General features: G+C 36.3%; 2 protein-coding genes across 2 annotated transcripts; both read left to right on the forward strand.

Annotated features, from left to right (window-relative positions):
• Positions 1–25,329: 25,329 nt before the first annotated feature.
• Positions 25,330–29,298, forward strand: LOC141713469 (mechanosensitive ion channel protein 6-like). Its single transcript, XM_074516903.1, has 5 exons — positions 25,330–27,188; positions 27,496–27,619; positions 28,002–28,295; positions 28,393–28,595; positions 28,700–29,298. The coding sequence occupies exons 1-5, from the start codon at positions 25,624–25,626 to the stop codon at positions 28,986–28,988; spliced, it is 2,475 nt and encodes an 824-aa protein (XP_074373004.1). The 5' UTR covers positions 25,330–25,623; the 3' UTR covers positions 28,989–29,298.
• A 696-nt stretch (positions 29,299–29,994) lies between these two features.
• On the forward strand, positions 29,995–45,621 carry LOC141713470 (uncharacterized). Its single transcript, XM_074516904.1, has 15 exons — positions 29,995–30,192; positions 31,213–31,604; positions 31,884–32,004; positions 32,149–32,263; positions 34,862–35,007; positions 35,195–35,266; positions 43,087–43,155; positions 43,243–43,323; positions 43,395–43,514; positions 43,598–43,672; positions 43,760–43,840; positions 44,164–44,237; positions 44,347–44,407; positions 44,769–44,824; positions 45,068–45,621. Exons 1-15 carry the CDS (start codon positions 30,064–30,066, stop codon positions 45,159–45,161), a joined length of 1,686 nt encoding a protein of 561 aa, XP_074373005.1. The 5' UTR covers positions 29,995–30,063; the 3' UTR covers positions 45,162–45,621.
• The last annotated feature ends 26,468 nt before the right edge of the window (positions 45,622–72,089 follow it).

Genomic DNA, 72,089 nt, shown 5'->3' on the forward strand with positions numbered 1-72,089 from the left:
CTGCACATTTCAGCTTTTTTTAAGATATTCATTTTCTTTTGTAACAGATTCTAGGCTCACAAGCTGTAATTCTAATTCTTGTTTCTCAATTTCCAATTTCTCATTCACTTTTGACAATCTATTCATTTCCTCAGTGGCATCCACCATGCTTGTGTGAATGTGAAACATATCCATTCTCATATTTTCAACAGTTTCCTTATATTATGAGTCATTCAAATCAATGGTGGTTATGATGTGTATCTCAAATTTTGATGCAGATAATTTTCCTTCCTCCAAGGCCATGAGAGCATAGTTTCATATTCTTCATTGTCATCTTCATCATATGTGTCATCTTAACTCTTTCTTTCAACAATATAAGCTTTTTCCTGTTATTTCTTCAGAAGTGCTTCATACTTAGCTTCAAGTTCCAAGTATGCCTTATCTTTCTTCACCTTCTTTGGCTTCCTGCATTCTGCAAAGTGACCAAGCTCATCACAGTTATAACATCCAATCTTAGATCTGTCCACATATCCTGACTTGTATCCACTTTTGCCAGTTGTGTTTGTCTGAGATTTTCCATTCCATTTATTGTTGTATGAGGATTGGCCATCAAGGACTCGCAGAATCGAAATAGCAAAATTCTTGTTTACTCTTGAAATACCTGGGCTTGTTGACTCTTATATTTGAGAACTTTCTTGCCAGGAGGCCGTAGACTGATCCATTTCATCTAACTCATCAATGATGTAGTATTCATCCTCTTCTAACTTCAAATGACTTGCTTTTGAGGTTCCTTGCAATTCTGCTCAATATGTTGTATAGCTTGAATTTGAGATTAAGTTTCATTTTCATCATTTTCTTGATTCATCAACAACCTGTCCTTGATTCAACCTTAATGATTTTCTCTGCATCATCTCCAATTTATATATTTTAAGAAGTTTATATAAAACCTCCAAAGTTATTTTTCCTAAATCTCTTCATTCTCTTATTACTGAGATCTTTTGTTCCAAATGATCTAGAAGAGTGAGCAAAAATTTCAGGTTGACCTCCTCAACATCATAGAACTTTTAATGCAACTGCAAGTCATTTATTAATTTGTTGAACCTCTCAAACACCTCACTACTGCCTTCTTTTGGTTTTGCCATGAAACCCTCATATTGTGAAATCGGAATTCTTCCTTGGTTGGACCTCACTTCTTCAGTACCTTCATATAAGATCTCTATCTTCTCCCAGATTTGCTTGGTTGACTCATAATTGATAATGTTGTTGTACATAACATTATGAAGAGACTCAGTCAAAATGAGTTGTAAGCCACTGTCAAGTAAGACTTTCTCTTTCTCTGACTCAGTGTATGTAGATGGATCTTTTGGAGCATAATGACCTGAAATGACTACATCACCTTCAGTAGCCTCAGGTACCCTTACCATGAGAATGAAGGGTCCATGTTTCAGAATCTCAAGATATAATGGATGACACATCCTGATGAACAACATCACCTTCTTTTTCCATAGAGTGTAGTTTCCTTTGTCAATGACAGGGATCTTGATACTGCTAAGTTTTTGTGCACTTATACTTCCAAGATCTAATATGTTTACTTTTAGATTTTGCTCTGATACCACTTTTTAGGTATGAAATGCACACGGAGGGGGGTGAATGTGTGTTTCTTGATTTTTCTTTCAAAACTTGGTAAGTTACTTTCAAGAAAAATAAGCTTTGTTGTATAGGTTATGGAACTCAACAGACTATGCAATACTTGCAGTGATAATTAGTTAACTATAAAATAAACAGAAAACAACAATCAAAACTTACTTGATCTTTTTATTAAAAATCAAATATGTTGTGCTACAAATATGTGTTCTTAAGTGTTTAAGAACTCAGCTACTTCTTGAGAGAATACAAGAAATCCTAGATCTGTGTGTTACAACTGAACTAAAAACCCGTGACATATTTTATAGATCAACATGGACAGTTTCCAGAAGTTGCACTAAAATAGACTCACATATTTTCCAAAGTCCTTTTGTCTATTTCTATTTTAAGTGCATCAAATCTGCATACAATCTACAAGATCTGTGACTCTCCTTTGTCCAGTTTATCTTGACCCTTGATCGTGCATTCTTCAAGCTGCATTTGTAGACTTTCCCCTTTTAATGATAAAATGATTTGTTGATAGATAATATTGAATCCTCATGGTTGATGCATTATGTAATTGAACCTTTTATCGAGATCTTCAAGGTGTATAGAGATGTCTATATCGAGATGTAGAATAGCTTGTCGATATCTTCACTTCTCTACATGTGTTTTAACTTGTCGATATTTCTACTTTTCTACATATCTTTTGGCTTGTCAATATCTCTATTTCTTTACATGCTAAACCGACTTATCGACATCTCCACTTTTATATAGGCCAAATTAACTTCTCTATAAGTAAAGGTCTTCTCTACAAGTAAAGGACTTCTCTGCAAGTAAGGACTTCTCTACATGCCAATTTGAATTCTCGATAGACTTCTTGGTATAACTTGATCTGTGACTTTTTGACACTTGACTTAGAACATTTTTCAATCTACAGTTTTAATCTTCACCAAGCAGTTTATCTTCATTCTAAGGCATGATCAAGCTTGATCTTCTTCCAGAAATTTATTTCTAGCTTGTTGGTTGTTTACTGAAAAGTACTCCAGTCCAGTCTCTTCAAACAGTTTTACAGACTCAAGAGATATCACTACAGATTACATAAAATTATAAGTCAACTAAGTCTTAGGATTGTCAATGTGACATGATAGGGTATAAGCAACCTGGCTAGGGCCCAACCCAGATCTAGGGTGAGGCAGGCTCAGCTGTTGGACTAAAACCCCTCTCACCCAGGGTAGTCAAGTGGAGAGACCCGGGCTTGGGGCCAACTCAGGACCTGGATCATCTACCGACCAGAATCCAACCCAGGACCTGGATCATCTACCAACCAGGATCCAGCTCAGGATCGGGATCACCCAGCTAGGACAGACCCGATCGGGGTCCCGTCAAGCACATGTACACCCCCACAACCCGCCAAGGAGGGGTACGTGGGCACGTAACGATGACAGCTATCAACAACTAACATATCAGACAAGCGCGCATATCAGTGTACCGTTAGGACATCCTGAAGGTGGTCCTTTCCTAGACACATTTACGCGATCTACCCAATACAGGCGTCATCTGCCTCCAACAACGAACAGCCCTGATCTAGAGGTACCAACCCCTAAACCCCACCTTTGGGCTATATATACCCCCAAAGATGAAGGGTTTAGGGGTTAGACATATTTTTACACACACTCTCCTACACACAAGCATATACACACACAACCACCCCTTGTCTTGTTTATTTTTATCAACCAAGCTCTTACTCTCATGCTGGAGGCGCCGCAGGGTCAAAACCCCCCTTCGGTGTTGTTTTGCAGACGCCCAACAGCAGCTACACCTCATTCACACCCAAAAAGTCCAGGAACGGCGTCGGAAGGAGCCGCCCCGCTCACCGGAGTTATTAACTTAGTCTTTTTATGTTAAGGCATGTCTTGCACAACACACACACACACAAAATACGGTGATAATGGATCCCCCTGTCGAAGCCCTCAAATTGGGAAGATAAGACCAATATCTCCACTTGCATGTAAAACATTATATGACACTGAGCTTATACACTGTAAAATCAGGTTAACCCACCTTTCATTGTATCCCTTTTTGCACAAAATAGCTCTCAAGAAAGTCCACTCGATCCTATTATAGGCTTTACTCGTATCGAGTTTTATAGCCACGTGACATTCTTTTCCTCTCCTTTTATGTTTTAGGAAGTGCATAACCTCGCAGGACACCATCATATTATCTGTAATAAGACGTCCTATCATAAACGCATTTTGGTTCTCAGCAATCACCGATTCCAATATTTTTTCAAAACCTATTTGCCGCCACATTTGTAATGATTTTCACCGTGACATTGCACAAAGAAATCAGTCTAAGATTACTAATAAACGATGAACTTCTCTTTTTAGGGATCAGAGGTGGTTTAAAAGGATCCCCTCCCGAAGCATCCACGGCTGGAAAGAGTTCCGAGGGGCCTTCCTCAGGAGGTTTCGAGCAAACAAGACACATGAGTTGCACATGTTCCATCTCGAAACCATACACCAGTATGACAACGAGACTCTCTCAACTTACATGAGGCGGTTACAGGAGGCAATAAACAAGATCTCAAACTTGGATGAGCGGGAGGCACTAAGCATATTCCGGAGGAACCTAGATCCTGAACATAATGAAAGGTATATTGTAGAGCTGATCAACAAAGAGCCACAAAGCCTAGCTGTTGCCTATTCTATGGCAGCCAAATTCATCAAGGAAACGGATGTGCTCCAGGCTATGAGGATGACCCGGAATGGGGGATCCAAGAGCAAGAACTCTGATGACCGACCGAAAGGGGGTTACCATCAGGATAAAAAGTTCAAGCAAAGCCAATAATCCAACCAGACCAATGTGGTCCAGAACACCCCAATATTCTAGAGACTGGGTCCTAAGACAAAATCTAAAAGCGACCATGGGCCAACTAGGCAAGCCAGGGAGCCTAGGCAGGAGCCTGATTGGACCCCAGTTGATATTTTTTATAATGAGGTGAGAAGGATGTTGATAGACAATGGCTCTTCAGTAAACATACTCTTCACGCATACGGTGGACCGGATGAAACTAGGGAGCGTGCACTCAAATGAATGCCGAGAAGACCCCCTCTATGGGTTCGGGCATAACTTGGTCCCGATCCAGGGAACCTTATACCTGCCAGTGATATTTGGATCAGCTCCAAACCAAGTTACCCATGTGATAAAATTCTATGTGATCAACACCCCTTCATCCTACAACGGAATAATTGGTCGCTCAGCCCTAACCAGGATACAGGCAATCACCTCAATATCACATCTCAAAATCAAATTCCCGACTTCAACGGGGATAGGAGAAGTTAAAGGAGACTATGAAGTCGCCGAAAGATATTACAGCCAAGCCATGGTCATGGCCGAAACTCACCAAGACAACAAGAGGAAATCAACAGTCCTTCGAAAGCAGCGGAGCATTAAGAAACACCGCCCCCACTCAAGGGATGTTGAAAGAAGAGAAGTACAAGTCATAGAATCCAACATGGATCCAAAAGCAGCCAAGCCAGGCTCGGAAAAGCCAGAAAGCAACCAAATCATAGCAGGGATTGAAGTGATCCTATGTCTCAGCCAGGGCAATCCTACTATGCAAGAAACCAACCCCGAAACAAATAAAGTGAAGGAAAGAAACCAAGGAATAATGACATCCCAGGCTCAAATTTATATGGAAAAAAACACTGAAGCCCGAATCCAGCAATTATTATCAAACTAGGATCAAGCCAAGATCGAAGCTGCAGTAGAAACAGAATTAATTCTGATTGATGAGAGCAATCCCTCTAAAAAGGTAAAGATAGGATCCGGACTTGAAAATACTTTTAAACAAGATCTGGTGTCACTACTCTGAAGCTACGTTGATATATTTGCTTGGGAGCCCAAGAGACATGCCGGGGCTACATGAATTCGTAGCAATGCATAGCTTGGATGTCAACCTAGACAGGAAGCCTGTTAAGCAGAAGAGAAGAAATTTTTCCCCAGAGAGGCAGAAAGAAATAGATGAAGAAATTGAAAAACTACTCAAAGTTGGGATCATTTGTGAGGTAAAGTACCCCGATTTGCTGGCTAATATGGTCATGATGAAGAAAACAAACAAAAAATGGAGAATGTGTATCGATTACACCGACTTGAACAGTGCATGCCCCAAGGATCCATACCCCCTGCCAAATATTGATCAATTGTTAGACGCCACATCCGGCCACGTCATGCTAAGTTTCATGGATGCCTTCTCGGGATACAACCAGATTAAGATGAATCCGAACGATATCCAAAAGATAGCATTCATTACCCACAAGGCAGTCTATGCCTATGTCATGCTGCCTTTCATACTAACGAATGCAGGCTCAACCTTCCAGAGAGCAATGAATAAAATTTTCAACTCCCAGCTTGGAAGGAAACTAGAATCCTATATTTATGATATTATCGCAAAATCCACAAGCATCCCCGGTCACATAGAAGATCTAAAAGAGTGCTTTGATAACTTAAGGAAATACTCACTGAAGCTGAATCCAGAAAAGTGCACATTTGGAATGGGGGCAGGAAAATTTCAAGGATTCATGATCAGCAACCGGGGAATTAAAGCCAACCCAGAAAAGATAAAAGCAATCCAGGAGATGAAGCCTCCTAGGACCCAAAAGGATGTTCAGAAACTAGCAGGGTCTCTGACAGCACTTAGAAGATTCATCTCAAAGCTAGATGAGAGATGCCTACCTTTCTTTGACCTATTGAAAGGAGCAACCAACAAGAGGGAAGTCAATTGAAACCCGGAATGCCAAAGCGCATTTGAAGAAATCAAAAGGTACCTCTCCCAACCACCAATCTTAACCAAAGCCCAACCCGGGGAGCCCCTATTCCTCTACCTATCAGCAGGGGCCCTGGCAGTTGGAGCAGCACTGATCAGGGAGGAGAATGTCAAACAGCAACCAGTTTACTATGTAAGCAAAGTACTAAAAGATGCGGAGACCCCATACCCAAGGCTAGAAAAGTTTGCTTTTGCCCTAGTCACGGCTTCCAGAAAGCTCAGACATTATTTCCAAGGAAGGGAGATCCGGTTTGTGACTAATCAACCCTTAAGGAAGATAATACACAAGCCAGATGTCTTAGGGAGGCTGGTGAACTGGGCAGCCGAGCTAAGTCAGTTTAACTTGAGTTCTATTCCAAGAATAGATATCATAGCCCATGCACTCTCTGACTTCATCATATAATGCAACTTTTCGGAAGATGAGCCTAGTTCCATGAGCATTGACACAGAGAGCAGCAATAATCATAACACGGGAGCCTGGACCCTAAAAGTTGATGGATCTTCAACAAATGAAAGGTTAGGAGCATGGCTCATTCTAAAGATCCCGGATGGTTTTACAATTCAAACTGCCATATCCTTTGGCTTTTCAACAATAAACAACTAGGCAGAGTATGAAGCCCTGATAGCAGGATTTAAGCTAGCCAAGACCCTCAGGATCCAGGACTTAACATCTACAGCGACTCCCAGATTGTAGTAAAGCAAACAAACGGCGAGTACATAGCTAAGGATCCAGTTTTAGCCAAGTACCTGGCTCTGGTCTAAAGCTACCTTGCCTCAATCCACGAAGTCAAGTCCTACAGATCTACTGAGAAGAAAATTCAGAGCCTATTAACCTGTCCAAGCTGGTTCAGAATTCATCAGACCTAGATTGTTCTGTCTACTTCGAAGAATTACAAAATCCCAGTATAGAATCTGAAGAGGTGATGGAGATAGACAATAATGTGAATTGGATGACTCATTTCATCAACTACCTGGAAAAAAGGAGAACTACCAGAAGAAAAAGGGAAGGCTCAAAGATTAAAAGCTAAGGCAGCAAAGTTCTTCCTTGAAGAAGGAATAATGTATCGCCGGACCTTCTCCTCACCTATCCTGAAATGTGTTGGCCCAACGGAGGAAGAATATTATTTAATGGAAGTCCATGAAGGGATATGCAGAGATCACATGTCTGCAAAGGCCCTGGCTCACAAGATAATAAGGCAGGGTTACTACTGGCCAACAATCCACAAAGATGCAAGCGACTTTGTGAAAAAATGCAACCAATGCCAAATGTTCAGCAACGTATCCCGGATAAGCCCAGTCCTACCCTCATCAGTCCTATCTCCAATCCCCTTCGCTGTTTGGGGGATCGATATCATGGGACCCTTCCCCAGGGCTAGATGAAACCTGAGGTACCTCTTAAGTGGCATTTAAGTCCACTTAGAATGCTCTATAAAGGCTTGAATTAGTGTTTTGTACTCAAGTTACTTGTGTTTTTGATGTGTTTTATAGTGTTTTTACATTTCAGGCATATAACAGGAATCAGGGTAATTTAGCATTGTTTTGGTGCTAAATTGTTGCTAGGAGTGTGTCTAGGAATATTACTCAAGGATCGCCAACTCAAACCATGCAAGAAAATAAAATTCAGGATTTTCTCCAGAAGGACAGCGCGCCCACGCCATGGATGCAGATTGTCAGCGCGCCCGCGCTCGGTCGGGATGACAAGATTCTGTTTTCACTTGGATTCTGAGAGTTTGAAGCCCTGGTTGATTCTACAGCATATATAATAAAAAGTTATGATCGTTTTTCACAAAAAAGACGTACCAGAGCTTAAGGGGAAGGCATAAGAAGACCGTATAGCACAATTAAACCAAGACGAAGAGGATCTAGTTTATTCTTGTGATTCTTTATTTTAAGTTGTAATCTTGGATGCTAGTTTTCTTATTTGTTAAACCTATACTCTTGTTTACATACTTGGTTTTATTATTTATTCAGTATAAAGACTACGTTTATTATACCATGCTTCCATCGGAACCCACATTGATGATGAGTCTGATTATGGGCTAATCGTTATTATGGGGTTCTAATGGATTTATTTAGTTAATTTGTTTTGATACCTTAGTGCGTGGTGATTGTATGATATTCTAGTATTGGTTGTGCTTATTCATCTTATGAGCGTCGCGAACTTATAAGATAACGTGTTAATCTCTAATGAAGCGAAAGTGAATTTAGGGGTTTAGAACTTGCCATGCTAGCATAGGTTCATGTATTTATTATGCATGATACGTAGGTAATTTTAACCATCTTACTTACCCTATGTAATCACGATAGATAACTTGCACATCAAACCTTTATGTTGTCAAATTCTATAGACATATAGGGTCTCAATATAATTGGTGTCTATTCAGCTTCTATCTCTTTTATGGATGTCTGGTAGTAGGGTATTTGTACAACGGAAGTTGGCATTTACTAGTTTCGTGTTATCTGATTAGTGTCATCACCATTGCATGCTAAGGTTAAGAATAAAAAGGCTATTGAATGAAGTAGTAATGAAGTTAGAATCTCATGTCTGTGACATATAGTAATCAATCTCTTTTAATCTCTTAGTTTAAGTTCTTTAGTATAATCTCTTAGTTAATCGTAGTTATAAACAATCTCAATTTTTGATCATCTTAGCATTGAATAATAACCATAACATTGTTGCATAAGTACATCGATTAAAATTAACCTAAATCAGTCTCTGTGGGAGCGAACTAGAAATAAATCTATATTACTTGCGATCACGTATACTTGTCTGAATATTAGCGTGTGTTTTCGTCCTAACAGTACCTACTAGTCTCAATCGACTATATGACTAAGTGGGTGGAAGCAAAAGCAATGAGAACCATAAACCAGCAGGATTGCATAAAATTCATGGATAACATTTTGATGAGGTTCAGAATCCCAAGAGTCCTGGTATCAGATAATGGGCCACGGTTTGTTGGGTCAGAATTCGAATCCTATCTCCAAGAGCGGGGCATCAAGCATAGGAAATCGTCAGTAACCTACCCTCAAGGAAATGGTCAAGTGGAAGTAACAAACCGGATCCTTCTTCGGGGCATTGAGAAGAGGCTTAGAGAAAGTAAAAGCAAGTGGCCAGAAGAATTGCCCAATGTGCTATGGGCCTACAGGACCAGTCCCCGGACAAACACAGGCGAAACGCCTTTCAAACTAGCTTATGGAACAGAAGCAATGCTGCCCATCGAGGTAGGATCCCCTCTCACCGAGCAATCAACTTTTATGAAATAGCTAATGAGGAGGGACTCAGGAAAAACAATGAGCTAATTGACGAGATCCGAGACCAGGCTGTTGCAAGAATGGAAAAGTACAAGGAGAAAACTAAAGAACACTTCGGTAAGAAGTCCAGGGTCAAGAACTTTCAAGTTGGAGACCTGGTGCTTCGAGACACAGAGGCTTCTGATCCAACCAATATTGGAAAGCTGATGCCCAAGTGGGAGGGGCCTTACACAATCAAAGAGGTATTAAGGCCAGGGACCTATAAGTTGATGAACATGGATAAATCTGAGATCCCAAACACCTGGCATAGGCTCAGGCTCAGAAAATTCTATCAATAAAGCGAAAAGCAACCAAAAACTTGTAGCCTATGGCAAGAAACCAATCTATGATTCAATATTTTATATGGAGAAAATTTCAAATCAATGAAAAGTATTTTCCTTTTTAATTCAGTTCTAATTTTAACAATTACTACAAGCAAAGTATACTTCAACCCGGATAAGTAATCACACCCAGGTTGAAAGCAAACATCAATTCGGATATGCTGCTACGCCCGGATTGGAAGCCATCATTAAAAGCAAGCAACCCGGATAGATATCCAAATCCAGGTTGAAAACAACTATTATGCACATAGACCATTTTCTAAGTACATAAAAAAACAAAAAGCAAACATCAATCCGGATATGGTTTCATACCCAGATTGGAAGCCAATAGGGTACACATACCCGGGTCTAAAGCAACCACTATGTACTTAGAACAAAGTACCTAAAGCAAAATAAAGCAAACACCAATTCGGATATGGGGTCATACCCGGATTAAAAGCCAACATTAAAAACAACCAACAACCCGGATATGTATCCAAATCCGGATTACAAGCAACCACAATATACTCGGATCATTTTCTAAGTACATAAAACAACACAAAGCAAGAATTATACAAACCAGGAAAGGGTTCAATACCCGGATCTGCACCGGTATAAACCCATTCGAGCTTGGGAGGCAACAACCATCTACTTAGAACATTCCTTGGGTGCTAAGTAAGCCAAAAAGCAAATAGGACCTGGAATAGTACATTACCCAGATCTAAATTACTACTTGTACTTGGAATATTTTTTAAGTGCCAGCCACCATTCCGGGTAGAATCTATTCCGGGACCAAAACAACCTCCTCATCCCGGATATCAACTCACATCCGGGCTGGGGGCTTTTGTTTAATATTTGGAATGTTTCCCAAGTACGGAACAAGCCAGAAAGTAAACGGGCCCAGGTTGGCTTTTATACCCGGATCAGAAGCATAAAAAAGCTACTTCGAATATTCCTAAACAAGCAAATTAGCCAAACAACAATCAAAATTAAAAATATCAATATGGATTGGCCACCAATCCGGACAAATTCAAATATGACATACAGCTCAGAATTAAAGTATGAAAATTAACCAAATTACTGAAACGGAGCAAATTACATGGGCAAGGCCCGGAAAGCTTGACATGACTGAGGCAAATCTAAATGAAGCTGGGACTGGCACCGTTATAGGGTTCCGGCTCCCCCTGACCCTGCTCGATAGTTGCCTTGGCTTCTAGGAACGCCTGAATGAAGCTCTCCCAGTTGGCCAGGGGGTCGGTCTTGATGTGCCTTTCCGCCACGAGCCAGGCTTTACGAACTTCAGGGACCCCGGCCTGAGCAACTTCGATATCATAGACATCGCTCGCTTTGAACTCGATGATGACGGCCTCTTTGTCTATGTCCTCTTTTGCAGCCAGGTCAGCCTTAAGCTTCTCCACCTCCTTGGCAAGACCATTAGCCCGGGTCTTCTCATCCGTCAGGTGTGCCTTCAGCCCGGACTCTACAGTCCTGAAACCCTCCCGGGCCTCATCCAGCTCATCCTTCAAATTACCAGCCCTTATCTTCTCAGCCCTAGTCCTGTTGTTGGCCTCCCGGACCTCGGTGAAAGCAATATCGGAGCAAATAGCTATGGCATTCCCCACCTGAAATAAGCAAAGGGAAAATAACTAAGAAAAGCAATGCAATCTGGATGAAAAACCACAAACTACTGAAGGTTACCTGTCCCCATTGACCGATTAGCCTCTTGAAAGCCGCGGTCATCCCACTACCCACCACCTCCTCCCAGTCCTCTTCAGCGGGGATATCTGACATGAACCCGGCCAGCTCCACTAGTGTCTTGATACCAACCTTCAATGGGTTCCCGTCCGGGCCCTTCCCTTCCGAATCACAGGTGACTCGACTGGAGACGACAGTTTTCACCCGGGGAGGCTTAGCCGGGATGCTCTTTCTTTTCATCCTGGGAGGATCATCATCATCCGGGATCTCCTGGATGACAGGCTCAGAGTCACCAGGCTCATGACTCGGATCAAGGACGTTCTGGGGAGCAGAGGATTCAGCACCACCTTCGATCTCAGCTGACCCAGATCCGGGTCTCGGGGCCCCTTTGGTTGTTTTAAAGGCCAAACCCCGGGTGTTGAAAGCAGCAGCATAGGCAGAGGAAGACATAATTCCAATAAAGGCAGGATTAAAATGCGGCAAACCTGGGAGAAGAAAAGGAAAGCACAAGTTAGCGACCTATAAATGGATATAAAATCTGGAACAGTGTACATGGGAAATAATCCAGAACAACCATACATCAATCTCTACAAGTATATAGCAAATATGATCCGGATCAACGTACCAAGTGAGTAATCTGGATCAGGCAGACAGCAAATTCTAGCAAGCAAAATCTACAAGTTTTTAGCAGGCATGATCCGGATCATATACCTAGTGAGGGATCCCGATCAGACAGACAGCAAACTCTAGAAAGCAAAATCTACAAGTATATGACGAACATGATCCGAATCAACGTACTAAATGAGTAATCCGGATCAGGCAGACAACAAATCCTAGAAAGCAAAATCTACAAGTTTATAGCAGATATGATTCAGATTAACGTACTAAGTGAGTAATCCGGATCAGGTAAACAACAAATTCTAGCTAGCAAAATCTACAAGTTTTTGGCAGGCATGATCCGGATCATATACCTAGTGAGGGATCCGGATCAGACAGACGGTAAATTCCATAAAAACCTCAAGTAAAAGAAAAAGAAAGATCCGAAAACATACTAAACATAACAAACCAGAGTAACAGAAGACTTACAACCGAGTTTGAAGAGTAACTTGTGATTCATGAAGGTGTCCCGGGTCGGATGGAACCCGAGAGAGTCACAAAACGCCCTCATCTGGGTCATGGCATGCCCTTCCAAAAAGGTTGTCTCAAACTTGGTCTGGATACCCTCCATTATGAAGTAAGGCAAGTAGGCCAGATCAAACCCCTTCAGCAAGATGATCTCCCCATTCCAGTACTTTAGAGAAGTCTGGTGCATAACGGGCTTGGCTCTACCCGGGCCATATCCACACTCTGAGGCCCGAAACCTAATCTCATAAAAAGGCTTCTGGCTAGATTTCGATAGATAGAAAATCTGGTGAAAAAGCTTCAGGGTAGGAAAAAACCCGGATTTGTTACAGCAAGCTATAAACCAGGTCATTGACTTGATACCGTTCGGGGTGATCTGCATTGGAGATATCTTATAAACGTGCTTACAAAGGTGCTTTATGAACATGTAGCAACGGGGACTTCAGCCGGATCTGAGGTGCTCCAACCATACCGGGACAAAGCCGTCATCTGAGCGGTGATAAATCCTCTTATGAGGTTCCGGCAACCTCCACTCAATATCAGGAGTAAGCTGGAACGCGGCCCAGACAGCTTTGTCCATCTCAGCCCAATCGGCCTCAACAAAGAGATCCTTCAATTGATAATGGTCCCAGCTGATAGGGAACTTGGAAAAAACCCTCTCAAGCGCCTCCTGATTATAGACCCCGGGGTGGCCATCTCTCTGCCTCTCGTACCTAACCCTTCCATAAAAAAAATGTTATTTTCGATATCTAGGGACTTAACGACGAAATGGTACTTCACATTAGTCCAGTATCCCGAAGGAGTAAAGGGGATAGAGTTCTCCGAAAGCCTCTTGTACCGGAACTTAGTGATTATCTCGGTGGATGCAGAGGCCGTTTTACCCATCTTAACCCGGATCTGGGTTCTCTCGGATGATTCTGGATTACTCTCCTCGCTTGAACAACCCGGGTAATAGTTGAAAGCTCTTCTAGGGAGCTGCTTGATCCAGACCATACACCTATTAAAATCAAGGTTAGTTAGTCTGGGCTCCTATAATTTTTAAATCTTTTGCTAAGCGATCCGGATCAAGGACGTTATGTTAGTTTTACAATAACCTACCAATCCGGACCGCTAATACAAGTCCAACTCGGGCAAACATCAACGATTCGAATCATCTATGCTAAACAAAACAAATACAAGCCCTCAAACAAGTACACATATCCAGATCTAATACCCAACCCGAATCACACAAAACAGCCAAGAGCCCCTACCCGGGTCTGTGGTCTTAATCCGGATCTAGACAAACTAAATTTAAACCTATACAACCTTATAAGTTGAACTCCCAAACATGCATAGTAACATAGATCCGGGTCATGAACCCCTATCCGGATCCAAACCAAAACCCTTAACCACAAACAAATTGCTCAAGAATCAAAAAATAGATTATATACTTTTTACATATACATACATTCGTTTTCACCATGAACATCAAGAACAACTCCGAAAACCCAGAAAAATCGAGCCCAAAAACCAAATTTTTGAGTAAAAAACATAGCAAAAACACCCACAAATCTACAGATTAAACAAAACAAACTACTAGACACAAGCATCCAACCAAAAACAACAAACATAACCTTTATTCTACATCAAATTCTCGGAGAGAAGATGAAAGCATGCAAAAAAACTTGGAGAAAAGCACTAAAACTCGAAAAGAGAAATCGAGGAACAAATAATGGAAAAGCAAGGAAGAAAGGGCTTACAAATCAGTTGAAGACGACGAGGGCCAACAAAAAGAGAACAGTGACACAGCGGCGGAGAAACCAAACCAATAACACGAGCCTTCAGAGATTTTTGAAAGAAAAAGATAAAGGGATTGTTAATATTCTAGAGGAGATAAAAAATAAAAGTGAAGGGAAGCAAGCCTTTTATAGGGGGATGTGTAGAGAAACCCCCCTCATCATATATACTTACATATGTATATATATATTAAAAACACATTTAATCACGTAATGATTACGGGGTGAGTTTCAAGGAATTAAATGCCCCATAATTCAAAATCGTGGGGAAAAAGGCTGAAAAATGTTATAAATTCCACAATTTACGCAGAATCTACAGCCTCCTACCCGGATCATATACACCTACTCGGATACAGGGCAATCCGGATTAGGGGCAGCAAAGAAGCAGAAATTTTTCCCAAAGCAGCCAAGTTCCCCAACTTCAATCCGGATTGACCTTTTCAACATCAGACCCGGATTGGGGGGCCAGCAAAGAAGCAGAAAATTTCCCAAGGCAACCAAGTTCCCAACTTCAATCCGGATTGGCCTTTTCAACACCAGACCCGGATAGGGGGACAATAAAGAAGCATAAATTTTTCCCAAGGCAACCACGTTCCCCAACTTCAATGAAGATTAGCCTTTTCAACACCAGACTCGGATTGGGGGCAATAAAGAAGCAAAATTTTTTCTAAGGCAACCAATTGATATTACCTTAGTCTGGATTGGTCTCTTCAGCACCAGACCCGAATTGGGGGGCAAGTAAGAAGCAGAAATTTTTCTAAGGCAACCGATTTCCTTGTAATAAAGAAGCAAAAAAATTTCCTAAGACAACAGCTACGTAACACTTTTCTACTCCCTCATCCATAAAATCTCCATAAGGGAGTGGGGGGAAAATGATAGGGTATAAGTAACTTGGCTAGGGCCCAACCCAGATCTAGGGTGAGGCAGGCTCAGCTGTTGGACCAAGACCCCCTCACCCAGAGCAGTCAAGTGGAGAGACCCAGACTTGGGGCCAACCCAGGACCTGGATCATCTACCAACCAGAATCCAGCCCGGGACCAGAATCACCTGATAAGTGGCATTTTATACCACTTAGAACGTCTTAAAATGGCTTAAATTGGTGTCTTGAAATCAAGTATTTTGTGTATTTGATACGTTTTTCTAGTGTTTGTGCGTTTCAGGGTAATAGTTGCATTTCGGGGGAGTAATCATCAATAATAAGCATTGGCATGTGTCTAGCATCGCGAGAGGGAAGAAAGGAGCAGATTACAGCGAAGTTACGGAGCAAAAATCAGACATTTTCCAGTAGGGGTCTGAGCGCTCGCTCAGCTATGCTGAGCGGCCGCGCAGGAAGCTGAGCACCCGCTCAGCTATGCTGAGCGGCCGCGCAGGGACGGGAAATTAAAATATTTATTTTAGACTTCTACTTCTAAGATGATGTGTGATGCGAGTGATTATGCGGTAGGTACAGTTCTTGGGCAGCGCAAGAATAATCTCTTTCATGTGGTCTACTATGCTAGCAAGACCTTAAATGGGGCCCAAATGAACTACACCACTACTGAGAAGGAGCTCTTAGCTATAGTCTTTGGTTTTGAGAAATTTCGATCTTATCTGCTTGGGACAAAAGTGACAGTATTCACTGATCATGCGGCCATTCGCTATTTGGTTTTCAAGAAGGATTCGAAGCCGAGACCCATTCGTTGGGTGCTCTTACTACAGGAATTTGAGTTAGAGATCAAGAATCGGAAAGGTACTGAGAATCAAGTAGTTGACCACCTCTCTAGATTGGAGAATCCCGAGTCTACTTCACAGGATAAGACATTGATCAACGAGTCTTTTTCGGATGAGCAGTTGTTCGCAGTTCAGGAGGAAGAGCCATGGTTTGCAGATATTGTAAACTATATTGTCTGCAATATAATGCCTCCTAATTTAACCTCAGCTCAAAAGAAGAAGTTTCTGCATGAGGTGAAGTGGTATATGTGGGATGAACCATATTTGTTTAGACAGGGAGCTGACCAGATCATCAGGAGATGTATCCCGTTCTGTGAGACGGAGGGGAAATTACAAGACTGCCACTCCACAGTTTATGGTGGACACTATGGTGGTGAGAAGACGGCAGCTTATATTCTACAAGTAGGTTTTTTCTGGCCTACTTTGTTTAAGGATGCTCATCAATTTGTTTTAAGGTGTAATCGTTGCCAACGAGTGGGAAATTTGACGAGAAAGGATAAGATGTCATTAAATGTGATGCTTGAAGTCGAGGTCTTTGATGTTTGGGGAATCGATTTCATGGGGCCTTTTGTCTCGTCCTGCAACAATCTGTACATCTTGATGGCAGTCGATTATGTCTCAAAATGGGTAGAAGTCAAAGCTCTACCGACAAATGATGCAAAGGCAGTGTTGAATTTTCTTCATAAGCAGATTTTCATAAGGTTTGGAACGCCTCGGGTAATCATAAGTGATGAAGGGTCGCATTTCTGCAATCGTAAGTTCACTTCTATGATGCAACGTTATAATGTGAATCATCGAGTTGCTACGGCCTATCATCCGCAAACAAATGGTCAAGCGGAAGTGTCTAACAGAGAGATCAAGCGCATTCTAGAGAAGGTTGTTTGTCCATCAAGGAAGGATTGGTCTTTAAAGCTCGATGAAGCTGTTTGGGCTTACAGAACAGTATACAAAACTCCACTTGGTATGTCCCCATTTCAACTGGTGTATGGTAAGGGATGTCATTTACCTGCGGAGCTTGAGCATAAGGCCTATTGGGCACTGAAAAAGTTAAACCTGGATCTAGATGCAGCTGGAAAGAAGCGAATGCTTCAGCTTAATGAACTTGATGAATTTTGACTTCAAGCGTACGAGAACAACAAAATGTACAAGGAAAAGGTAAAGAGGTGGCACGATAGGAAGCTACATCCTAAGTTATTCGTGCCGGAGCAACAAGTTCTCTTATTCAACTCTCGTCTCCGACTTTTTCCTGGGAAGTTGAAATCAAGGTGGTCTGGACCTTTTATTGTCAAAACTGTGTTTCCACACGGAGCGGTGGAGATTTTTGAGAATGATTCAGACCAAGCATTCAAGGTTAATGGTCAGTGTTTGAAGCACTACTATGGGGACACGGCAAACCGAGAAGTGGTTAGTGTCGTTTTATTGTCAACTTGAGGAAGGTACGCAATGTCAAGCTAGTGATGAAAAAGAAGCGCTGCGTGGGAGGCAACGCATGATTTGTAGTTACAGGAACCCTTAGAAGTTAATAACCTATCCAAAACCACACAAAAATCAGAAAAAACTGGCTGAAAAAAAAATTTCAGTGACCCCCTGAGCGTCCGTTCAGCTCTGCTGAGCGCCCTCTCAGCTTTGCTGAACGACCGCTCAGGGGTCGGCTAAATGAGATATTTTTTTAGTCAATAAAAATACAAAAAAAAATCAGAAAAATAAAACACAAATTTCAACCCATAAAATCCACGACATATTCCCCATTTTTCCATGATTTTTACCCATAAACCCACTCCTAATCAAATTCTACCCTAATCCATTCCCTATATATACATACACCTATCCCACATATCTCCCACACAACTTCTACACTCAAACTCTCTCTCAAACACAAAAACACAATTCTCAAGCACTTTTATTCAGATTCAATGGCACCCAAGAGAGCAAGGACTATTGATAGCAGCAGCACTGTGCCTACGACTGATTCTTCGAGGGGTACTGCTGCGAGGCCTCGGTTGTATGACAGGGCTGCGGAGGAGGAGTACACTAGGCTTTTGGGGAAGCCGATTCTGAAGGAGAGGGGATTTTTACCATCGGGGAGGGATGGAGAGTTGTTACCTATGATTGCTGAGAAGGGGTGGATAGCTTTTGTGAGTCACCTGAAGCAGTGCTGATGAGCGTGGTTCGCGAGTTCTATGCGAATGCGAAGGCCGAGAAGAATGGGTTTTCTGTGGTCCGGGGGATGACGGTTGATTATCACCCAGCGGCAATTCGCCGTGTGATTGGGCAGCGAGAGAGGAAGCCCACAGAGGAGAACTGGAACGAGAAAACTGCTGAGGATTTTGACTTGGATTTGATTTGTGCTACTCTCTGTAGGCCGAGCACAGTTTGGACCTTCAAGACAGGAACTAATGAGTATCTCCACTTTCCGGCGATCGCGATGAACAGGTATGCCCGTGCATGGAATGCGTTTATTTGTGCTAATATTCTGCCTTCTTCGCATGCACATGAGGTCACAGTTGAGAGAGCACAGTTGTTGTGGGGAATTTTGAATGAGGAATACTATGTGGACCTTGGTGAGTTTATCTACCAAGGAATTCTGAAGTTTTTGAGGGGAGCTAAGCACATGAACATCCCGTATGCATCCACTGTTACTAAGCTTTGTCGAGCGGTGGGAGTGAACTGGCCGTCTCATGAGCAGTTGCAGTTGTCGGCCGCTCCTATTGATTCCGGGACTCTGAATGCGATGCAAGAGTGGATCGGTGGTGAGCCCGAGGAGCATGGGCTGGGTTATCGTCTTCCAGGAGGGCGTCCAGCATGTGGTGCTACTATGACGAGGCCTAGGCGTGATGAAGCTGGTTCTTCGAAAGCTCAGGAGGGTGCTGGGATGGCTGATGCCCAATATAGGAGGCTGTCACGGAGAATGGATGCTATGTATGAGATGCAGAGCAGTTTTGCTCAGGAGCTCACCCTTGCGCTAGGGACAGCTTTTCGAGGCCTTGGAGCTGACATCCAGTGGCCAGTTTTTGGTGAGGACTCTGCATATCCGCCTCCTGATACACCACCCACTGAGGGTGATGATGATGATGACTCCGAGTAGGTATACCATGTGTTCCTTTCTACTACCTTCACTGGGGACAGTGAAGATTTTAAGTTTGGGGGTGGTAGTTAAGGAATATTTTGTGTGTGTGTCATATAGCTGCATATTCATGATAGTTAGTTCATATAGTTGCATAATTTTTGTCATATAGTTTTTTTATATAGTTTTATTTGTGTATCATATCATGTAGCTCATGCATATACCATGATCCCTTTTACTATGATTTACCGACTGATTTGTGATGTTGATGCGAGTGTAGTATTAGCATTAAAGTGATGTTGAGTCATGTAGGTTGATATGCATGCTAGAAACACTTGTATTTTCACTAAGTCTTAGAGAATGCTTAAGGACTAGATTGTTGTTATGATCTGATTGTTTTCGAGGTTAATCTATTTATTATGCTTAGAATTTTATAATAGGTTCTTAGTGATAAAGGCATGAAAAAGAAAAAAAATGGAGTAAAAGAAAAAAAAAATGGAATTTGTTGCTAATTGTGGCTAGGCGTCAATTGGCTAGTAGCCGGATCGTATGTTTATGCGAGTAGTCTAGGGTTGAGCAAGATGGAGCGAAACGCACTTGCTCAGAAATTTTGAAAAAAAAAAGAAAAAAAAAGAGAGAAAAGAAAAGAAAAAAGAGTATGCATAATTGATCACGAGTGGGCTCTTTGGTATTCGAGTTATTAAGTTCTTAGGGGACTTTGTGCCTAGTGACCTAAGGCTTTTAGAGTCTGGGATCCGCTAACCTAACGCTCGCTACATGGATACCATTGTATAAGTCTTTTGTGGACCTCACTCATTGCACGGTCAAATAAGCATTACTGTTAGGAATAAAAAGCATGATTCCGTGATAAGCTCTAGAATTCTTGTAGTGTTATAAGTCACTTTGTGCCTAGAATTTTTATTCTTTGTATAATCATGTGATTGCCTTGATGATAGTTGAGTCATAATAATGGATTTAGTTCCGGAGCATATCTGTTAAGCATCTGCACACACCACGTTTCTGGCTGTATGTTAGTTGGCATGGTTTCATTGATCTTTAGTCGCCTAATTGCATTTGTTGAGATGTTGTAAGTTGGTTGGTTTGTTCGTAGTAAGGGGGATCGCTGCATTTCATATAGATTGCATTCATGCTTATTTTTATTTGTTTTTGAGTCTGTGACGCTTGAGGACAAGCATCGATTTAAGTTTGGGGGTGTGATAAGTGGCATTTTATACCACTTAGAACGTCTTAAAATGGCTTAAATTGGTGTCTTGAAATCAAGTATTTTGTGTATTTGATGCGTTTTTCTAGTGTTTGTGTGTTTCAGGGTAATAGTTGCATTTCGGGGGAGTAATCATCAATAATAAGCCTTGGCATGTGACTAGCATCGCGAGAGGGAAGAAAGGAGCAAATTACAGCGAAGAAACGGAGCAAAAATCAGACATTTTCCAGTAGGGATCTGAGCGCCCGCTCAGCTATGCTGAGCGGCCGCGCAGGGACGGGAAATTAAAATATTTATTTTAGACTTCTACTTCTGTTTGGATTCCAACTTCTGTGTAATATGAGTTTTATGGGACTTCTATATAAGTAGATTCAGAGACGTTTCATGTGTGTTAAATCGTTGTATTAATCGAGGAGTGAAGGAGATAAGGAAGAAGACCGTTTTAGCACACCGTAACGAAGAGGAAGCATATTTTCTTGTGATTTCTTTATTTCGTTATAACGTTGGATGCTAGTTTTCTTTGCTTTGAACCTATATACTCTTGTGACATACTCTGGTTTAATATAATTAGTTTAGTTATTATTCTCTTGTGTTTATTTATCATGTTTTCATATGAACCCATGATGACGATAAGTGCTATCATGGGCTAATCGTGATCATGGGGTCGTAACGGATTTACTATGGAATTCTTTAGTTAGTTGTTTAATACCTTAGTGTGTGATGATTGTATGATATCTAGTATTGGTTGTGCGTAATCGTCTTATGTGCGTCGCGAACATATAAGATAGGGTGTTAATCTCTTGTGAAGCGACGGTGGATCTCGAGATTTAGAACTTGTCATGCTAGCATAGGTTCATGTATGATGTTGCATGATTAGTGGGTAATTCTAACCGTTTTATTCGCCCTGTGTAATCAAAAGGAATAACTTGTGCTTAAATCATTATGTTTTCAATTTCTGTAGACATATAGGGACTCAACATAATTGATGCCTATTCAACTTCTATCTTAATTGTGGATGTTTGGTAGAATGGTATTAGTACAATGAAAGTTGGCTTTTATCAGTTTCGTGTTATTCGATTAATATCATCAGTATTGCATGCTAAGGTTAATAACAATAACTATTGAAGGAAGTAGTAATGAAGTTGTGATCTCATGAGTGTTTTAATATTGTTAATTCGAAGTGTTAATTAAGTGGTTAAATTTAGTAGTTAATTGTAGTTCATAATTAGTTAATATTATTCTAAGTGTTATTGTCTTAATATTGAGAAGTTAACATACATTGGTGAGTGAGTTTAAGTGAACATAATTAGTCTGAGTCTCTGTGGGAACGAACTAGAAAGTATTCTATATTACTTGCGAAGCGTATACTTGCGTGAATATTAGCGCGTGTTTTCGCCCTAACATCACCCAGCTAGGACAGACCCGATCGGGGTCCCGACAAGCACATGCACACCCCACAACCACCAAGGAGGGGTACGTGGGCACGTAACGATGACAATTATCAACAACTAACATATCAGACAAGCGCACATGTCAGTGTACCGTAAGGCATCCTGAAGGTGGTCCTTTCCTAGACACGTATACGCGATCTACCCAAGCCAGGCGTCCTCCGCCTCCAACAACGAACGACCCTGATCTAGAGGTACCAACCCCTAAACCCTACCTTTGGGCTATATATACCCCCAAAGATGAAGGGTTTAGGGGTTAGACACATTTTTACACACACACTCTCCTACACACAAGCATATACACACACAACCACCCCTTGTCCTGTCTATCTTTATCAACCAAGCTCTTACTCTCACGCTGGAGGCGCCGCAGGGTCAAAACCCCCTTCGGTGTTATTTTGCAGATGCCCAACAACAGCTACACCTCATTCACACCCAAAAGGTCCAGGAACGGCGTTGGAAAGAGCCGCCCTCTCACCGGAGTTATCAACTTAGTCTTTTTATGTTAGGGCATGTCTTGCATAACACAACAAAAAATACGGTGATAATGGATCCCTCTGTCGAAGCCCTCAAATTGGGAAGATAAGACCAATATTTCCACTTGCATGTAAAACATTATATGACACTGAGCTTATACATTGTAAAATCAGGTTAACCCACTTTTCATTATATCCCTTTTTGCACAAAATAGCTCTCAAGAAAGTCCACTCGATCCTATTATAGGCTTTACTCATATCGAGTTTTATAGCCACGTGACATTCTTTTCCTCTCCTTTTATGTTTTAGGAAGTGCATAACCTCGCAGGACACCATCATATTATCTGTAATAAGACGTCCTGTCATAAACGCATTTTGGTTCTCAGCAATCACCGATTCCAATATTTTTTTTAAACCTATTTGCCGCCACATTTGTAATGATTTTCACCGTGACATTGCACAAAGAAATCGGTCTTAGATTACTAATAAACGACGAACTTCTCGTTTTAATGATCAAGTTTATATTAGTTATATTTAAATCGGCATTCAGAGTGTCGTTCAAGAAAAACATACATACCAGATTTACAATGTCCTTCCCTACTACCTTCCAGTTTTTTTTTTGAAAAAAATGTCGGGGTCATGTCATTTAGCCCCAGTGCCTTATCTGGATTCATTTGAAAATGAGCTATTCTGACCTCCTCCTCATCAACAAGTTTGAACAGCTGCTCATTTTGCATCTATGTTATTATACCAGCCACACACTCCACCACATCTTGCCAATTGTTCTCGGTTGCAGAGAATAGTTATGTGAAATATTGAGCAATTAAATCAGGTAGCCCACTCTCCCAATCCAACTATTATCCTTCTGAATTTTGAAGCTTATGGATATAATTTGTTCTTCTTCAGTGACTTGTTGTCTTATGAAAGTATTTTAAGTTTTTATCCCCAGCTTGTAACCAGAGTTGCTTTAACCTTTGCCTCCAAAAAATTTCCCTTTGATTGTAAATGAGCTCTAGCTGCTGCTTTGCAATTTTATATCTCTCAACAGACAAACCATCTCTTACTACTTTGTATCTTGTAAGTTCCTCCTTACAGACTTTTATCCTTCCACTAAAATTACTCGTAGTCTCCCTACCCAAAATAACCAACTTCTCGCTACAACTCTTGATTTTCTCTTGAACTGTAACCTCCTGATTCCCATGCCACCCTTCTTTGATTATCTGTGCACACACTGGCTCTGTGAGCCATGCATTTTCGAATTTAAATCTGTTCATCTTTGTACTTTTGTTCTGTACTTGCGGAATTAAAAGTATTGCAATATGATCAGATGGTGCTCCTTCTAGATTGTAAAGTTTCGCCATTTAAAATTTATCAAACCAACCTTCTGTTAAGAGCGCTCTATCCAGCCTAACTTCTATCCAATCTTGTGTACCTCTATTTCGTTCCCAGGTGAATTGATGTCCAGTTAATTGCATATCGATCAATCCAGCCTCATGTACAACATCTTAAGACCTTCCACTAGTCATTCAGGATAAACATCTCCTCTTTTTTATCGTTTAGAGAACTTCTAGATTGTGAAGTTTCACCATCGGAAATTTATCAAGCTAGCGTTTTGTTATGAGCGCTCTATTCAGCCAGACTTCAATCCAATTTTGTGTGCATCTATTTTGTTCCCAGGTGAATTGATGTCCTGTTAATTGCATATCGATCAATCCAGCCTCATGTTCAGCATCATTAAACCTTCCACTAGCCATTCAGGGTAAGCATCTCCTCTTTTTTTATCGTTTAGAGACATTACATTCTTTACATTCCCCTATTACACACCACGATAAATTTGCATCTCTAGCTAAAGTACGTAAAAGATTCCAAGTGTTCCTCCTTTGTACTCTATCTGGCTCTCCGTAAAAACCTGTCAACCTCCATTCTTACATGTCTTCTGAAGAAATTTTAACATCAATATGATTTTTTGAGAAACTACGTACCTCCACCCATTCTTTATCCTTCTACATAAGGGCTAACCCTCCACTTTTATCAATAGAGTCAACCGTAATTAGCCCCTCAAACCCCAATTTATGTTTCACCCGTATAACTCATGTCAGATGACAAGACTTGAGAGAAAATTCTCACTTTAACCCATGAACAATGTTAATACCGTCCCATGTAGTTGTAGATATTATGGAGTTTGTTGTATAATTTTGATGAAGGTGGATGGTTTTGATTATTGGAATGTAGTAGTACATTGTTAGTGAAGTATGCTTTTGGTTGAATAATTTTTTGAAACAAATTAGAGCTTTAACCAATTGAAATCTTTAATATTATTGTTTGTTAGTTAGCTTTTGAAACAGTTTTTTGATCCCAAAAAGTTAATTTCGAAAAAATTACTTGAATGAGCTTTTTCAACAAAAATATCCAAAATCTAACTGAAACAGTTATTAACCTAGCAATTTTGTTAAAAATAGTTAAATTCTAACAGCTAGTTAAACAGTTTACTCAATTAGTTATTCAAAAATAATTATTTCAAATCGCTACACCTAGCAGCTAATTGTCGAACAAGGTCTAAATATTTTAAGATAACTTTAAATTTTTCTTTCAAAATAAATCCTTAGTTTTTTCTTCGCTAAAACACCCGGTAAAGAAAATTTACGAGAAAAAGGAAACCGAGTATGGGAAAGCAGTGCAAATTAGTCAAACGAAAACAACCCAGTACTGGGCCCATAAACGAAACAAGTTCAAACAAAACACAAAAGAGGAGCATGTATAAAATGAACACCTGTCAGCCACCCTTGTCCCATAACTAAACCCTAAACAAAACACATTATTCTCGTTCGGTACTTTACTACCATCTTTGTCTGAAAATTAAATAAGGAAAAACACATCTCCATCGCCGTTAATGGCGGTGCCCCATTTGCTATTCCCAATGCCCTCTGCCAGCTCACCCCCTTCTAGTTCTATCCCCAAGATAAAAATTATTTTTAACATAAATTAATTTTAATCCTAGTGATTCACCTTCTTTTACTTGTTAAACTAAACCCCTTAACTTAAAACACATATATAAGTTGTTGTGGTGTTCGATGGAGATATTGAGAAAATCTTTTAAATCAACTAGTGATTCACCGCCTCAATCTGAAGAAGAACGTCAGATCTTATTACAGCAGCAACAGCAAGAAAACAGTATGTCTAATAATATTAATAAAGATGTTGTTGTTAAAGTCACCGGAGAAACTGAACTTACTGCAACAAACTCCGGCCAGTCTCCGGCGAACAAGGTTTGGAGGGACAGTAGTTATGACTTCACAAACGATGCTTCGAATGATTTTGATTTTCATACTGACTCTCCTGCTTCTCAGCCTTCACCATTGTCAAGAATTGTTGAGAGTCCTGTTAATGCGCAGCCAAGGGCTGCGTTTAATGAGAATCTTAGGAGGCGGTCACGTGTTGGTGGTAATGGGAATGGTTCTGATGAAGTTGTTACTTGTAGTTCGAATGCTTCGTTTCGTCGAAAATCGAGTTTGTTGAGGGTGAAGACTAAGTCTAGGTTATTGGATGCACCTGAGATGGATGGGAGGTCTCAGAGAATGGTGAAGTCTGGTGTGATTGGGAAAGGGAGTGAGTTTGATGAGGATGATCCGTTTTTGGAAGATGATTTGCCTGAGGAGTATAAGAAGATGAAGTTTAGTAAGTGGAGTTTTCTTCAGTTTTTTAGTTTGATTTTGATTATTGCTGCTTTAGTTTGTAGTCTTACTATTAATTTCTTTAAGAAGAAGCATTTGTTTGGACTTGAATTGTGGAAATGGTATTTGATGGTATTGGTTTTGATATGTGGGAGGTTGGTTTCGGGTTGGGGGATCAGGGTGGTTGTGTTTTTTGTGGAGAGGAATTTTATGTTGCGGAAACGGGTTTTGTATTTTGTTTATGGGTTGAGGAATGCTGTTCAGAATTGTATTTGGTTGGCCATGGTTTTGATTGCTTGGCAATTGATTTTTGATAAGAGAGTTGAGAAGGCGACCGATAGGAAGATTTTGCCTTATGTGACTAGAGTTTGGGTGTGTTTGTTGGTTGGTACTTTGATATGGCTTGTGAAGACACTTCTTGTTAAAGTTCTTGCTTCTTCGTTTCATGTGAGTACATTTTTTGATCGGATTCAGGAGTCTTTGTTTAATCAGTATGTGATTCAGACGCTTTCGGGGCAACCGTTGGTTGAAATTCAACAAGAGAAGGAAGAGGAGGAGAGAGTCATGGTTGAAGTTCAGAAGTTTCAGAGTGCTGGGGCTTCTATGCCTGCTGAGCTTAAGGCTACTATTTTCCCAAAGAGTGGGAAAGTGATTGGGACTGCTACAAACACACCCCGGAAGAGTTCTGTGACTGGGAAGAGTCCTGGGTTTTCGACTAATTTCAACAAGAAGGAAGATGAGGCTATTACTATTGATCACTTGCATAGGCTGAATCAGAAGAATATATCAGCTTGGAACATGAAAAGATTGATGAATATTATTCGCAAAGGGACGTTATCAACTTTAGATGAACAGTTACAGGCCTCGACTGATGAGGATGAATCTGAAGTGCAGATCACAAGCGAGTATCAGGCAAAAGCTGCAGCTAAAAAAATATTTTCCAATGTGGCTAAACCAGGCTCCAAGTAAATTCTTAATTCTTTGTTCATGACCATATTATGTGTAACTGTATAACATTAACAACCTGGATACCTAATTTGGAACAGTTGAAACGACATACTGTTTGGACAGAGTTAAAATCCCTTCTTTGTCCTGTATCCATGTGACAATCATATTGCCTGCAATGGTGCACCGCTTGTGTAACTGACTTTTTTCTGGGTTATGTATTTGATGAGTTAAAGCAATAACACCGATCTGCACCTGGAAAGCTAACAATGATTTAAATTTAAAAGTTACTTTATGCATAACATAAGTTTGTTTGCTTGTTTTCAGATACATTTATGAGGAAGATTTGATGCGGTTTATGCAAGAAGATGAAGCATTTAAAACTATTCGTCTATTTGAAGGAGCAAGTGAAGGCAAAGGAATAAGCAGGAGAGCTTTAAAGAATTGGGTGGTAAAGATTCATCTCATAGTTCCCCATTCCTTGATAGTATGATATTGATAACATTTGAAGATGTATTTGTTGCAGAAGTTTCTTTAATATCGGTATAGCGAATTGTGAGATAATAGTAGTCTATATTTGAGAGGCACCCCTAGTAGAAGCTCGTGTATGTACAACTTTTTGCATTGCCGAGGAAGGGGGCTAACAAATTTAACATCAGGAATATCATTACTAGAAGTAAATCCTTGATATCTTGACACGAGTGATGGGTTACCTGCTGTTTAATCCACAGAGAATTGTGCCAAGTTGAACAATCTCCTTTCTCAACCCTGTTAACCAGTAGCATGAAACTGATTATAAAATTGATCTGTCTTTTTGTTTTAAATCTTTACAGGTTAATGCATTCAGGGAACGAAGAGCTCTTGCATTGTCTCTCAACGATACTAAAACAGCGGTAAATAAACTCCATCAGATGTTGAATGTCTTTGTAGGAATCATGGTGGTAGTAATTTGGCTTCTCATACTTAAAGTAGCAACGACTCATTTCTTCGTCTTTATAAGCTCCCAGCTTCTTTTGGTTGTCTTTGTGTTTGGAAACACATGCAAAACAACATTTGAGGCAATCATCTTCTTATTTGTGATGCATCCATTCGATGTCGGTGATCGTTGTGAAGTGGACGGCGTTCAGGTATTGTGTAGATATGTAGTATCTAATGTTGAATGACATAACAACATGGCTTAGATGCTTGAGATCGCAACTCATATCCCTATCTGATTTTGTTTAGATGGTTGTGGAAGAGATGAATATATTGACTACAATATTTTTGAGGTATGATAACCAGAAGATCATATATCCAAACAGTGTCTTAGCTACCAAGTTCATAAGTAATTTTTACCGAAGTCCAGATATGGGAGATGCTATTGATTTTTGTATCCATATTTCAACTTCAGCAGAAAAGATTGCTACGATGAAAGAAAGGATCACGAGGTAATATGATCTTCAAAATTAGTCACATCAAGTATTGTTCTGCATCTAAATACATTGTTGTTGTTATCTGACAATTTTCCGGTTGTGACTATCTTCAAATGCAGGTTTATTGAGAACAAGAGTGAACACTGGTACCCAGCTCCATTGATTGTTCTTCGAGACTTGGATGACATGAATAGGCTGAAGATATCGATCTGGCTCTCACACCGAATGAATTTCCAGGACATGGGTGAAAGGTGGGTAAGGAGAGCATTGCTGGTTGAAGAGATTATCAAAGTCTGCAGAGAGCTTGATATTGAATATCGTATGCTACCTGTTGATGTCAATGTCCGCAACATGCCAGCTGTGACATCCACCAGAGTTCCTTCCAATTGGGTAGCTTGTGCCAGTTGAAGGAGAAGATACCTGCAGGTTTAAACTTAATACAACATATGTACCTCTTTTCCATGCACAGCCTTAGAGGCTCATAGCATAAGAAAGGAGGTCGTCCATATGTCTAAAATAAGGAAACACCGCTAAATTGAGAAGTTCAGTATGTACTGCTGTTTTAAACTTAGAAGAAGGTTAAATGTATACCTATGTAAATACAAGGTAGCTGGTAGGAGACTTGAGACTTAATTAGTTCTTGCTGTATCAAATCACACATTCTAGTATCTGCAGGCTACCGGCGCCTTTAGAAGTATCAAGCCTCTCTTGATATCCACCGACTTGTTTCTTTTGATTCCTGGGCATGGTCTAATTCTTGCGAAATTAATTCATGAAGTCACTATGATGGCTACACTGTTGATTCCCAAAGCCCCGGGTCAACAGTTTGTGAATCCATGATCTGCAGCTGCTTTTATATCTTTCAACAGAAAATTTTGTAGTTCAAATCATCACCCTGTGAATACTATGTTATCATTAAAAACAAAAACAAAAAGTGTTTAATTTTGGGATATCAAATGAATGAATTTGTTTATTAAGTTAGAAAGATTTTAATATATGGCTAATTCTTAAACCAGTTTAATTAATTATAAAGTTAATTGGTGATGCCCCAGGAAGAAGTGCAGAAGGTACAGATAACATTGAAGAAAATGATACCTATGAAAAATTTGGAAGCAATAAATAAATTCATGTTTAATTATTCATACATTATACCAATTTATTTTTAAGAAATTACCAAAAATACTTTTTTTTCTAAATTTATTTATAAAATACGGTTTACAATCATAAACAACCACGTATATAACTTCTCTGAATAAATACTATTTTTTTTGTATCGGATTGCATTTGAGGTTGCATTTAGTTGCAAAATTGTGTTTTTGCAATAAAATTGAAAAATAGTATTTTTACAAATTAAAATTTTAAAAAAAACGTATTTTTTTTTTCTTCTAAAAAAAAGGTTATATTTTCATTACAAAGAGACTCCTGTAACTGTATATACTCGGAGCCAGGCGCCGTCACCGTGAGAGTGTATCAATAGCTTGGCATGGCAACGATGGAGCCAATTAACGCACATAATAAGTCTGAAGTTGACGCCGCCAACCAAATGAAGCTTGTAATTGACGCCGTCCGCACCTTGCCTCACCACGCTCTCCAACATCTTTTATCGCTTCAGGTTCGTACTTTCACCAATTTCACCTTTTAGCCTGTTTAAATTTTTATTTCAATTTTCAAATTTATACATTATATGCTCAGGCGTCAATTTAATATTATTTGCCGTACACCGAAACACAAAATTAATCAATTGCTAGGTATGACGAATAACACCTTAACAGAAGTTTGTTATATGTTTGCTATCTTGTGATGGTACCTAATCAGGATTGTTGTTTATATCTAATTTACGATATCCTTATTCTCTCCCCGCACGCATATTTTAATCAACTTTAGTACTGTTTACGTGTGGAATTAGGTAGGGTGATGGCCAAAAATATTTTTTTTTTAGAAGTTGTAACAAGAATACCACTTTTTGGAGTTTATGGCCAAAAATACCCTTCTAATACGCATTTTAGAAATGGGTAAATCTATTACGCATCTGAAAAATGGGTATTACATAAAAAAATTAAAAAAAAATTAAAAAAAAAAGAGAAGAACATGTGATACGCATGTCACAAATGCGTATCACCAGAATCAAATGGGTGATACGCATTTTGTGAATGCTAATCTTATTTTTTATTTTTTATTTTTTTTTCAATTTTTTTTAATACGAATTACCCATTTTTAAAATGCGTATTAGTATACCCAACTGAAAAATGCGTATTAGACGGGTATTTTTGGCCAAAATTTTAAAAAGAGGTATTTTTGTCACAAACTCTAAAAAAAGAGGTATTTTTGTCATTTTTTCAATTAGGTATGAAGTAATTAGTTTAATTTAAACGTGTGGCAATCGGTGCTGAATACGAGTATTTTGAATTTGAAATTTGATTAGATTTAGTATTGTTTATTGCATTCTTGTCAGCTTCAACTAATAGGTTGAATCGTCAATTCGTGGTATTTGTGGTGTTCATATTGTGTATGAGTGTGTTGAATTTGAAATCCAATTAGTCATATATATGTGAAGAGTCCTATTTCAGTTACTACCATGTGTATGATCATCAACGCAATCGGTTATATTTTATCTTTTTTTTTTGTAATGCAGGTGTGCATCAGGTGCATTTTCCGCATATTTGGTATGCATGAGTGTCTATGTTCTTCTGCTACGCTCACAACGTCAGTCCTGTATTCTAATATTGGAAAGGGATTGGTGTCAAAAGAGGAACTGAATACCAAGGGTTCTCAAGCAGCTAAAGATCCAGGTGATCTGGGCACTTGTCAGGAGTTGATAAGCGGGGATTTTGTCTGTAGGATCTGCTTAGGTATTTTGCAGTTTCTGTATTATAACCAACAAAATGTGTTGGTTAAAAGGGATTCTGCTAGGGACTTTGCTTTGACAATTGCCGATTTTGTAAAGCAAGATGGGCATGTCGCTGATAACTTTTCTCTTGAACTCTCCCTCCCTCCACTAATCTTGGAAAATGAAGAATCGGTTTTGTAAGTCGTCATTTGAGTTTTCCTCGCAATCTTTGATTATATTACACAGGATAGAAACTCTGGATGTTCTTAGTGTCAGAGGAGTTGTAAGAACATGTATGATAGTTATACACGTTAATCTGAGTGTGCATGACATATGGACTACAAAATTTAGTAGTCGGAGTTCACTCTTTACAATTTTTTATTCTCTTTAGTATTTTTGGTTTTCTATTTTCTTGTCAGAGGAGTGTAATTGGCGAAGAATTTAAGCATTTAGCCATTGACTCCACATTTTTTCAGGTCCATTATTAAAAAGAAGTACCACTCTGAAGAATGGTACCAAAAAATTGTAAATTCTGAACTCATATCAACAAAAGATGTCTTGAAACTGTCTTTGACAAGTCCTCTTGAATCGCTGATGGTAATATGGATCATGCACTTTGTTTTCTTTTTGTCCCGAGAAAGAAAATCATATGAGAAGCATATTCGAAATGTTTCTATTCTGAAATGATAGATAGCAGTTATATTAACGGACCGACTCCTAATGAATTGTTATGTTCTGCAGGGTGTTAAATCTGGTCTGAGCTCTTTCCGAATTCGTTTGACATACACAAATATTGATGCTTCAAAGGATGGAAAGAGTGTAGAAAATATTCAATGCAATAAGAGAAGGAAAACAGGCAAGTCTATTCTAACTATCTTTCTCAACATGAAATTTTGTTAGCTTTAGGCTCTTAAATGAGAATGTATATGGCTTATAGGTACAAGTTTGCTGAAAAATTAGAATAGGAGATCTACACTGACTTCCATAGTTCCATTTAATGAATCCCTAAACCATTTGATACCTCAATTTTTAAAACACAGTCCATGGTGCTATTTGTAGAATAACATGTAAATATTTTGCTTTGACGGGAGGGCACAGATATTTCAGACACAGATAAGTAAATTATTAATTAATTGATTAATAAGATTAATTAATTGTAGGGATGTTAATAATAATATTTTATTGGAAAAATTTAGCTGAAATATTTTCCTATTAATATATCATTATGAACCCTATTTTGCCTTGACCTTATCTTTACAAGATAGAAAGAATGAGATAACTCTAATTTTCTCTTAGCCTCTTACTCCCTCCATTCTTCAATCTCTTAGTGGATACCGGTAGAGTGCTTCACAGTTAAGTTAAGGAGCAACTGCTTGGAGTCTCCATTCATCATCCTTGAATCGTTTTTAATGGTTAGTAATCGATCTCATTATTTATCCATGAACGTTTATTATGGGTTTTATACATTCTAATTGTTATCCATGTTTCCGCTTATGCAATAAAACTCAACAATGGCATTAGAGCATAGGTTGTATGCATATCGATTCGTGGTAAAAGTTTCAGAAGTTTTATTGTATGAATGAATTTTTAATTTATTTATTGATTTGAGGGCTATATCGATTTATTTATGAATTAAATCGGAAAAGTTGAGAAAATTACATCTTGTTCATAATTTTCAGGTAATTTACATATTTTTTCAAAATTTTGTGAGCCCAAAAATTATTTTTCTTGAACTTTTAGAGTATAATTCAAATAGAAAAATAGTTTTCTGATTCATGGCATGTGCTGATACGCGTGGATGACATCAGCAAATGAGGTTAGCGTGATGCCAGCAGATGACTTCAATGTGACGTTAGCAGACACTGTCAGGGCACTATCGCTTCATGCTACAGACAATTAGAATTATCCACGCGCATGAGCACATGTCATAAATCAGAAAACTATTTTTCTATTAGAATTAAACTTTAAAAAATCAAGAAAAATATTTTTGGGCTCACAAAATTTCGAAAAAAATATGTGAATTACCAGAAAATTATGAGGAACCTAAAATATTCAACAAACTTATTTTTCTTAATTTTTCCAATTTAATTCATAATTAAATCATTATATCCTCAAATCAATAAATCAAATTAAAAATCCATTCATACAATAAAAATTCAAAACTTTTACCACGAATATATATGCATACAACCTATGCTCTAATGGTATTTTGGGTTTTATTGCATAAGTGGAAGCATGTAAAAAAATTATAACATATAAAACCTATAATAAACGCATGTGATTCATGTTTAAATAATATGATATTGCTAACCATTAAAAGCGATGCGAGGATGATGAATGGGTCCTCCTAGCAGTTGCTCCTCAAGTGTGAAGCACTCTACCGGTACCCACCAAGAGAGCGAAAAAATGGAGGGAGGAAGAGGCCGATAGAGAATTAGGCTCGCCTCCTTCTTTCTATCTTGTAAAATTAGGGTTAAGGCAAAATAAGGTCTATAATGATATATTTATAGACACATATTTCAACTACATTTTTCCTATAAAATATTATTATTAACATCCTAACAATTAATATATATCATTAATCAATTAACTAATAATTAAAACTCTTTTAATCTTAGGAAAGTCTTCTGAGGCCAGCCTAAACAATCTTTATATTATTTAGTGAATACACACACACAACATATATAGACAAACACACGCATATATAGACACAAACACTATAATATAAAAATAAATGAGGAATTTCCAAGTTATATATACATTATTTATATGTCATGTACTTTAATTTTTTCGGATTCAGATATTATCGGATATAGATGTACTTATATTCTTATTGGTATTTGAAATCGTCAGATCGAGGATAATAATCGTTTTATTTTGAATATGTAAATATTTATTTCTTCGAATACGAATACAAACATTTGGAATGGGTATCAGTTTTCAAATTATTTTGACAGCCCTAGCTCACGGTAATAGTTTTTTAGAGAATTGACTTAAAAAATTACTTGATAAAATAATACGAAGAAAAGTAGCCCAGGCAAAAAATATGAGGTTGATGGCTAATGCATTAAAGCAAATAAATTAAGATGTGATATATATATATATAAATATATATATATGAGTAAGGTTCTAGAGAGAACCCTCTTAAAAAGGGAACGAGAGACCTTTAAAATAAAACAAGACTCTAAATATTTTTTAGCCTATATTAAGATATATATATATATATATATATTCCATATATATATATATATTCCTTAGTAATGTAAAAGTTGTATAAAGATTTTAAGATATTTGACGTATATATATTACCTTTAATCCGGTTTTGGAGCCACGGTGGTCCTCAGTCAAAATAATTTTTCTAATTATTTCTTGTTTTCTTCTAAGTTTATGTGACATTACTTTGCTTATCAATTACTTTTGATATTTAATCCAATTTTCGTGATTGGAGGTGCAGATAATGTAATGGAGTCCGGTTGTGTAGTGCCGTCTGCCGACATTGAAAATTCAAATGTATGCTCCAGTGATGAACATGGGTCCCTTAAAAGTTTTCCTACTAAGGGGTTGCAAAATCACAAAATTACTGATCTTCATCTGGAGAAGGTATTATCATATCTATAATCCTAGTTCTGCTTTTCACACTGCTATACCCTTGATGTAGTATTTTTGTAGTGTAATTATTTTAATTGTTGGATTTAGAGCATCACCCTTCTACCTCGTCATGTATCGCAAATTTGACAAGGTTTATCAATGCGACATTTCCTTATCCCGTTGATGTTTTTTGTTTTAGGTTAAACAACCTTGTCACCTGACATTTGCTTGCTCTAAGGCTCCCATATACATTGGAGGGAGATATTTGAAGGTACAGTGAACTGATCATAATTTTAGTATAGTATGGCAATAACCAGAGTAATTTTCAACTTAATTGGATAGCAAGTGATGCAGGACAAGATTTCAGAATGATGAATTATAATATAAAATAAGAACAAAAGGTTAAAGCACTGAATTATATGACAAGAATAATTAATCGATATTATTTCAAAAAAAAAGTATAATCAAAGTTTTGTAATAATGTGTGGATTACAATTCTTATATAGGGATTAGAAACCCTAATAAATTAACTTAATGGAATAAAGCTCGTAATAATTGGGCTTTAACAAATAGCTTAATTTATAAACTATGAGCCCCACATATAAAACGGATGAGTGGCTTGTACGAGTATATCACTATTCACAGTTATATGATAGTACTTACATATGGACAATGTTAAATTGTGTGATAAACAATGACACGAATATTTTGGATGTGTACTAAACAGTTCACAAGTCTAATATGGTTAGTTGTTGGAAATGACAAATAACACTTTACAAGTGACGTGATATTGATTAATGGAATATTATTTTGGTATGTTATTTAGAAACTGTGTAAATTAAGTTGTAATAGTCCGAAGGACTAGAGGTTATATTGTCTTTATTATCTTTGTATTAACACGGAGAGAAAAACAAAACAAAACAAGGACAAAGGGAGCTTCAAAGGGCGAAACAACGACAAGGTAGCAAAACAAAACAATTTTTTTTTATTTTCTTTTCGGAGTTACCTTGTTACCCCTGTGGGCTAGATGGGCAAATATTTGCGACTATGTTTTCACCTTTTCAGAATTGAGAAGGATGTTGGAAGTTTCAAAGACGACCTCATAATGACATTGACCCACATCGCATCTGGATGTGCCAAAGGATAGATGTACCATTACAATGTTAGTAGTAATAACTTAGGTAGAAATAAGGACAAAATTGAGAATCTATACACACGCCATATATCTATATATCTATTGCAACTGCTTATACACTTATTGCCTTTGACATCAAATAAGTCCTTCACCTTCCGGAATATTACAAACCTGTCCCTGTTGTTGCAGAAATTTTAAAACTAGTTTATGCGGTTTGCACATATTACAAGTCAGTCGCCGAACATTCCGGAAAGTAAAAATCAGCCACTAGAATTTCAGAATCTGCTCATTCTGAGTTCTGATTTGTTCTTCAATTCTAATTGTTTTTCATGTTTTAAAACATGTCTCTTTACATCAATCGTCAAATTTGAAATTGTGGAAGATAATATCTATTTCCTTTAGCGTGAATATGGTGAGTTCTACTACGAAGTCTATGTTTGTCATCGTATATGTTGGTTATCTCAATATAAACTTACAATGAAGGAGTTAGATAATCAGTATAAGGAAATTAAAAGATCAGAAAAGAGGTACAATATTCAGTTGAGTAAAGAAAGGTGCAAAAGTGCAGATGAAGAACTAAACCAAGCAGTAGATAATTCAAAGAGGATTTTTGAGACTCTCAAATCTCAAGTGGAATGTCCTGTGCATTTGGAGAACGAGAAAAAGGTTAAAGGGACAAATGAAGTTGAGTACATTGAAGACACAAATATGGAAAATCGGTTGAACGAGGATAATGTAATCGTGCTAGATTCTTTGAGTTGCATTGAACATGATATTGAAGATGTTTGTGTTGGAGAATCTCATGTGGAACAAGTTTCGCTTGTTCAAGAAAAACAAGTAGTTGATATTATTGAGGTTGAGCATATCGACTTTATTCTGCCATTCTGAAATACTTGCCGGAGCTTACTTCTCTTGCTAGTTTTCAAAGTTATTTTCACTGCGACCCTTTTCAAGAATAGTATGAAATTCATCTTGTTCCATCTGATCCTTGCCTGATTCTTGACTTTTATAAAACTCGTGATCGAGTTTTCTCTAATAAGTGGAGAATGATCGAGAATGGAAAAAGTTTATATATGTTGTTTATGAGTTCATATGTATTTAGATTGGAGAGGACTGAAATAATTTGTTTGTGTTTTATACGTGGGGCTAATAGTTTATAATTAAGTAGGTTATTTATATAAAGCTAAAGTTGTCACGGGCCTTAGTCCATTAGGTTATATATTAAGGTTTATATTTCTTATAGAAGTATTGTAATCCCCACATTATTACGAAGCTTTGATTATACATTTTTCTTTGGAATAATATTGATTTTATTCGTGGGAATCGTATAATTCATTGCTTATTATCTTATTATCATTTTTGCTCACTAAATCATTGCTTCTACAATCTTGTCCTACATCATTGAGTAGTTAAATGTTATATTGAGAAACCTATCAAAATCTTAGGTCAATTTATGTTCATTAATATTATCAATAGTTTCATTGCTTTGTCTTTGAATTGTAGTGGTTAACTGGTTAAGATCTGTTGGCTGTTCAACATTATGTACTAAAATTTATTGTTAATTGTTGTTTGGAGTTGAATTGGTAGAAATCAGTTGTGAACTTGTGGTGCATTGAATTTGTTGTCAGTTGGTTGTGTAGCTGAATTATTGAAGAATTTCTGTTGTGTATAGAACCTTCTTGATAAATTAATCGTTGGGTGATTGAATTGGAGGATTTCACTCTTATTTAGCAGCGTAATTGTAGTTATTCTAGAGATAGTACAAATGTTAGGAAGAAGACTTCGTAATTTTTTTTGGCTGGAGACTCATTTGAGACAAAGAAGTAGCGTGACAAGAATGAAAGACTTGCATGAGCCACTGTGGCATCACACTCTGAAATGTCTAAAGTGTTCATTTGGAATAATCGGTTGGTTGAAGGATTGTGAACAAATTGTAGTGGAATTTGGCGTAACTGATCACATTGCAGTGGAAAATGAGTCACTATACGAAAATCACGGGAAGGAGGAACGAGAAACAATTGAGACTCTGTTTATTTATGCGGTAGAGAGTTAGTGATGGGTGAATCTCTTCATGATAAGTCTAAGGATGGTTATGCAATCTGTAGAGACTTTTAGAAAAGCGGTTTAAGTAAAAAATTGTATTCAGCTTCCTAATACAATGAAGGATCCAATGAAGAAGAATGAAGTGGCATGGACTGTGAAGTTAGTATATAAATCAAAGAAGAAAAATTTGCTTATGATATGGAACCAGGTGAATTTACATGGTTGTCACGGCGGCAAGTCGAGCTGAGTCGACGGGGGTTCGACTGGGTGACTAATCGACGACTTAATAATAATAAATTTTATAATTTATAATAATATATGTTTTATATATCTAGTTTTTTCACAACAAAAGGTTATTAATTACAAAGATTTGTTTTTCTTCCATTGCATATGCACTCCAATAATATATATATATATAGAGAGAGTCATACTCCATAAACCCCTAGCTGACCCTCTGAAAACACTTAGTCAACTAGTCGAGTTCCGTGACAACAATGCAGCGGCGGAGGGAACAGGGAGGGGGGCAGGAGTGTTATTTGACCCTGCTTAATTTTTATATTTTTGACCCGGCTATACACACACCCGACTATACATAAATCATAATTAGCTGTGGTTTGAAATTTGAAAGAACGGAAAGAAATGGGGATTAATGCTGTAGCTTGCAAGAGAAAATTAATGGACACTGAATTGCTTTTAATGTATAAGTTTATCTCTCCTTGTTAATGATTTATTGCTTTCGAATGTATGTAACTGGCGTGCCTTGAATTTAATTAGCAATTTACAAGTACACTTGTTCTGATTTACTTGATTGACTTAAATGTGTATTAAATATTGTATTTATATGACATAATTGCTTTTTTTAAGACTCTACCTTAACATGTCAATAGGTCACTGTAAGTGTATTCACATCAACTAGCATAGTAACCCGTGCGAGGCACGAGTCATTTTCTAGATTTTTTTTAAATCATACAATTATATTAGTAAAATTCTTAATCGTTTTCTTATTGATAAATATTGTATAACGTCTAAAACATATGAAATACAAGTTGAGTATTCATCAATGTGTATGATTTCATGTAAAACATTAATAACGTTCATAACGTTTTTAAATATATCTCATTAACTATAATACATATTTTCTTATTTGTGTCGTGTAATTTGTATTTAATAAATAAATACAAGCAGGGTAGTCACAATACTGTACGTGTAAAAAAAATTGTATTTAATCCATCAAATATTGTCACTGTGTTTATAAAAACAAACTAAAAATTAACATATATGTATATTGCAGAGTCGAGTAAATTTTTTGAGTTTTGGTCAAATAAACCCGGAGTAATGAGGTATTTTATTAATAAAGTCATTACTAATTTACAATTATCTTGCTTAATTTAAAAGGATCGATAATGTATAATTAAAGTGGTCAAGAGCTGCAATCTTAATATTCAACAAAGTAGAATTTACAGTTCAATTAATATAAGTTTATTTTTTAAGAAAAATATTATTTCTTTAATTCAATGTTTATGTGAATTTAATATCATTGCTAATTGCTAATGTCTTAATTTATTAACTAAAGTTGATCTCGACCATGTATTTAGCTTTTAATCATCTCCATTATACAAAGTTAATTTTATAAGATGTCAGATTATTGTCAATTTATAAATTAAAATTGACATAATCTATTTATTTTTTAACACATTGAAAAAAATTAAATTTAATTGATCATTCTTATTTTCAGAACATAAAAGACTTTTGTTATTTTCTTCTAGTATATATATCAATAACTCTGAAATACAACATCAAAATTGAATCTTTTAATATTGGTTAAGATAAAGCCACATGTGTGTGTATGTATGTAAATTATTATTTATTATATTTTTTTAGTAAATTATATTGGTCTCGTTTATTTATATTATAGATATCTTGGTCATGTATATATCTAATTGTTATTCAGTAAATTACTCAAATAACATGTATTTATGATTATTCAAAAATTATAATTATCTAATAAATAAATTACAATTATTTATATATCGTAGTCGTAGTAGCACTGAAAATCAAATAATATCTATTTTTACTCAACAGAGCATGAGTCGTGGATCTGACATAAAAATAATTCATATATCTTCAAGACTAACTACTAATATTCAGAAGTTTTTTTTCAAGAATCTGAAGATAAATTTGTACTAATATCATCATTCAAATTATTTTAAAGTTTCTTTCATTTATGATACTAATGTTTCTTTTTATAGTAACTTGATAACATTGTATACTATTTTTCTAAAATTAAATATTTTCAATTTGATGATTTTTTTTTAATATTAGTTGAACTTGTTAATCCTTTCAAAATATCGACTAATATTAATTATTTTATTTAGATAGCATAACATGAATTAAATCAAATAGTACAATACATTCTAGTTTTAACATTTTTTTTCAAATAATTTAAAATAGCTGTACAATATTTTCCAACACTAAATATTTATTTGTAAATTTATTATTGCTAATTTAATTTTTATTTTTCAAAATATTGAATTATATAATTTTACAAGTTTATATATATATATATATATATGAAAATCCTTATTTTTAGTTCAGTACGGGAGTCAATATATGTTCTGCAAGTAAAATAGTATAAAAAATAGTAATTTTGATACATAATATCAATTGACTTGATCGTATAAAGAGCTGAGAAATATTAATTTTTATTAATATAAGATATTATTAAATTTATTCTTATTGGTAAGATATTCTCGTCGAGCTCGTAATTTAAATTTATTAAATTTAGATAGTGATGATGTATTTTCGGCTGAGTTATGTATACAAATTTCGAGTATTTTTCAAAATGGGTAAAATTCTGATTTTGAAGGTAGTAATTTTGATACATAAATCAATTGACTTGATTGTATAAAGATCTCAAAGATATTAATTTTGTTGGTAAGATTTTCTCGTCAAACTCGTAATTCAAATTAAACTTATGTAGTGACATGGTATTTACGGGCAGGCCATTCAGTCAGATTTCGAGTATTTTTTAAAAAATGGGTTAAATTCTAATTTTGAATTCGAAATAAATCGAAATACGCTAATTATAACTTATTTAAATATGTAGTATATATATATTATTTATATAAGTGTATCTCTTTTTAACATATAAAAAAAATATTATATGTACAATTTATTTTTTTATTGAAAATATATATTAAAAATATATGAGACATATTTTTCAAACTAAATTATTTAATAACTAAGGTAATGATCCGTTTATATACTGTACTTAACTTTATATCTCAAATTTGATTGTTCAAAACTAACTCTACAAATATATTATTAATCATGTTTAAAGTTAAATAAATTATCGTTATTTACGACACTCACATATTATGTGTATGATAAAAATTTTAAGTGACAGTGTGGTGTAGTGGTAAGGTGATGCGTTTGTGAATATGAAGACTCGGGTTCAATTCCTTCCAAAAACCTTTTTTATATAAATTTAAAATACAGGGGTAAATTATTCATTTCAATGAGACTTTTTTATCTCATAAATTTATCCCCATTATCTAAATATGTAGTATATATATATTATTTATATAAGTGTATCTCTTATTAACATATAAAAAAATTATTATATGTACAATTTATTTTTTTATTAAAAATATATGAGACATACTTTTCAAACTAAATTATTTAATAAATAAGGTAATGATCCGTTTATATACTGCACTTAACTTTATATCTCAAATTTAATTGTTCAAAACTAACTCTACAAATATATTAGTAATCATGTTTGAAGTTAAATAAATTGTCGTTATTTACGACAATCACATATTATGTGTATGATAAAAAAACTTAAGTAACAGCGTTGTGTAGTGGTAAGGTGATGTGTTTGTGAATATGAAGACTCAGGTTCAATTCCTCCCAAAAAACCTTTTTTATATAAATTTAAAATACAGGGGTAAATTAGTCATTTTAATGAGACTTTTTAATCTCATGAATTTATCCCCATGTTCTCCTATTATATATAGAAGAGATTATTGTATTTGTATGGACCTCGGGTTATTGCAGTTTTAGGTAAGCAATTTTGTATTGCGGTGTCAAATATGTTATTTAAGCCCGACCTAGACAGAAGTGCTTGAACTTTACCAAAGTATTGTTGGGTCATTAAATTGGCCTAGCACAAGACTACAACCCATATGTACAAGTGTCTCTCACACTTAATTAGCACGAAAAAATTCAACGGCTCTCTCAATTTGCATTGGCTTGTGGTGATTTGTTGAACCATCCGCTATGCATGTGGGTTTAAATTTTGCAGAAATTTTTTCGATGAAGAAATGATTTTGAGGAATGTGAAAAAGAGCTCACATTTACAATGTACTGGGCATGGACTGTATATTAGTGGGCAGACACTACCTCGTATGCATTGATGTATCTGTTCAGTACTGCATTCAAAGGCCCAATGATGTTGAACGCTAAGAATTAATATCGGTTGTTTATAGGTGTTGCTTTTGGAATATAGTGACAAGCTAACGAGTTTTTTGACTTGCATTAAAATGTTTTAACCTTTTTTTTGAATCTGGACACTTGCAGTTGTATCTAGAGCTGGTCTCATTAGTCATTGGTGGGTAAATTTGTAACAAATCACCACTTTTTTTGGGCCAATTATCAATTCACATCTTTGCTCTATGAATTAGCAAAAATATTGTGCCCCATGTATATCACAACGTGGTCACTTACTGAATGTGAGAGGAAAGAGCTTTAGGAATTGTTTAATTTATATCAGTTTCTTGACTGCATATTCAAACATTACAATAAATTAGTACCTAGTGCTAACTTGGATATCCTACAGATGGTAATCAATGCTACTCGTACTATTTAGGTTTTTCTTCAGTTGATATAATAATACTTATTTTCTAATGCAGTACTCTCGAAATGTAAGCCAGAGTCGATGGATTATTGACGATGAGAGAATGGGTGAAGCATCTGTTGAAGTACAGTGTTCTTTTAGCTTAATATTTAGTGTTTTATTTTCAAGTAATTATTGGGAATATAAAAAATTCAACTTGTATTCTTTGCAGGAAATTATAGGTGGCAACATCCTTCCTACGTGTCAGGGTGACGGTTACAAATTTCATGCAGCTGGAAGAGAGGATATTGATGTATAAACTGTGGCTTCTATATGCATGTTGCTACCAAATGAATACCTCTGACCATTAATTTACTTGTTCAGGTCCGGATGTTGGGTTCGGGTAGGCCTTTCCTGATAGAGATACAAAACGCACGGCTTTCCCCTTCTGAGTTATCTATATGTGAAATAGAAAGGAGAATTAATTGTCTGGAGAAAAGACATGTGAGTTGTGTTGCACAGTCACTTCCTTTTTTGCGTTTTAGACCTTGTTATTGTTAAAGCCTTTAAGACATTTCTGCACTCAGGTTATGGTAAAAAATCTCAAGGTCTTGGGTAGTGAAGCATGGAACTTGATGCGTGAAGGAGAAGCAGAAAAGCAGGTGATATAGTTTTTCCTATGTATTTGTTTGGCTGCACGTTTCTGGTATTATTTTACTTAAGCTTTCTTCCCTGTGCATTTCATGTAGAAACAATATGTGGCTTTGGTCTGGATTTCTCGCTTTCTCAAGGATGATGATATGGAGACTATATCTTCACTCAAAGACATGGTTAGTTATTTTCCATTCTTAACGCCTTTTGAATGTTGCTTTTTGATTCTGTTTGGACCTTTCCTTTGATGTGGTACATTACTTCACAATTTAAGAAGTGGCAGTCATCAATCCTATGCATACACAAGTCATGCTTGCACTCAGATTCTAAAATTTTCTCCCCAAGGGAATTCAATGAGTTTATATATATATTAATCTTTATCTTTTTTCCTGATTTTTTCTATGTTCTCAGAATGAGAGGTTTCGATGGGTTCGCATGTTCTTTCACTAGCTTCATGTTATTTAAAAATATTTATCCAGTTGTTTTCTCTGTTCTGCTCCAGAAATTACTACAGAAGACGCCGGTAAGGGTTTTGCACCGACGAAGTCCACTAGAGCGTGAAAAAGTTATACATTGGTATTATGGTTTAAACCTTTGCAGTTCCGAATCAGTCACCACTATTGATTACTTAGGTATATCGATTACTTATAACATATGCTTATTGGGAACAATTTTTTGAAACCAGGATGAAAATTGAGAGAATCACGTCAAGTTCTCAGTATTTCCTCTTGCATCTTTGTACCCAGGTTCAATCTTTAACTTTTCTTCCACTTTACATCCAGTTGACAGTATTGCATGACTATTACTCAATCAGGCTGCGTGAATTGTTCCCCTTGGTATAATTTTATTCTTTTACTATAACATGCAAGGCAATAAGGGCAATTGTTGACTGCTTTCCTCTCTTGTTTCTATGATTGCCCCCACGGCCCACCATACATGACTTAAATGGTATTTTAGAAAGTTTAGTATGGGGATTCAGAAACGTATAGTTTAGCTTAAAGGGACAGAAATGACCATTTTTAGGGACTCTTAACGCAGTTAAAGAAAAACTATAATCTGGTCTTCACCGAAAATATCCTTAACGCTAATAAAAGTATTTCGTTGCAGGCTGGAACCTATATCAAGGAATTTGTTCATGGAGATCTTGGACGCACTCATCCTAGGTATGGACCGCTGTTATAGTACGTCTGTTACTTTTTTTCTCCAAATTTAGTATGGTAGATGTGTCTCATGAACCTCTTGGCTTTATACATTTTTCTCATATGGATCCAGTTTGGAATCAGGAAGTAGTGATCCCAGTTTTCTTTATTCGTAACAGATGTGCTTTTAAAATTCTAGCAAGTTTTCCAAACATACTTTTCTAGTTTATCCAATTGATAGCAACTTTTTCCTTTTAATTGCTGCAGTATCGGTTCCATTCTGGGGTGCAGAGCTGAGATACTTCAACTTGATGTCACAGATGTAAAAATGGATTGCTTTCTCTCGGAGAAAATCCAGTAGTCTCCAGCTGGCATTGCCATTTACATATGGCCAAATCTAATTTGCGGTATTCAGAGAAGAGGGGCATTAGCTATGCTACAATAACCATTATTCAATTATTCGAATGCGGAAATTTGGCAATGTGGAAATTTGGCGACGAACAAAAGATAAATGATATGACAAGGGAAAGTGGGGCATTTCGAATATTTGCTTCATCGTTAATTACCCATCTGATTTGCAGGACAGGTAGCTAGCTAGCTGTGAACTTGGACCTCATTCATTGTATTACCCTTCTGCATTGTATGAACAAGTCAGTGGTCATATATTACTCCCTATCATTAGGTTTGAATTTGATTCTGGAAATTTGACCTGTGTGGTCGTGTAAACATCTATTTATATATTACTCCCTCATCATTAGGTTTGAATTTGATTCTGGAAATCTGACCTGTGTGGTCGTGTAAGCAGAAGTATCTTAACTTTAGGGTGTTCACTAATTCCTATGTTAGACACAGAACAATAATTTCATATTTTAAATTCGAAGATTCGATCCCCGGATATTTCAAGAAAAAATGTTCAAAATACACCACTTTACAGTACCAACTGTCCAAAATACTAATTGGTTGTATGTTTCACCCAAAATAATCACGAAATATGTATTACAGATATGCGTATTTAATTTTTTAAATTTTAATAAAAAATATGCACGCTACACATGTGCGTTCTAACTTTTAGTCAAAAAGTAGTACTCATCCTTGTGATGCGTACTCATTAAAAATCAAAACTAAATACGCATGTGTAGTATGCGTGTTCTTTATTTAAATTAAAAAAATTGAATGTGCATGTCCCTAATACGTATTTCGTGGATATTTTGGACGAAATGTACTGCCAGTGAATATTTTGGACATTTATTTCTAGATAGTGGTTATTTTGATTTTTTACCCATATTTCTAACTCATTATTTGATTTGAGCTGCATGTATTGATTTACCTACTCGAAGTGCATAAATAATTAAAATCATACAGTGTTAAACAACATATCTAGTTATACTTATAGTTATAGGACAAAAAGTATATGTAAATATTAAAAGTATATGTAAATATTGAATTGTTAATTAACACATGACAAAAAGTATATATAAATAATAAATTAATAACGAAGACGGTAATTAGTCTGGATTAGTTGATTAATCACTGGACGGATGCTCATGATGAAATCAGTGATATGTTAAAATTAAGTTAAATATCATATTTTGTTTAAATTTCACAAGTCAAAAATTAAATTCGATTATTATAGTATTGGATATGGATATAAAAATCGTATATAGTTTTGGTTCCCTCCAGACGTATCTTAACTTACTAAGGGGTTATTTGGCAAATTAAATTATGGTTATTTGACAAATTTGAATATATTTGAACGATTAAAATCTCTTAATAATCAAATTATTCAAAATTCGGAATGTTGGATGAATAATATTATTTGGTATATTACATTTTTTGTATTTCTAAATGACAGTTTTGGTATAAATTTTGGATTATTTTTTGGAAAATTACAAAAGTTAGTTTTTAGTTATTATTAATTGTAGTAAATTTTTAACATTTAGAAATTTTTATTTTAATTACTAAAAATAAAAATTATAACTTGTAACATATAGTTAACGCTTTATGAACAATGTACATTTAAATTTTAGTTAATGAATATCCTCAAAATCAAATAATTTTATTTATTCAATGTTAAATATATCTTAAACCACAATACAAAAAATGAATAACACACAACAAATCAGGCCAATTATGATATTTTTTTTAACTGAAATCGTCGTAATTGAAGCATTTACGACGAAATATTTTCGTCGTTTTTAGTCGAGTAGCAAGTTAAATTTTCCATCAAAAAATAAAATATCGTCGCAACTTAGAAGTAGGGGCCCACGTCCTCAATAAAATAATAAATAAATTTATGACAGAATATATTATTGTAAAAACTTACGACGACAATATAACTTACGACGGAAGATATTGTTGTATGTTAGGGACTTACGCGGGAGAAAGCGTCACATGTTTTTTTGCGGAACCGACCTTTGATAAGATAAAACATAAATTTACGATGTAAATATACGTTACAACCGACAAAATAAACATCGTATTGTAGAAAGTGGGACCTACAAGCTTGCAAAATTAAAATTCCCAAAAAATAATTTAAAATGTGAAAATTACTACATTACGACGGAATATGTGATGAACTACCGTCGTAAGTTGTTTTTTCCGGAAGAGCCAAATACTGATTTTTCAGTTTCGAGCCATTATCGGCTTCCAATTTAAATTCTAGATCTATCAAAATCTAATGCAATCACAAATTCTAAACCAGCCAAAGTGTAATTTAATTTTCGACTTGCAATCACAAACTCAACACAATCAAAATATAAAACTAATGCTACAAGTCACAATGTTCGTTAACAATAAAGTATATATTTTGTCAAAAAAAAACATAAAGTATATAAAATTGAAAAAAGAATTCGGGGTAAAAAGGAAGGCAGAAACACACATGAACGAGTAGGTTACAATTTTTGTAGATGAATGATTAAGGGGATATGAATCGCTCAGATGAGTAAAGAAATTTAAAGAAAATGGACTGAAACTGAATGTTAAAATCGATCAGGTGGATACTCATTCATGAGTATTCAGATTTCTGAATCAGGGCGTATGGTAGTAAATTAGGCAGACCTTCCAGATGAAATGAATACACAAAATGTTAACAGATCGATTGATATTGTTATTGCCAAACAACTAAAATGGAGTAAAATATTTATGTGATATGAGTCGATTATTCAATACCAGGCATATTTCATAAGTACGTGAAACACTACAATAAGGATCTTTTCCGACTGTGCCTGGAAATTAAGGAGAATGAAGAAGATGAGTAGAAGACATATCTCTCTATATCTACGCAACATTTTAACTGATCAACGCCTTGGGACATCTTTTAAGGCTTTTAGCTTTGCTGTACTACTAGGAGACTACGCATATACATAGATCTGCAAAACAAATGAACAAGTAAAAAGTCGTAATGTAACACTTAACATGATGTTTAACAAACAGCTGTAAACAAAGTAAGTAATTAGCCCAAAACAAAAACAAGTGGGAACCAGTATATATACTCACACATAGAAAGAGGTATATTTATGTGCTTGATTATGAACAAGTAGTAGTAGTTGAATATGGGTTTCACAAGGGGGAGTTTTGCAAAGAGAGACTAACAGAGTTGTGTTGGCAGCATGTCCACCTCCATCCTCAAAACCCTCTTATTTATCTTTTGCAAAGGATAGTAGTATTATACACAAGATGTCAAAGGGAGGTGGACAGAATGCCAAAAAAACTCATGTAAGTAGCCCTTTGTTAAACCAACCACTGATATATATGCATTCATCCTACTACTAATTTCTATTCATCTTCATCTCTCTCAGATACACATGAAACTCAAACAATGTCAACTTGTAAGTTGTAACTATCAGCACTCAGATGAGTAATAGAGAGGGGAGAATGAATTGAGAGCTATATAACTGACGAAATACTATATGCTAGTTAGTTTTCCAGATGCAGTGTGTAGTGTAATAGCAGTAGTACTACCTAACTTGTTTATAAATATAAATAGAGGAGAACTAGCCAGCTCTCCCACTCAAGTTTAACATGCAAAGAGCAGTGGTAAAATACCCCTGACTTCTTTTCCAAAAAATTTCAATAACATGACGTAACATTTGTCACATTTTAATTTGTGCATACATAGTTGCATCTCATTATCAGGAAGGTTACAAATTATGCGCCTTATACATGAACGCTTTATGTTCCTTAATAAAGTTTTTTTTGAAACAAAATATCGATAAATAAGAACACAATCAAAATAGTCTCTAGGTGTTCCATTTTTATTCTTATCTAGATACAAAGGTCCAGTCAAATTAAACAAATTAGTTTTACCTTACTTTTTATTAAATCTTCTAATGTAAAATAATTTACTTAACTAAAAATTAAATTACTGCAAAGTTTGGTGACCAAATATTTGTTGGGGAAAAAATATACTAGCAGTATTGAACTAGAAAGGCATTGGCCCTGGTAACTTATTTCAATAGCATGTAATTGAGGTATATGAAATGCCTAGCTGGATTGGAACCCTAAATACAAAACCCTGGAAGCATAATGCGAGGAAGCTTATTAAGTGGTAAGTTCTACTAACTGCTTAGTGCCCGTTTGAGAAATCTTAAAATAAGTAACTTATAACTTAAAGTGAATAAGTGGGTAATAAGTGATAAATTAATAAATACTTATAAGTTATATAAGTGTTTGGATAATTTAAGTTATAAGTCAGAATTGTTTTTATTTAAATGAATTAAAATAAATAATTTTTATATATAATTATCTTAATTCTTATATTTTAAGTTATATTAACATTTAAAAACATATATTCTAAAATTAAAATTGATAAAAAACGAAAAATTAAAAATAAGTTGTGAAAAAGTACGTCGTTACCAACATTCAACTTACCAGCTTATAAGTTGTAAATTCAACTTATAAGCTGGGTCGACAAACACTCGTTAATAAGTTATTACGGGTTTATAAATCAATAAGTCCACTTAACGGAATTGTCAAACGCACCATTAGTTGAATCAGGAGTTTGTCATTTGTGTGTATTTACTCAGCAGTACTGATCTCTTCCTTTGTACTTCTGAGAATCTATTATGTTCAAAGAAATAAAATATAGTAAAAGTTGTACCAAGGGATTGAATGGAGAGAGAATTAGGGCTCCGTCACTTTTATGGTACAGTTAAATGAAAAAGTCTATTATTTGGTATATTTGTTGAGAATTTTCCATTTATGGTATAATACGCCTGTTTTTTTGGGAAAAATCAATTAATCCCCATATCAAGTGTCGTTCTGGGGTCAATTTAATTTATTTTTTTTTTCTTTTTTTCCCGTGATGAAGTTGTGTTAGTGTGTTTTTGAACGAAATAAAACAAGGTGAAGGACTGTTTTTGGACTCCGATATTACATAAATGGTAAATGTTTTCATTAAATTTTTTTTTGTTGGCTTGTAATGTAAACCTAATTTATGTGTGTATTTTTTAATTTAAATAAAAAACCGTCTAAATATGAAATTTGTAGCTCCAAAAAGGGTGCCGTGAAATGTGAGTGTGTATTTTTTAGGAGAGTGCATATTTTGGCACGTGCGTATGTAAATAACCGTAGTTTTTCTGGGTTCCAATTTTTTTGTTGTGTTGTAATGTAAACCTATATTTTGGGGAAATTTTAATTTTGAATTGAAAAATTATATGACCAACACTTGTGTAGTTTCGAAAATGGTGTCCTGAGCGGTGAGTGCGTAATTGTCACGGGAAGGCAAATTTGTGCACGACATATTTAAATAACCGGAAATTTATTTAGGGTCATTTTTCTATTGTTTTGTAGATAGACATGAAATGAATGTGCATTGAGTATTGGAAACCAAAATATTATGATAGAACAAGTAAATAATGAAATGAAAAACAAGAAAACGGAACCATATTACAAGTAGACTGCTTGTAATAGCAGTAGTACATATGTTTGACAAGAAGATCGCGTGTTTTAGTGGGGGCGCCCTAGGCATTTCTTACTACGCTTGGTGTGACCTTCTTGGTTACATAAACTACATTTCTTTCCAGACCGCGGACCATCAATCTCTAATCGGATCTGCACCGATTGTCCCTTATCCCCGCGTTTTTTCTTTAATTTTTTCAAGGACTCTTCCGGCACTAACTTTCCATACCCCTGCCAAGGTACGGGTAAGTCGTAGTTCCAGTATTCAATTAGCTCCAACGGATAAATTATTGGCCTGTACAATTCCTGCATTGCCTGGTTCTTATGAAAATGATCGATGAAATGCTCCCAACTCAATCCATGTGTTATACAACCTGCCATTGCATGGGAGCACAACATGTGATGGGTCGTCCATTTTCCACAGGTGCACGTACGGTCATTGAGGTTGACAACCTCGGTTTTACCTCCCTTTACCGTCCCCTTTGCAGTTGTGTACTGATGTGTTAGTATTTTCATAATTCCGCGGAGACGATGGAAAGTAATAACTGTATGTCCTGTTGCCTTTCTCCGAATTTTAGCTAACATAGCGGCGGAACGTGCAAATAACTGTTGCCCCTCTTGTAGACCGTCATCCACTATGTTTCGATGTTTATCTACAATTGTGACCACCTTGTAGAAGAGGTACTCCATCATTGCTGTTACTGGAGGAAAACGAGCCCTCCTTATGTTGTCGTTGAAGCCCTCAAGCATGTTTGTGGTTGTTTGACCGTAGCGAACACCACTATCGTGGGAAAGTGTACACCTCTCCACGGGTATTGTAGCAAGATATTGTAGGGCGGTGGGGGAAATTTCACCAATCCTTGACATATATGCGTCGTGCTTTGAGACTTGTGTGGTTCTTCCAGCTTTCCACATTAATTTTTTTAGTTTACCACCTGGGTGATGACTATAAAAATTACTTCTTACATGGAGGAGACAGAATCTATGGATGCCGAGTGGCTCAGCAAAACCGTTTTGAGGGTCTCGTAGGGCGGAGATAATGCTGGCAGCACGGTCAGAAATGATGCAGACGCCGGTCCGTTGCCGACAGACATGTCTTCGAAGTCGTTACAAAAACCAAGACCAGTTCTCGTACGTCTCCTCATCAACCAAGCCATAACAGAGAGGGAACGGGTGGTTGTTCGAATCAACACCCATAGCAATAAGCAGCTTGCCCCTATATCTTCCTTTCAAGAATGTCCCATCTATTGAAATCACAGGACGTGCATATTGTCAGCCGTCCATCATTGCCTTTAAAGAGTATTGATGCCCCTGCATGATTACCGTAGTCTTAGAGTTATTGATGCTAAAGAGTACTTTGCTGGTGTACATCGCGAATGGGCTTATCGACGTGAAGAATCTGACCGGTTGAGAGATGCCCTGCTTTCTATGGGTCTAAGAGTTCCAACTCGACATTCTATTGATATATATTCTCAAGCGGGGGATAGTCCAACTTGGGCAGGATTTAGGAAGAAAGTTATTAGGGTCGTGACAAATATTAGAAAGGAAAATAACCGAATGTTGTTGCGTAGGAGTCGTCGATACATGTATGAACTGGCGCGAGATTCTGTCCGCGGCATTGGGAGAAAGCTTACAGAAGATGAGCAACACAGAGTATTACGAAATGAGAACTACCATTCCGACGATTATATGTCCGATGATTGACACAGTTTTTATTATGTATCGAACCAGGCACAGTTTTTCAACTGTGTTATATTATGTACCTTACTTTATGTGATGGAATTGTGTTTCAAGTTAAGTATTCATTTTCATCAAATTATATTTTTATCAATTTCATATTAATAAAAAAAAATTAATAAAATTATGTAATATTACTTAGTAACATGTTATTACTAAGTAAAATATTTTACTAAGTAATATTACATAATTTTATTAACTTAGTAATAATATAAATACAAAGTAATTTAGATTTTAATAACTAAATTATTAATAAATTATGTAATATTACTTAGTAACATATTATTAATAAGTAAAATATTTTACCAAGTAGTATTATATAATTTTTTTAACTTAGTAATAATATAAATACAAAGTAATTTAGATTTTAATAACTAAATTATTAATAAAAAAAATTAATAAGATTATGTAATATTACTTAGTAACATATTATTAATAAGTAACATATTTTACCAAGTAATATTATATAATTTTTTTAACTTAGTAATAATATAAATACAAAGTAATTTAGATTTTAATAACTAAATTAATCAAATTATGTAATATTACTTAGTAACATATTGATGTTTAATAAAAACATTTTAATCAATTTATTCTCTGCATCAGGTTGGGAGCAAAGTTCCCCGGGACATACTGAGCCTACCTGGGACCACTACGTTCAGGGAGAGGGATCCTCTCATATGTCTACTTGGGGTCGTAGTTCCCAAGTCCATGATGTTGCGGGCTCCTTGTGGGGGTAGATATCTCAGAGCCATGTTGCTGCTACATCTACTTTTGACCACAGTACTCAGAGCCCTTATTTCGGCACATCTACTATGGGCCACAGTTCTGAGAGCCCTTATGCTGTTCCTAGTGTTTGGGCTGCTGGATAAACTTGGGGCCATTCTACTCAGAGTGATTATGGTCATGTGGTTCAGGCTTTTCCACAGCCTACCTACAGTTTTCCACCCGAGACTAGTGGTTCGGGATTTTCTTTTCAGACCCCGGCTAGGGGGTTCGACCCTTGGTTGGTACATGACACCTCCTCACAGAGCTTCGAGCAGGGGCGTCAGATGCATACACCCTATCAGATACAGAAGGAAGATATGGGGGATGACAGTGATGAGCAGGATGACGCTAGTGAGGAAGCCGATACTCCTGTGCATGTCAGGCAGCAGCCCCGTAGAGCAGTAAAAGGGAAAGGGAGGCTATGCCACACCGGCGGGAGGTTTTGTGGCTGATCAGTACTGTTGTTCATGTTCCCAGACTTCTCGTCTTTATTTATACCATATTTTCAGTTTGTATGCAGTTTAGACTTTACTTTATTAGTTTTGACTTGTTGTATTTTATTATGTCACGATTAACTCATTTTCGTTCCTGGTTTTAGTATTTACAATGCTTTCTAAACTAGCTCCAAATGGTGCACACTTAAAAAATTTAAAACTTGATCCAAATGAAAATAATGTTACAAGGGAACCATTGGAAAAATAAAATGATACATCAATGATAACGGGAAATATGATATTGCAACACATTGCCAACATGAGACAATAAACTCCATACTTATCTACTCACATTTTCATTTGTTCTAACAACTGTAAAGCTACTTCGAATGACAGTAATAGACTATACAACCCACTGATAAAAGTAATTCAAACACGCAATGGACTATTAAGGACAATCTTATTTTGCTTTCAATCTTTATTCACGCTCTACAGTTGTTACATAATGACATTTTATTTTTCTTACTTTCACTACAACGAGTAGTCATTTCAAAATAATTGAAGATAATAGCATGTGAAAATATGACAACTCAAAGTCTTTATTAAAGGCTGATAAGATTTCAGTGGTTGTTGGATGACATATTAATATTATATTTGTCATTGAGTATACGGTAAGAATGCAAAATAACCTTTAAGCTGTACCACTATAAGGCTCATTTTTCCCTATAAATACATCATACTTCAAAACTTTAAACCATATGTTCCAACTGTAGGCATCTTATTACATATAAAATGGATAAGGGCAAAGGGCATGCAACGCCTACTCATGTTAAGAGAGGTATGCGTCAACTAAGTTTAGCTGAATCCGTTGAACGTGGAAGGAAAAAGAAAGAATCCAAAATCGCGAAGAAATCGTATGGTAAGGTTAATCACAAAATATTGGACAAAATAAAAGCTGATAAAATGAAGATTGAAAGGGCCTATAACGATATGTCCCAAACGGAGGAGGAACGTATCTGTCAGGTGGATGAGGTTTACAAAAAATATGACATAATGGAAATCAATCTTATCGAACAAGACGATAACTTAATAGCAAGGTACGTTGTGGCTCATCAGCAACACCTAGAGATGGAGGCTAAGGATGAAGAGTCTGGTGAAGAGTCTGATGAATATGTTGTTAATCTTGCTGATTTTTAGCAAATGATGTAATTTCTTTGCCTCATTGTAATAGTTTTTTCCCTCAATTATCTTCATCTTGTCCATCACTGCATTAAACACCCCATGTGCGAATCTCTTCGAAAATAAGATAAGTTCAAACAAGTATTGTGTGTTTTCAAGGTAATGCACATGTAATAATTCATAACTTTAGTCACGTGTAAATGTTTTAAATGATTTGAAAACTCAAACTATTAAATTCACCTTCTTCATTATTGCCCCAGTTCAAAGTTTAAAGTTTTACCAGTTCATTTTTTGGCCTATAAATATCTGCGGACCTATAAGTCATCATCTCCACTTCACCCCACTCCACTTAACATTCTCCACATTTTTAGATTCATACACTGAGGTCATGGACAAGGGTAAGGGACACGCAAGCTCGGAAATGCGTAACAACGGGGAAGTTAATTGGTATAAATGGACCGAATCTCAGGCACCTACTGAATCTCACAGAGCAAAAATCAGTGAGGTCAAACAATTTATCCGAAGAATGCGAGCTATACGGGCTGCACAAGGATTCGTCGTCCGTGACAATGAACAATTTATTGGGTACGGGGAAATGCACTTCAAGTTTATGAAATCATCGATCCGGTACGAAGATAACATTAATAAGAATTTCAACGCTGGTAACATTTCAAAGGAAGAATATGATTATGAATTAAAAGAAATGTGCCGATACTACCACTTCATGGAGGACGAGCTTGAAATGAGGAAAAGGGAGGCCGAAGATGTAGTCGCAAGGTGTAGGAGTGAAAAGATATGTGAAGAGGAACAGCAGTGGGATAAGAAATATGCTAAGTATATTGTCAAACTTGGGGATTTTTCTCAAGGCCACGATGATGTTGGTATGGCTACAAACATCTGTTATAGCACTCACGTCCCCGACCCGTGGCCACCGCGTCAAACTCGGTCGAGTAGGCACGCATCAACCCACAAAAATGGGGAGGGAGGTCATAAGCATACCTCCCCTCACATTCAAGGGGATGAGGAAGAAAATTATGAAAAAGCTAACGAGATTGAAGATCACGAATTTGATCATTATGTTGTTAATCTTGCGGATGACTAAAGAATTTGAGAGTTCTTTCATTATCTCTTTTTCAGTTGCAATGTACTTCCTACTTTATCATTTTCATTATCCACTTTCCGTTACAACGTACTTTTAAATTCTTTATCCCTCATGACACCCTTTCTCGAGTTTCAAATTAAAAACTTAAATATAACATATATAATTTTTTTGCCAATTACGCCCAGACATGATCTCGCTTACAATTAAGCACTCGCCGCTCAATACACCATTTTCGAATCTACAAAAGTGTTAGTGATAATAGTTTTTAATAAAAAAACTCCAAATGTTTATTTATTATTTAATCATACAGACTCCAAATGTTTTTACATACCTACAAAATGGACCTAAACAAATTTCCGGTTATTTAAATATGTCGTGCACAAATTTACCCTCCCGTGACAATTACGCACTCGCCGCTCAAGACACCATTTTCGAAACTACAAAAGTGTTGGCCATATAAATTTTTAATTCAAAATTTAAATTTTACCAAAATATAGGTTTACATTACAACACAACAAAAAAATTTGGATCCCAAAAAAACTACGATTATTTACATATGCACGTGCCAAAACATGCACTTACCTAAAAATTATACACTCACATTGCACGACACTCTTTTCGGAGCTAGAAAAATCTTATTTGTACGGTTTTTTATTTAAATTAAAAAATGCACACACAAATTAGGTTTACATTACAAGCCAACAAAAAAAAATTACTAAAAACATTATCCATTTTTTTAATATGGGAGTCCAAAAATAGCCCTTTATCTAATTTTATTTCGTTCAAAAACACATTAACACAACTTCATCACGGGGAAAAGGAGAAAAAAAAATTAAAAAGGCCCCAGAACGCCACTTGTTCTGGGTGTCAGTTGTAGAATCCCAGAAGTACAGGCGTTCTGTACCATAAATGGAATTTTTTGAACATATGTACCAAAAAAATGACTTCTCCATCCTAATATACCAAAAAGGGACGGAGCTGAGAATTAGATGCTTGGTCTTGAAATGAAGGAGAGTGCAAGTACGTAGGTTGTAGTCAAATTTCACTTGATGATAATGGTGAAAACTACTCCATCACCTGGAAGCATATATAACAGCAGAACAGGGGGCTAAACTTCTCTAGTTCTCGTTCCATATAATAATTGTATGTATGTATATCTATGGCCTATATGCCCTAGACGACATATGATATGACATTACCCATGTAAACTAAATTATAAAATAATGGCGAAATCAAAGTGGGAGCTAATCTAGGCCGGCTAGACTGAAATTTTTAATATTTTTTTTATGAAATCAGATAATTGTATTTATATTTAGGCCAATGTTTTAAAGAGAATCATGTTATATAGAGTTCGGGGGAAAACCATTAATTAAACTCATAATAAATTATAAAATTTTATTTTAGAAATATAAAATTCGATACTAATATAGAATAATAATTATATTTGAATATAATAAAACGTTTAATACTTAAATTTTGAAAAAAAATAATTTTAAATTTGATTCTGCTGTTAAATAATTTTGCATAAGTGTGATTTCAGTACAGAACCACTTTAATCTATTTTACTAATTTTCAATAATTTTTTAATTAAAAAAATTGTGCAACTTCGTTATTTAATTTGGTAAATAAAATTCGTAAGTATATATAATAAAAATAAAATATATTGTATATTTTTTAATAATGATTATGTACGAAATTCTATATAAAGGGGGAGTTTTCCATAGATTGCCACCTTTTATATATCCTAACTTGAATCCTGTGCGATGTACGGGTTCGTTAATATTCAAATATTTTTAAAATTTTGTTTATCCAATCATATAATAATTTTAATATATTAATATAAATATATAATATTTATAGATTTATAATAAAAATAATGAAAGAAATAGGAAGAAGCTGTGGTCATAGTTGTTATACCATAAAATCGTCATGGGTATTTTATCGGATCTTCAAGGAAATGGGTTGGATCACCGCTGAGGAAGAAGATGGTCGAACTCCGGAGAACGCGTCTCCGGAGCCTAGGGCGCGCCCTATAGGACTCACCCTGCATAGGAATCGATTACGACAACTATTGAAGACGAAAAGTTATAACAACGATTGGTGAAGTTTTATATGAAGGCTTACAACGACCATCACAACAACCACAATGAAGGAAGTGCGCGACGACCGCTACGATTGACGATACCACGACAGTCGCTATAATAGAAGACAAGGAGTCCATAAAGGATGACTTTAAGCCAAGAGAGAAAGAGTCAAATAATCAAGAAATAAAGAATGATCCGGGCTCCAAGTAAATGCCTCAGGTGCGCCCCGTGCTATATGGCCGCATGGGGTGGCCGCTCCGCAACACAAGTGAAATGACTGGGAAGAATTATTAAGGAGGTTGCTCCCACAACTAAACTGGGAAGTAAATGAAGCATAAGAATTATACAAGAGAATAAGAGGAACATCAGATGAGCTCCCCATGCTTAGGGCGCGCCCTAGGCATAAGAGAGACCTCCGGAAGACTTCAATCCTTCCCAGGGCGCGCCCGAAGAAGGAAAAGGGCCCTCTGAGAGCCCGTCATCCCGGAAAATAAGTCGAAGGTGTTGTTCAATAGTCTTGCAAGTTGTCCTCGTAGGGGAACAGTCGAAAATACTTAGTGTGTGTTTTGGGAGCCCAGTCTCTGCATTCATCGGATTGTCCATGCCGGGAGACTTTGAGGTTATCTCACACTTTGAACTTATACGCTTGGGATCACTTTTCCTGGAGTCTGGTGGGTTATTCGCATTGGGGGTAAGGATGCGCTTGAGCATTTACGGTAAGTCATGGCTATATCCGCGGTTATGATCGACGAAGATACCGGTAACGGATGTGATATCCACCGGCCAGGGAGTTTCCTTATCGGTGAAGTTCCAAAGTCCTAACCGAGCCTTGGGCCTTTGTGAGTAAGCCACATCGATGGGCACTCATAAAGCAAATCAATGTTCGAGTTATAATAGGAAGTTGGTTCAACAACTTCTATTGGGCCACAGAATGAGAAACCAAGTCCATCTACGTTTCTTGTTCCCCAAGAACTACGTCCGGTTTGATCCTGTAATATCCGGGATATATCGTGTAAGTATTGTTATCAATAAATAATTATTATGTGATTATTATATAATTTTTGATGAATTATCTGTTAATATGTATCTGTATTTGGATGATTATATGTGATAAAATTTGAGTATTTTAATTTTTATATGTCCAGAATAAAGTATAGATAATTTTGATATTTTTCTGGTAATTTATATTTTGTTATATGATTTCATAAAGGATTTATAGATTTAATAGATTATTTTTCCAAATAATTATAATCGGGAGCCGTCTGACTTCAAACATTTTTGCGTTTTTACAATCCGGAAGTCTAGGGAAAACTCCTCTCTAACCTAATTTAAATATACCGAGCATTTTCCATGTTTTGACTTTCTCGATCTGGAGTACGGTTTTACCCGTGCGGGTCCCGACATAAAATGTTCGATACAATATTCATTTCGGTAAATTGATAAAATAGGTATTTTCGAGAAACAAGATATTTTAATTAAACTATTATATTATCTTCTCGTAATTCGTGTAACCAAAGTGCTGAGACCAAGACTGTATTTACAAAAAGCCTGAATTTGATAATTATCCTAAAACCGGTACCGAAATGGATCAGTTTTGTTAATACTTAATGATTAAGTATTCTGTTTTTATATCCGATATGATCCAACGGGTTACCAATATTCCGTAAATATAAATATCCAATACAGTATTGTATTTTATACAGATAATCATAAACAAACAGTAAAATTATATAATTTCCAGATAAAAACCCTAGAATTCATCGCGTTCTTCATAATCAAACGAGGATTCGAGGGCGTTATCGAACTCCGATTTGGTGTGCAAGTAGTCAAATCGAAGCTCTTGACGAGTAAAATCAAGCTCTACAATCTATATCACTGCAGAAATATCAAGTAATTTTCTATTTATTTTAATAAATTTGAATTTAATTAATATATGAATCTTTGATTTTGATGTTGTTTGTGTGATTTGACGCTTGCATGTTGTAGATAATTTGATTCTGGTCAAGTTGATATATCATATGTTGAATTTGGAGTTCAATAACATATAGAAATTTGTGTTTGATTCTCTGATTCAAGATTTAGGGTTTATATGATATGAATGTACTTAACTTAAAATTAGGCGTTTTAGAGTCGAGGGTTATTAATCGAATTGGTTGGTACCAGTGTGTAGATTGTATCAAAAGGAATTGATTGATATAGGTTTGAAGGACAAACAATTCTGGATGAAGCCTCGCCGGAGTTGAAGAACTCGACGACGACGGCGATATTTGACTGAAATTTCCGGCCAAACGGTCGATTATTTGCTGAAAACAAAAACACGAATGGATTCCTGGTATTCTGAAGAGCAGATATGCACCTTGTGGTGCGTGTTTGATCGGGAAATCGTTCGCATCACTGTCTCCGGCAACCTGGGCGGCGGCGGTTGACGAAATTGCCAATCAGCCCCCAAGGTTTTGGAGATGTTGAGTTTTAGTCCTTAAAGTTTTAAATTTTACAAAATTACCCATCCACACTAAGTTTTAAAACTTGCATTTGAAACCCTGCAGTTTTAAATGTTACAATTTCCCCTTGGAAATTGTATTTTTCTTTTAATGATTTTTAAAAATTATTTTTATTTATTTATTCTTAAAATACTTTTAATGATTTAAAGAAAATTCAGAAATAAATATGAATTATTTAGTTAATTAATTTTAGTTAATAATTAATTATTTAATTGGTTAATTAATTTAAATATTATGTGATCATTAATTTAATTATTTATTAATTAATTTTAATTAATTATTTAATTGGATTTAATTAATCCTTTTGATTTAAAAACTCCGAAAAATAGTTTCGGGCTTTAAAATATTTTTCTAAATTATATTCAATGCTCGATAATTATTATTAAATGAATTTAAAGTCAGTTTTGGGTATTTGAACCTTGTTGTTTAATTATACAATGATTATGTTGCTCGTTTTAATTCTGAAAAATGTTCGAAAATTCGTATTAAATAGCCGGAAAATCATTTTAACCCTAAATCTTCTTTGAAAAATTATTTTTATCGAATACCTTGCGTCCTATGTGCTATGTGCTATCTGGTTAATGTGTTATATGGCTATGTGTTTATTGTTTGGCTGTTTTAGTCATAACTTTCAATCCGTAAATCGGATTTGGATAAAATAAAGGGTAGATAGAAGTTGGTAAAAGTTTATGTGACGATTAGAATAATATGAGATTGAGAATTGATAGATACTTGTGATGCCCAACAGAATAAATGAGGCATAAAAAAAGAAAGCAGATGATCAGAAAACAGAACTGATGTGTAGAAAAGAAAGCAAATGATCAGTGAATAGAAGCGAGGCATATGAAAAGTAGACAAGTGGTTGTTGAATAGAATCTTTAGACGAGTGCAAATGAAGTTGGGATCATTTGTGATAAGGCAAGAACTTCTGATCCTTTCTCGAGATATATTGTAAATATTTCTGAACTTTCTCGTAACATGTTGCTAGTATTCAAAATAGTCATGTTTTACATTGTAAGTGCTTTGAATCATTCAACCATGAACCCTAATCACATCATTTGACCTTTGAGCTGTAAGCCTTATTATTTTCGAACCATCGATTGTTGATGTCCCAGATATTAAACCATACAAATATAATACTACTCCACAAATACATATACACCATACACCAAACAGTGGAACGAAATTGCTTGAACATACAGAGATTTATATATTCTACAACATCTTGTAACATCAAATAATTAAACCTTGTACAACCATTGAACCATCGTTCATTTATTACCAGAGTTTTCTACAGGTTCGAATCCATTCTTCGTACATGCCTTGATATATATTGATGATACCCATAAACTGCTTTGTGCTCTGAGATAAATGTTTTATCAAAGTTAATTGTGATTCTGTTTTATTGAATTACAATTTTTATTATATTGAATTGTTTTAGAATTTAATAGTTTTTATGTGGACCAGATTCGTGGTCGTATTAGGCCAATGTGTGCCTTGGATCCAGTCTATAGAGTAGAGTTGTGTGCCTTTCTCGAGGTTTATGTGTGACTGATCAGCATCCTAACCTTGGTTTTAAAATTTAAAATGAATATCAAATTCTAATAATTGCTTAACAAGAAACTTGATTCCTCTGAATCATTTAAATTGATCATTGTTTAACCTCAGTTATTGCTATTATGACTTGCTGAGCTGGTTAGCTCACTCTTGCGAATCTGTTGATGTTATTCTACAATTAAAAAGAAAATTATTGGTAGCGAGGATTTTCAGTCCAGTGTGTGAGCTAGGATTCCAGGTTGAGTTGGATCAAGCTAGAATGAGCTATATATTTTAGGTTGAGTTATGCAAGATTGTAAAAACAATTTTATTATCAGTTATAAGTTAAACTAGTTGGGATTTGGTACGATATAATAAAAGTTAAGGTTGCGGCTTGTTTTCATACTTTAAACTGTTGCGATCCGTGGTTGTGTAATTTAAGGTCATTGTATATATTATTATTTCATAAACAGGTTTATATATTGTGTGGGTGTGTGTATTGTGAGCCCCAAACTTTTGATCCAGGTTTGGAGGGTGTCACAGATCCTCTATAAAAAAAGATACGTAGGCACATTGTGAGGGGACGTGTTTGAAAGATCTGAGAAGGCAAATATAAACCCTAGAAATCTCAGTAATTTCTTAAGCACAAATTAACTCACTTCGGTGATATCTCTGATCATCGACCATCGCTGCAGATCTTGATTCCCACCGCGAGCCTCAAATCTTTGTTAACCAAATTCCTCCGTTAATAAATTGGCGCTAGAATGAGGGGTTTTAATCAAATTGAAACTTAGGAGGAAAAGATGTCCAATAGTGGCAGAAACTCTCGCAACGACGGCTACAACTCTGATGAAGATGGATGCTTCAAGCAACATAAAGATGGATGCTTTAAGCAATATGAAGGTGGACACTTCAAGCAACATGAAGATGGACGATATGACCAAGATCAACATGAAGATGGAAGCTATGATCAAAATCAATATGAAGATAAATGATACACGTAAGATCAATACGAATATGGATGTCTTCAGCAACATGAACATGAGGATGAGCGCTATGACATGCATGAAATCCCGCTAGTTCGCGGAACGCCACCAGTAGTCATCAGCAACACCGATATAATGGAACAACTCTATCGCATGGGTGGTATGCTAAATTGCTTTGAAGAAAAAATGAAATCTATGGAAAAGAGTGAGAACAAGGAAGATGAACGCTATTCTCACAAGCATCGCTCCAAGAGAGCTTCTATTTAAGGAAAATATAAGGAAAATTATGAAGAGCAAAATAAGAAAGGTCATGTATTCCATGACAAACACTTTTGTGGGATAACACCCCATTGCTTGTAATACAGTGAGGATATTTCAATTGTGTAAATCTCAGACGATGAACAATGGCTTCAACCGGAGTCAAATCAAGAAAGGAGGATAATCCCACATGCACATCGCTCATGACGTACTCATAGCGAGATCCATCGTGATTATTTGGAGATTGAAAAATAATGAAGGAGACTATCTCGTTTGAAGAAGAGTCTCGGCATCCAAATAAGTGACGAAGATCTAAAGAAGTTGATTGCAGAAACGCAAAAGAATAATTAGCATGAGATAAGGACTCATGGACGAACCAATACACCCCTTACAAGGGAAGAAAGGCCTCGCGACAATAGATACCCTTTCTTGGAAAAAAATAAAAAGAAGCTTTGAGTATAGGAGGAATAAAAAAGAACTTGAAGATGATGATCGCAGGAGCAACATCTAGGGAAGTAGAAGCTATACTCGAGGATTCATATATCGACAATAATGAAAAAGTAGAGATCTACGCACCCTAGTCCATAATGGTGGAAGGAGACAACAAGGAACATTAAAAATGGTAAAAAAACCGACAAAAGGCCAATAATCAGAATGTAACATGGCCGTAATCACAAGCTGTTATACCAATGCAACCGCAAAGGGGTCATGCATCCACCACAAGATGTTGCGCCAACGCAACCACAAGGAGTCAAGCCTCAACCGCAAGGGGTCATGCCCCATCACAAGTTGTTACGCCAACGCAATCACAAGGAGTCGCGCTTCAATCGCAAGTTATTGCGCCACCGCAACCGTAACATATGATGCAAACTCAAATTCAAGTAGAGGCAACATATACGATCTTTCCATAACCTAATATTCAAGATATACATGGAGTAGGGAACGTCAATGTAGATGATCTAAAAAAGTTATTATCGTACTTGGAAGGTGGGAAGGTCATGGCGTCTGCACAAACTACATTACCATTCACTTTGATGGTTGGGGAAGCATCATTACCCACATGATTAAAAATACCACTCATGATTTACGCTTTCACGGAAATCCTGATCCGGTGGAGTTTTTGAAAAGGTTCAATATTGAGATGGATGTGTATCAAATACAAGATTTTGGCGAGATGTAGGCTATTGGCAACAACCTTCAGGGATAGTGTTCAACATTAGTTCCAAAAGTTGGGATCGGAGATTATTTCGTCATAGGAACAAATTAAAGTGATGTTCCTCACTTAGTTCCAATCTGCGGTGAAGTATACACCACCAGTGACGAACCTGGCGAATGTGAGACAAAGATAAGGAGAGACTCTGTAAGCTTGTTTCAGGAGATTTAAAACTGAAGCATCAGGAGTAAGGGGCGCTACTGACGAAACATTGAAAAATTTATTGACTGCTGGCCTACATATAGGAACGGATTTATGGAAACACACTCAAGGAAGGAGTCCCAACACCCTCGAAGAATTCTACGAACAAGTGGAGTCTTTCAAGTTTGATAAAGAATCACTAATTGATAACAAAAAACAGAGTCTCATGGATCCATAAAGGTGAAGAATGCGAAAAGAAGATATAGATCTCCTAGTCCAAACTATCGAAGGGAGCGAAAAGTACATCAAGTCGAAGAAAGGGAATGAGTTTGTCGAATAACTATGAAAAGGACTCAACTGCTTACACTCATTTGGTGGTATCCATAGAGCATATCTATGAAGTTAATAAGAGAAAAGGCTCCTTTCACAGACCAGCTCCCTTAACCGCGTGACAAACCAAGGATAAGAAAAAGTACTATGAATACCATGAATCTTTCGCACATAACACCCATGAGTGTAGACACTTGAAAGATGAAATAAAAGAACTCATAAATGAAGGGCAGCTTAGAGATTGGATTGTCAAAGAAGTAAGGAAGTATCGAGGCGACTACCCGACCAACCAGGAAGGCTTAGGGCGCGCCCGAGAAAGGGAAGAGAATGAGAAATCCAACAATGTTAAGTTCGTCAAGTCAGGAAGCATCCACGCTCTCTTTGGAGGACCTCATTATGCAGGAGACATGAATGGAGCGATGAACAGATATGCTACGGAAGTAAGAGGACCTATACACACTGACGTTAATCGTCTCGATGAGAGACCTCCCAAAATATTCCGAGGAGAGACAAGGGACACCACTTTCACGGAGGAAGATGCCGAGTGGGTTCATCATCCTCACAATGATGCTTTAGTTGTGAAGGTCTGCATTGGACGATGAACGTCTATCGCATGTTCTTTGATAATGGAAGCTCAGTTAATATCCTTTATTATGAAAATTCCGCAAAAAGAGTTCTAACCATAATGAAAAGATTAACATGTTATATTTTTTGACGAATTAGGAAGAAAATATGGAAGCTGAGGATATGTAAATTGAAGACGAAATAGAGGAAGATGCAACTTTGGTCGTAAAGAATGCCATTTTAGAAGATCCTCCAAAAAGAATGTACAAGTTAAAAAGTAAATGGAGGATTCAATGCAAGAGCTTGAAGATGAAGAGATGAAGGAAGAGTTTGTAGCCCAATAATAATATAATTGTTTAAGTGGGGTTGGATAAAATTGTATAAATATTTCGAACAAGTATTAAAAATATAACAGTTCTTTATATTTCTGATAAAAACTGTTACAAACTCTCTCAAGAACTCAAGAAATACTGATGTTCTTGAGAGCTGCTAGGTCGTACAATGCTCGAGTTAATCCACTATGTGATGACCTAAACTGTGTTTATGTAATATATAGCTGCTACAGATCAATCTAAGATATGTTTTATCAAATACTAACAGAAAATGATACATATCTTTAACTGAATAGATAAAGTCCTTTGACTCAGAACGTAATAGATATCTATTCCTCAAACTAAGGAACAAAACCAATCTTCATAGCTGGCCATCTTCAAATGCTGATGATATGCAAATACTGATGATGTGTCAAATCCTGACGACACACCAAATACCGATGACATCTAAACCACGGCCATATTCTGAGCTTCTTCTGATCATTGAGAATCAGCATGTAACAATCTCCCCCAATTTATGATTTATGTAATGAAGCATAAATTCCATTCTCAATGATGCCAAAACCAATTACAAAATGTACAAGGAGTAAAACTTACTTCAATATCCTAAGATAATTGACAGTTATTTCCAGAAAGTTGTTCAACATTCTTCCTCCTTGTCTTGTAGGACTTTAACAAGCTTTTTCTTCAACTCTCTCTTCTCTTCAGTATCTTCTTCAAGCTGATAAATGGATGATCTTAATTTAGAGATTGAACATGTATTCAATTCAAGATCACCAATCAGTATAAAGCTCAAACTAACATATTCATGATCAGGACTGAAGGATAACTGAGGATTGTTGAGAAAAACTTTTAAAACTGCAGCTCCCTTTTGCATCTTCATTTCTTGACCAGTATAAGTTCTGTACATAGGAACATAATCACCATCTTATTTATCATCTTTGGTCATGACTCTTCTTTTGATAATTTCAAGTATCATAGAAGAGCAATTTCTGGTGACATCATTCTCAACTCTAAGAAGATAGTGAATGTATTTCAACTCCGTCACAGTCTTAATCAAGAATTGCTACAAGGTAAAACTCTTTACTTTACCATCTCTTAAAAAAGTACAGAATCTCCTCTCTGACATCATTATCATTTATCTTTCTATATACAATCTTCACAGCTTCAACATTTTTAAGATGTGAAGGAGTAACTCTTTCACCAAGATTGTCAGTCAGAGTATTTTTATCTAGTAAATCAGACCTCAGAATCTCCATTCCAGAATGGTCAATTCCTCCTCTGGTTCAAGTTGTAATAAGCTTCATCCTTTCATTATGTTCCACCCAAGAAGGTTTCTTGATGTACTTGTCAACATCTTTCTGTTCTAAAATAGGATCTCTTAGTCATGCTGACACATATTCAATATGCTTGAACCCTTTAGGATAACTGAATGAATAAACATCTTTCCATCTTCTATCCTGCTTTCTGAGAGGAGCATAACTTGTAGGTAAATCATAAATCTTTCATTTTGCTTTATGCCATAGCTCTCTCTTTGAATTTAGAATTCTCCGCACATAATCATTACATGCTTGATCAGCTTTCCTTTTGTCAATTCTTTCTTGTTCATCAACCTCTGAGTTATGAGAAGTAACTACTATAGTAAGAACCAACTTATTCAATGCTTTTATCACCTTTTCATCAGTGTCAAAATCAACTATCAGATTTTCAGTATCGGGATCTGCTTTATCCTCAGGATTTGTGTCTGCTTCAAGAGTTACATTCTGATTTGTTATATCAGCTTGATCAATGTCAGTGGATGATCTTTTCTTCCTTTGAACAATCAATTCTTAAGTCTTCTGAACTTCTTCTGCTAATTCATGTCCTTGTACAGGAACATAACCTTCTCTGGATAAGAATTCATAAATGTAGAATCAATTGTAACCATTTGACTTGGTTTAGGAGTCCTTCCATTTCCTCCTCTTCTTCTAGCTCTTGTAGATCTTCCACCTCTTCTTCCTCTTCCTTTAGAGGTGTTGACGTCAGCTTCAATTTGAGCCATTAACTCCTTCTGGTTGCATAACTGCTTCTTCAGTTGTTAGATCAAGAAATTCTTCAGTTATCATTCCAAGAGCAATCCTAGCATTCTTTTGCTCAAACTTTTTATCTTTGTAGTACAGAATAATCTCTTCACCTATTTCCTTGTGTCTGTAAGGAAAGAATAACCCTTTAGCATCTGCTAAGTTAGAGATTGTAACATCACCAGTCTTAGGAGCATTATCAGTAGTCTTGTGCTTAGCTTCATGAGCACCAGTAGCCTTCCCTTGTCCTGAAGAAACAAACTTTTTAGAATGTTGAGGTTGTTGAGCAGTAGGAATAATTGGAACATTGGCAACTGGATTTTATCACCATCACCATCAGTATTTTATCCTTCATCTGAATAGACTCTAGTGTACATTTTGTAGCAACTATCTTCTCCCTCTTTTGGCATCAGTATTTGAAAGAAGATAAAACATAGTATCCAGTTTGTCAGCCATAGAAGATACTTTATCTTCCAAAGAAAAAAATATAGAATCCATGCTTTGTTGAGATTGAACCACAGCGTGAATAGCAGCTTTCATATTTGTGAGTTCAGCTGAGGTAGGTGTATTGATCATGAATGCATCAATCTTTTCTTTTAAACAAGCATGAGATTCCTTCATATCAGCAAGTTCAGAATGAATACCTTTCACAGAAATAGTAGAAGCCTTAAGATACAATTTCATATCAGGATTTTAAATTTCATCATAGGCCCCGTGAACATGTTGCATACCAATAGCAGATGAAATAGAAACATTTGCATGTCTCCATTTAAAATCCCATTCAGGCTTTCTGAAGTGCTCAGCATCAGCATTGTAATAAGAAGGATTCACACTGAAATGTGAAGAAGAACCAAAAGTGGACTTCTTAGATACATCAATAGCAGCCTTAAGCCGAGCTGTGTCTGAATCATCATCATCATCATCATCATCAGAATTAAAACTAGACAGACCCTTGGAAGAATTTGCAGAACTAGGCAGAATTGTTTGCCTTTAGATGAATCCTTAGCAATAGGTGTATGTTCCTGATGAGATCCTGAAACATTAACAAGGTAACACCTAAATCTATTTTTTTAAGTGATCTCATCAATTCTCACACGTGTATTACTTTTGAGAGTAATATTTTTCTCACAGAAGAAGGTTTATAAGTAAAGAAACACTTATAAAAATCTTTTCTCAAAGCTACCTCTCCTTTTGCCAGTACCGGAGACTGCCACTCAAACATTTTATTTTCTCTCATAATATTTTTACTCAGTCTCACAGAAAAGCACAGTCACACATTTGTCAAAGAAATAAGAGATGGCTGAGAGATGTAGTATATTTGTCATATAAATAGAGGTAACCTCAAAAAAGAGACTATTTATAATCATACAAACATGAGTAACAATGTGTAAGAGAGTAATCAATACCTGAAGGGGAGTTCTCAAGTGGAAGTGATTATAGTGGAGGAACACACAACATATCAGTATGCTTTAGTAAACTAGCAATCAGCAAAGAATCATCAGGATTAGCTATTGCAGTGGAAAAAGGAACAACATCAGGAGATGACTTGTCAAGAGGATGAGATAGGCCAGCATCAGTATTTTGAACGGATGGTTCTTGTGGGGCCTGAGGAATGTGAGCTACTTCAGCCAGTGGTGGTGAAGGTTCTTGTGTACTCTCCTCAAAAATAGGATCATTGATAACTGCATCCACCTTTGAGAATTCTTCTTGATGAGCCTTCTTTTCCTTCAGTAGTTGCTCAGAATCAGCAAGAAGATCACCTTGAGCAAAATCAACAATGATTTGTGCAGCCTCTTGGTCTGCATCTTCCCTTTGAGAAGATGGCTCTTGTGTGACTGAATGTGTGTCAGTTGCTAAATCCCTTTGAGACTCATGTTCTTGTGGACTGACATCCATAGCAGAGGACTGAACCTTGTTCTTCTTTCTGGTGTACCCAACTGCTGATCCACCTTTTCTTTTCAAGTTGCTCTTTTCAGCTGTCTTGATAACCTCAGTTTCTTTGAGTACTGGATATTTTTTATTAGAACACTAGCATCAGTAGCTGGCTCCTTGGTACAAGTAATGTTAACAAATGCATCAGGATTTGCAACTATTGGTTTCTTGATCTTCAACCTTGACCCAATGAGCATATGATCATCAGAATTTGAATCATCATGCATGATCAGTCTTCTATTTCTGACTGTGGAACATCCTTCTTTCTCTTCACTCTCACTTAGTAAGGCTTTTAGAGCTTTCTGTTCAGATTTAACAGATTTCTTAACTAGCCTTTTTTTGTTACAACTGATGCCTTTTGGGAGACACCAAAGGAAGCTAATTTAGGGGTTGGATGAGAGTGTTGTTTAGGAGAAAAAGTGCTTAAGTTAGAAACAAGATGGGTAGTGTCTTGTCCCACAGCATCAGGAAGTGGTACAGAGGTGCCAACATCAGGATTTGTAGGCACTTGTGTAGGAGTACGTCTATTTCTTAACAGAAATTACCTGACCTCCTTAGACAGGAAAGGAGGTCCTAAAAAGTCATTCTTTTAATCCCTTTTAATATGATCAGTGATAGCTTTTTCAAAAATTTGAAACACAGGAAGCAATTCATTATCATCAAATTTAGCATTAGGGCATAGAAAATTGAAAATCAATTGAAGGAATCTAGTATACCCTATAACTCCTGATGTATCTTCTCTCCTAGAAATTATGAATTGAAGTATATTATTACCATAGTCAAAATTACCAGAGTAAATGAGAGAGTATCCAATTTTGAGAGAAGTAGATGGAAGAGCATCAAAATTTGTCACTTTATTCAAGAAATAGCTGCTGATGCAGTCAAAGAAGAAGTTTCATTCTATCTTCAATTTTATCCTTGTCAGCTTGCCAATGGTTGTGATTTCACCTTTATAGCTCAATGTCCTTAGCATAGCAAACAGTTGCTAAATTGCATCGTTATCAGAAGCACCATCACAAACAGGCAGCCTCAGGGCTTGAACCAAGACATCAGCATCAACTTCATACTTGCGTCCCTTATATTCAAAAGAGAAAGCAGTGTTTGTTTCATTAACAAGAGTTGTATTACATACCTGCATTACAACCTTGTATGACACCTTGGTAGGATTTGTAAGAGCATACCCAATTGGACATTGGAGTAAAAAATCCTGAATATCATGAAAAGATTTTGGAAACTGCTTATGTGTAAGCAGAGCCAAATAGTTATTGGTGCAAAAGGTGTTTCCATGAATGATAGTAGTTTGGCTGAAGAGTGGTGAAACTTTAGAAGATGACATGATGTATATAGGAGTTGAGTAAGGATAAGGGTGAGTTATGGACAGTGATGCTGTGTGTATGATGATTTGTGTCACTGAAGTTCTTGTGGGTATATAAGTTTGCAGAGCTGAATTGTGTATAACATACACATACGAAGAAGGAGGCTTATATAATTAGACTTATGACAGAGGACAATTACTGAGTAATACAATTTAAAAGTGGAGTAAAGTGCGGAATTAGAAACAAAATACGCACAACATTTTCAAGAATTCACCGTGTGAAATTGTTCAACATATAATCCACTATTAATCAATAATAGAATAAGATATTCAATTGCAGCATTAAACAACTCAGAAATTATTTAAAAATAATATTCTAAATTAGAGTATGCTGACCTGTCATCAGTATTTGGAATTTCTTACCCTTCAGGATTTGACAATCTCAGGAGTTGTCGACTCAAATTCATCAGTATTTGTCAAAAATGCAAACTCATTAGAATACCACGATTTAATCTCAATAACCATCAAAATATACAAGATAGGTGTATGATTTAGAGATTAACAGGCTACAACAAGAACAATCACATGCACACACAACTAAATAACAGAGATTAAATCTTATAAACAAAAATTTCATTTATATATCAAAGGAGTACATTTCATGAAATTTTGATTACATGCATGATAAATTACAAGGGAATCCTAGTCTAGTAGATAAGAACTTCAACAACCTTAGTCTAAGAAGCCCGACAAAGCTGATGGTGAAGAGAAACAACCAGAGGATGTTTGTCGGGAAGACTAAGGTGGTGGATGATCAGGGCTTCTTCCTGGTTTCAATAAAGAGAACTGCAAGATGAATGATCTTCTCTTGCTGACAAAGGGTGTAGAGATGAAGGTCTTTCTAAAAGCCCAGAAAGTC

This window comes from Apium graveolens, chromosome 3 (assembly GCF_009905375.1).
Source record: "Apium graveolens cultivar Ventura chromosome 3, ASM990537v1, whole genome shotgun sequence".
Taxonomy (NCBI): Eukaryota; Viridiplantae; Streptophyta; class Magnoliopsida; order Apiales; family Apiaceae; genus Apium; species Apium graveolens.

Bases quoted from the DNA above. Each gene is read 5' to 3' on its own strand.
- LOC141713469 (XM_074516903.1), top strand. From the start codon at position 25,624: ATGGAGATATTGAGAAAATCTTTTAAATCAACTAGTGATTCACCGCCT. The intron at 27,189-27,495 runs GTAAATTCTTAA...GCTTGTTTTCAG, and splicing joins GTGGCTAAACCAGGCTCCAA to ATACATTTATGAGGAAGATT. The intron at 27,620-28,001 runs GTAAAGATTCAT...AAATCTTTACAG, and splicing joins GAGCTTTAAAGAATTGGGTG to GTTAATGCATTCAGGGAACG.
- LOC141713470 (XM_074516904.1), top strand. From the start codon at position 30,064: ATGGCAACGATGGAGCCAATTAACGCACATAATAAGTCTGAAGTTGAC. The intron at 43,324-43,394 runs GTATAAACTGTG...TTACTTGTTCAG, and splicing joins CTGGAAGAGAGGATATTGAT to GTCCGGATGTTGGGTTCGGG. The intron at 44,408-44,768 runs GTTCAATCTTTA...ATTTCGTTGCAG, and splicing joins TCTTGCATCTTTGTACCCAG to GCTGGAACCTATATCAAGGA.